This window comes from Cajanus cajan, chromosome 1 (genome assembly GCF_000230855.2).
Source record: "Cajanus cajan strain Asha chromosome 1, NIPB_CcT2T_4, whole genome shotgun sequence".
Taxonomy (NCBI): Eukaryota; Viridiplantae; Streptophyta; class Magnoliopsida; order Fabales; family Fabaceae; genus Cajanus; species Cajanus cajan.
In genome coordinates, this window is record NC_138517.1 from 4,991,514 (window position 1) to 5,063,602 (window position 72,089).

Genomic DNA, 72,089 nt, shown 5'->3' on the forward strand with positions numbered 1-72,089 from the left:
ATTGGTTAAACTACAACCGTACAGACAACAATCTTTAGCATTAAGGAAGCATCAGAAATCGGTTCTCACGTTTTTTGGACCTTTTGAGGCGATTCAAAAGATTGGTTCTGTAGCTTATAAATTGAAGTTACTAGAGACAACTAAAATACATCCCATTTTTCACATTTCTTTGCTCGAGAGGTTTCATGGTAAATTACTACAATAGTATGTATCATTACCTCTCACTACTTTAGAATTTGGTCTTATAATTCATCCATGTAGGCAGTATTACAATGTAGAGTGATAATAAGAAACAATAAGAAGGTGTCTCAAGTCTTAATTCAGTGGGGCATTTCAGAACCTAATGATGCTACATGGGAGGATGTTGTGGAAGTGAAAGATTCCTATCCTCAGTTCAACCTTGAGGACAAGGTTGTTTTTGATGAGGAGGGTAATGTAACATGCATAAAAGAGCAAAATGGAGTATTGACATCAGAATTAGTTGATGGTCCTTTAGGACATGTGACACAACATCCAAAAATTAAGGAGACAGTTAGGAGAAGCACACGTGAGTGCAAGGAGAACGTGTTGATGGTATGAATCTTATTCTTGATTATTCTTATGTCTTTCTTCTCTGACTTTCTTCTTCCTCTTTCTGTTCATTCTTTTTTATTATCTTCTCTCTATTTAAGAGGGTAACATTTTTAATATTAGTTTATTCGTTCTAGTTGACCAAAAGAAAAGTAAAAACAAAAAAAAATTCTTCTTTCATGTATTAGTGCATGCTAATCTAATTAAGTACTATGACGACATTTAAATAGGGAACCTTTGTCTAGAAAAAGCCTTGGGGTGATATGTGTAACGGTAGCACCAGTAATTGCAAGAATTAAAGAGTAACGGGTATACTGAAATAAGCTCTGTAATTGTATTATTTACTCAGTATGGGTTTCTTACAAGAAAGAGAATACTGCTAACAGCATAGCAGTGATTACAGAGCACAATAACAAACCGAATTGCAAGAACTGAACCATCAGAGAAAGAGAAAGGTTCTGCCAACCAAAATTCCTCTCCCTCACCCCCTAAAATCCTTCTCTTTATATTCCACTATTTCCTCACGTAATCCTTCAGCCACCCACTTTCCCTTCTGGATCGTGCACTTTTATTCTTTGTCATGATTTTCACCCCTTCATCCACGTGTCCCATTTGTATTTGCTTGTCTATAACGGTCTCCACCTCATCATTATTTTGCACTCTCCTTACATTACATTACTTCCCCCAACGAAATCGACCTTGCCCTCAAGGTTGAAATGAGGGTAAGCCCGTGTAATTACATCAGTATCTTCCTACGTTGCTTCTTCTTTGGAACCATTTTCCCACTGAACTAAGGATTGATGAACTTGTTGGTCACCCCTAAGGATAATTCGTGTATTTAAAACTGTGACTGGTTGAATAAGCGGAGGAATCTCGCTGTCACATATTGGTAAAGGAACATATGGACGATCAAGACTGCCCCTACACAGTTTCAACTGAGAAACATGAAATACAGGATGAATCTTGGCTAACGCTGGTAATTGAAGCTTGTAAGCCACCTTTCCAATCTTGTCTACAACTGCAAAAGGACCAAAGTACCTTAATCCCAACTTTTGATTCTTTCTCAAAGCCAATGAATGTTGTCGATATGGTTGAAGCTTCACCAAAACCAAATCACCAATCTGAAAATCAACATCTAACCTCTTTTTATCAGCGTATTGCTTCTGAATTTGTTGAGCTCTCTGCAAATTGAACTTGAGCTTCTGAAGTATGTCATCTCTAGAAAGAAATTGCTCCTTTACTGTGACAGGATCAGTCTCCTGTGGAACATACTTGAGTATCTTAGGTGGATCTTGCCCATACACAACTAGAAAAGGAGTCATACCCATGCTAGTGTGATAAGAGGTGTTGTATCAATACTCAGCCCATGTAAGCATCCGAGACCACTCCCTAGGTGCATCAAAAGTAAAACATCGTAGATACAACTCCAAACATTTGTTAAGGATTTCTGACTGACCATCAGATTGAGGATGGTATGCAGAAGACATCTTGAGTGTGGTGCCACTAAGTTGCCATAGAAATTTTTGATTTTGGCAATCCATGTAATTTCACTATGTTCTTAAAGAAGATTTCAGCAACTGATTTGCTAGTTCTTGTTTCATTGGAGTGAAATAAGCTGCCATAGATAATCGATCAACTACCACATAGATTACGGTGAACCCATGAGAAACAGGAAGGCCCATGATAAAATCCATTGCCAAATCCTCCCAAATTTGACCAGGAATAGGAAGGGGTTGCAGTAAACCAACAGGAAGAGTAGTGGCCACCTTAGCTTGTTGACAAATGAAGCACTGTTGTACATACCTCTTAATATCTTGGTGCATTCCTTTCCAATAAAACTGAGCAGCAATTCTAGCTAAAGTTCTACAGAACCCCACATGTCCACCAATCACCGAGCTACGGAATTCATTCAATATAATCTGAATTAACTCATGTCCACTAGGAACCACAATCCTTCATTTCCATAGTAACAAACCTTGATCCACTGAATAATGAGGATCAGAGCAAAAATTGTTGTTACAGGCATCAATCAAGTTCTTAATTCCATTATCTAACTTTTGTGCTTGCTGCAGATTGGCCACTAGTTGAGGTACTGCGTGAGACCAAGCCATGTAAAAAGACCTTGAAAGGGAATCAACTACGATATTCTCCTTCCCTGGTTTGTATTATATAGTAAAATCATAACCAAGTAGCTTATGAAGCCACTTTTGCTGCTCAGGAGTGTGTAAACTCTGATTCATGATATTCCGCAGGCTTTTCTGATCTGTTTTGATCACAAATTGATGACCAAGTAGATAATGCCTGAACTTTGCCACTGCTTCAGTCACTGCATAGAGTTCCCTTACATAAGCCGATTGCTTTTGCATTGAGGGTGACATTTTTTTTTGAAAAGTATGCAATGGGATGCCTGTTCTGAGTTAAGACAGCTCCAATACCTATACCAGAAGCATCAGTTTCTAACTGAAATGGTAATGAGAAATCTGGTAAGGCCAATACAGGACATTTTGTTAAAGCTTTTTTCAGATTTGTAAAGGCTTTGGTAGCTGCATCTGACCAATTGAAGTTATCTTTTTTGAGTAATTCAGTGAGTGGGCCATCCAAGGTTGCATAACCTTTAATAAATCTTCTATAATAGCTTGTAAGTCCCAGAAAGCCCCTTAATTGTTTAAGACTGGTAGGTAAAGACCAAGCCAAAATAGCCTGAACCTTGCTATCCTCCATAGCAATTCCTGACCTTGAAACCGTGTGCCCCAAATATTCAAGCTGCTGTTTGCCAAATGAACATTTAGAAAGTTTGGCATATAATTTGTTTTCTTGCAATAGTTGTAATACTTTTTCCAAATGTTGAAGATGAGTGCACCACGAAGGACTATATACCAAAATGTCATCAAAAAATACAAGAACATATTTCCTTAGCATCTGCTGGAAGATGGTATTCATCAATCCCTAGAATGTTGCTGGTGCGTTAGTTAGCCCAAAAGGCATGACTAGCCACTCATACAAGCCTTGATGTGTTCGAAAGGCTGTTTTATATCTGTCATCCTCCTTCACAAGAATTTGGTGATACCCAGCTCGAAGATCCAACTTGGAAAAAAATTTAGCTCCATGCAATTCATCAATCAACTCGTCAAACCGTGGGAATTGGAAAGCTATCTTTCACATTAATGGCATTCAAAGCCCTGTAATCAGTACAAAATCTCCAAGTGCCATCTTTCTTTTTCACCAAGATAATTGGAGAAGAAAAAGGGCTATTGCTGGGCACAATTATTCCCTCCTGCAACATCTCGTGCACCATTTTCTCAATCTGCTGCTTTTGGCTGAAAGGATATCTATACGGCTTCACTTTAATAGGATTCGAACCATGTACTAGAGAAATAACATGGTTATGTGATCTAGGAGGAGGTAGACCACACGGCAACTCGAAAACCTGTTGATATGTATGCAACAATAACGCTATCTCTGGTTCCATGTCCACAGGTAAATCACGAAATAGATCTTGTGAATTGCTGGGATTTTGAAAATGGAGAGAATACATTTCTGCAATCGAATTAGTATGAAACATTCTTCTCAGATGATGAAATTGAGCCTGGTTAGGTAACTTGGTTTGTTCCCCCGTCAGTGTTACAAACTTATCATCCAACATAAATTTCAATGATAAGTTGCTATAATCAGATATGTGAGCACCTAGTGTGGCTAGCCAAGAAGCTCCAAGAACCAAGTCAGCACCTGATATAGGAAGTAAGTAAGCTGGTAGCTGAATTGCATGGTTTTGAATTGTAACCTCCAATCTCTTGATGAGTCCCTCCACTACCAACACACTTCCATTACCCACCATTACATTAAAATTCTGAATTGGTTCTATTGGTAGTTTAAGACAAGCAGCAATCCTTGGCTGCAAGAAATTATCCGAACTGCCACTATCCAAAAGGATTTGCACAGTTAAACCATTAATAACTCCTTTAAATCGCATGGTACCAATTCCAGCCGAGCCATTAAGAGCATTGAAAGAAAAGTGAGGTTCACTCAGAAGCTGAGGCTCTATATTGTCCGTAACAACACTAGCATCCATAACCAGTTCATCAGAAACTTCATCTTCATCTAAATGGAGCCAGAGATATTGCTTATTAGGACACCTGTGAGAGGGCGAGTATTTGTCATCACAAGTGAAGCATAATCCCTTCTCTCTCCGCAACTGAGTCTCTGTAGGAGACATCTTCTTCACCGTCGCACTTTTGTCTAGAGGAGTCTGGTTTGATTTGGCCAATAATGGAGGTAATGCAGTGGACTTTAGTGATTGTGAAGTGGTAGGCAAAGATTAATTTTTTGTATGGATATTGGACCAAGAAGATTTCTGTTTGATAGCATACTTTTCTTCAAACAATTTGGCCAATGACACACATCTCATCAATGTAGTAGGGCCCTGAACCAGCACATCACGACGAATGTTGTAACACCATGGAAAATACTAAGTTATTTAGTATATATGTATGTATGTATATGTTATTTATGTGGATTTGGAATGTACTTACTTCTATGCATGTTGTATGTTAATGTGATTTTGATTAGTTATTTAAGCATGATAGTGATTTTATAGTATGAGATGAGAGGTTGATGTTTTGATAGTTTGTATAGGCATGTGTGTGCATGAATTTGGTGAATGATGCATTGTACACCATTATACTGAACCAGTATTAAGAGGGAAGAAGACTGATCACCTTCCTCCTCATCTTGGTTAAGTGAAGTATTATGGCATGCAACTCATTATTCCAAGCATCTATATCTGAAAGTGATATTTGTTTGTGTGTTGACACATGTTGCATTTCATATGGTGGTGAGTTGTGAGTATTGCATGGAAAGGAATAAGATGGGTAGGAGATCGAAGGATAGGAACATAAGATAAATCTGGTCTTTCTGAGTGAATTTGAGGTTGTTTCAGAGCTTAGGGAGTTGAAATACTTCAAGGAATAGGATATTTGAGGTGAATAGGTGCTAAGGGTGAAATTTGGAAATTTTGAAAAATGGCTATATATAGGGACTTAGGACCGGAGGATTTCATTTGTCAGACAGAGACAGTTTTTAGAGAGAGAAAGTAGAGAGAGAAAGGCTCTGGTCCGGAGGGAAGCTGAGGACATATTTGGGAAGCTTATCAAGCCAGGATCAATCTTCACAACTGGAGTTTCAGGAGATTTGGCCTCTAAAGCCTTGAAAATTGAGATTGAAGTTTGAATTGGGAATTTGGGGGTTTGTCCAAATCTTGCATTTCTGAAGTTTCTGAGGTAAGGGTAGTACTTATAAGACTTAATCTAGTATGTATGGGTTTGAAATATCATATTAATTTCATGATTTAAGCTTGATTAAGGATGGATTGAGGAAAAAGGGGTTTGATAGGGTTTTCATGATTTCTTCATGATTTGCATGAATTAATGGTTAAAACTTGATTTTATTGCTTAAAATGTTGTTTCTGGATATTGTTTATGCTTTATAATGGTTCAATTTCGTGTAATTTGGATTGGATTCATGAATTGGAAGGAATTTTGATGATTTTCAAGTTTTCTGTCGTGAAAGTTACTATTCACATGAATAGTACTATTCATATGAATTCCGTCTGATTGCATAATTTACTATTCATTCAATTTACTATTCATTCAATTTGAATTTACTATTCATTCAATTTGAGTTTACTATTCAGTCACGAATTGATTTCAGAAATTACTGTTCATGTGCATAGTACTATTACTATTCACATGAATAGTACTTTTCATGAGTATTTTGATTTTGTCATGAAAGTTGTAGCCTTAGATGTTAGCTTTCTAATGGCATTGGAATCACCCAAAAAGGAGGTCTAGAACTCTAGATATGATTGTTCTAGTGAATGATTTGGCATGGTTATGGAAAAGTTGTATGTAATTATGAAATATGCTATGTGCATGTGGTTTGGAAAAGCTAATAGAACTCAGAGGAGTAAGGTTATGGTATGGAAGATCTCTTGGTGAGATCAGGATATAATCTTTGGAAAACTATAAAATTTGTGAATCCCATGGTGAGGATTCCAATAAGGAACTTTTCCAAGGATTATATAATAAACCACTTCAGATGTTAGGTGGATTCTGAAGTACTCCTCTAAGTATTCTATTTGCTACCGGTATGGGGGCAAGGCCGAGTCATACCGATGGATGAAGTGGCCATGATCACCAGGGTTACGTGACGACGTAAATCCAACTGTATATTTTCCATGAGAGGTTAGGCGTGGGACATGGGTTGCTGACATGTTTCACCGTATCAACACTTGGTTTGGATGGTGTTGAGGCCAACATTTGGTTTGGATGTGTTGGTTACATCATGGATTATACAGTGGTGTGACTTTGTTTTTGGATGTGGAATATGTATACATATGGTATGGATTGTATACATTGGTTATGGATTTCTTTATTAAATATGTATACATTGGTATGGATGTGTATACCTTAGATTCTGGATTGGTTTATATTTGGCATGGAAATAACTATTTTAATGTTCATTTCCTTGGTATGGATATGTATTGTTGATGAATATCTAGTTTAATGATATTTCATTTTATTGTACTATGGTTGGTTTTTATACGTGCTAACCCTTATGTTTCCATGTGGTTTGGACTGTGATGATCTCACTTTGTGGGGGAGCAGATCAGGTGTGAGGCTTTGGGATAGCAAGAAGTCTTTGGTAGCTGCTTTGAGAAGTAGCTAGGTTTAGAGCTTGACCAGCACCTAGGGTGTCTTATATGATGTTATTATGGGATTACTGTATAATTTTACTAAGACTGACTCTGATATAATTATGTTTGATATTATGAAGACAAATTTTTACACTCTAGCGTAGCTGGCTTTTGCTCTATTTTCTATATTATATATCATTTTATTTTAGTTGGTTTTGATGTGACGGCCTAGGGTGGGTCGTTACAAATGTCATAAGGTGAAGGGCCGAATTCCAACTCCAAAGCATAAGTGAATGCAATCCAACTATGAAATGCGTTAGTTCGAGCCTGCATTTGGAACCATGGAACCACTTCCTTTTCCAGATGAACAGAAGCAATGAGCAATCGTTGGTCATCCGGGGTTTTATAATAATCAAAAAACTGTTCTGCCTTGAAAATCCATTGCAACACCTCAGATCCATCAAACTTAGGAAAATCTAATTTAACATTACGAACTTGAAATGACGTAGATGGAGAAACAGGACGCGAACCTGTTTCTAAAGCCTTGATCGATTTCAACACCGAATCCATCGAAGTCTCCAACGTCTCGAATCGAGTAGAATCATCACGTTGTCGTTCATTAAGAGCCGCAATCAAACGCTTCAAATCACGATCCGTAGCAGCCACTGCAGTAGCTAATTGCTTGACGTCGACTACAGATTCCTTCAGACGAGCAATATCCGCTTGTATCTCCTTCATTCGAGTATTCTCCGCCATGATAGAAAATGAAAGCACCAATGTAACAGTAGCACCAGTAACCGCAAGAATTAAAGAGTAACGAGTATACTGAAATAAGCTCTGTAATTGTATTATTTACTCAGTATGGGTTTCTTACAAGAAAGAGAATATTGCTAACAGCATAGCAGTGATTACAGAGCACAATAACAAACCGAATTGCAAGAACTGAACCATCAAAGAAAGAGAAAGGTTCTGCCAACCAAAATTCCTCCCCATCACCCCCTAAAATCCTTCTCTTTATATTCCACTATTTCCTCACATAATCCTTCAGCCACCCACTTTCCCTTCTTGATCGTGCACTTTTATTCTTTGTCATGATTTCCACCCCTTCATCGACGTGTCCCATTTATATTTGCTTGTCTATAACGGTCTCCACCTCATCATTATTTTGCACTCTCCTTACAATATGTTCTTAAAATAGCAATACTTGACATTAAAACGCTGCATTATATATGTTGCATTTCAGTTATAATAATTTGACTTACCTTATTATATCAATAAACTTGTGCTTGCAATTCCCTCCCGAAAATTTTGTTGAAACTTTGAAGATCATGGAGCACCGTTATGGGGCTAAGGACTTTGTGACGAGCAAGAAGTGTAGCTACTTATTACCTCCAGGCACATTTTATCTCACCATGGTTGAATCAATGTACAGGAGATATTACTCCAAGAATTACAATGTATTATTTTCTTATGGTTCACCTGTATTTGATCCCATAAGGCTATTAATCAAATTGTTTATAAGATGTTTTCATCGTTGTATAAAAAATAAGAAAGTTTATGCGGAAATAGTCAAATATGTTTGAATGCAGATGTGTTACAAGTTTCTTATGTTTGTTAAACAAATGCCAATATTAGAATAAACTTTTGCTGTTTTCTTGATTATATGACATTCGATTTTAACGTTTCCTAACTATATTAGATACTATTGCATTATTTTCTATTATGTGGACATTAACCAAAATTTAAATTTAGTATTTAAGATTTACGACCGAGTTCCTCATTATCGCGGGACATTTATTGACAGAATGACAGAGCCATGTGTAACTGTGTTATTTTATATGCTTGGAGTAAAGTAGCAGTAATTTGTCATAACTTAGAAGTAAAAAAAAGATGAAACATATAATTTATGATTTTTTTATTTGCTTTTATTTCTTTCTCTTTATGAAAGATTCAAAGTCCACTACTAAATAAATAAACTAATAGCATTCTAACATATTAACTAGTGTGAGAAGTAATTGAATTTATTCAAACAAATGAGGTGAATAAATCTTAGATGATATATAAATAGTCAAAATAAAAAAAGTATTTAATATTTTTGTTCTATCAATCATAAACATTAGAGATAAATCTTGTTTACAATATTATAATTATAATTTACTTAAAAAAAATTATATACATCCAAAATTATATATAAATTTTCTAATAAATAGATATTTTATAATGAGTGCATGATATTTGATCATTAGGTTAAATTATTAATGTTGATTTAATGGTGGAAGATTTAAAATAATATGTACTTGTTCTTAACTTCGAACTCTAGTACTGTAATGATAATTAATATGGATAAAAAAGATCATTAGATGTTTGCATAGCAAATTATATGGTTGAATCTTTTAACCTTCACAACTATATATTTACAACATTTTCCATCACATAGAGTCAAATATATTGACTAAATCCTACAAACATATCAGTTCCAATACTATTTATTTGTTTGATAGTTTGAATCATTGGACATTGCTTTTTAATTTTGGTTTAGTTAAATTCTTGTCAATTGCCCTATCATTAGAACCTTCCTACGGAAACTAGGAAAATTATTTGCGAAGATCGAACAAACTGGACTCATCATCTCTCATCACCAACTTCACAACAACTTACCTAAAATAACCTGATAGGTATAAGGCAACAGAAAAAATTCGTACAATATATTATATGTACGCGCGTGTACCTAACTATAATGTACTTTTGTCACGAACAAAATTAAGAAGAAACCCGTGAATGTTTTCTTAGTTAATGTATCTTACACAGTTACACTAGCTTAATTTGTATTGATATTACTGATTTTGATACATGTAACTTGAAATTTATTTAATAAAATAGTGTGAAAATATAAAAGTCATGAGTGTTAACAAATAGTTTTGTGACAATACTTTAGGACAACTGGACAAGTCGTAGACATTAAAATAAGTCATAGTTCTTATTCGTGACTTTACATAATAACTTAAGTTGTGTGCCAAGTCCACGACTTGATAAGTGGAGCCTTTTGTTTTTTTACCACCAAGGTGATTTTTTTAATATATAAATTTTATTGTAGGTACTTTTTTAAAAAGGAAAAAAAACATCTGGAATAGGTAAGTCATATTTCACTAACATGGCTTCTACTTAAAAAAAAAAAAAAAAGCTAAAGTTGTGTTTTAAAATATTTTTTAATGATGTAAAATATTATTTATATACATATATATATATATATATATATAATAGAGAAGTCATTTTTTAAGACTGTCATTTAGAAAAAAAAATAAAAATTGTGTTATTAATTAGGACTTCCATTTTAAAACTAAAAAAAAAAGTCAGTATGTATAAAATGAGACTTCCACTTTACAAGTCTTTTTTCACAAACTATTCCATTTTTTCATATAAAAAAGTTACTTATTTAATTTTTTTAAACAAAATTAACCCCGATCGTTAAAAAGAAGTCATAAGTGCCTAAGTGGTGCTTCTTGATGTACGTAACTTTAATAAAATAAAATATTAAAAAATAATTATGATAGTCATGAAATACCGAAATTGGAGTTGAAATTGTGATTTTTAATACATTGCATTATAAATTTAAATTCACTCCAAATTAACAATATTAGAATATATAATTTGTGTGAATATAGTGTAGGTGGATGAATATATATACTTGATCTTAAAGCAGAACAAAAGTGAAGTCAAAATGTGGCACTTCCAGACTAATCTTCAAACATTGAGTGGCTTTCAAGCACAATAATTATATGTTAAACTTGTATTTTAATTTGTTAGTGTCAACAACTTTTATTCTATTCTGCTATATATACACCATACACGTGCTTAGAGTTTTCATCAAATCCTCTTCACTTTTTGTATTCCACAACCACAACAATATATCTGTTTCACTCTTCCAACCAAATGGCTCTTGTGCCACATTCAAAATGCACTTTTCTTTTCCCAATCATTTTCCTCTTCTTGACATTATCATCATCAATGTCACAAGCAGAGCTTGATTCTCATTACTATGATAAAACATGTCCACAAGCAGAGAAGATCATTTCAGACACGGTAGTCAGTGCTTCCAAATTTGATCCAAAAGTTCCAGCTAGGATCTTGAGGATGTTCTTCCATGACTGTTTCATAAGGGTATGAAATGATTAACTTCATTCCATTTTTTTGTTGCGTTGATTTTTCTTTTTTGAGAAGTTTTGTTTTCATGTTGAAGTTATTATATTTGAATTAAAAATATATATCCTTACATAATATCCCAATATTTGTGATCAATTACTTTGTTAAAATTATTTAACAAAAAAAAAATTAGAAAAGTGGTAGTACATTATTGTCTAAAATACTCTTTCTTACACATAATAGCAGACTCTATTATCTGTTAAAATTCATTAAAACTATAGAAATATAAATTAAATGAGACTAATTATACAAGAATCAATACTCACTTTTTTTTGTAGTTTTTAATATATTTCAATAAATAATAGAGTGTTAAAAATTAATGTGTTACTAATTAATATTTTTCAAAAGAAATAATAAAATTTTGAATTTATAAAATATCAATAGCTTTGAAAAAAAACGAAGAGAAAGTCTAAAATGGTCAATTTATTTAAAATTAAAAAGTGCTTCTAAAAATATAGTTTTCAAAAAAGCTTTTTTTTTTGTTCAAGAAATAGATAGGACTATGCTTTTTAGATAAGCAAAAAAAAATTATAAGAAAAAAAAAAGTTTAGATAAATATATAAAATAATAGAAAACTATTTATTTTATTTAAAAAACACTTTTTAAAAGAAAGTTAAACCAATGGATCCAATGTCGATAAATATAGAATAAAAGTGTGTATTATCTCTCACTGAAGCACAGGGAATGGAACTCAGACTTGATTATAATGTTTATTAGTTCATGTGAAAATATTGAAATGGATGTAATCGATTAATGTTTTGGTGAATTGTGAATTATGATAGGGTTGTGATGCATCAATATTGTTGGATTCAACTCCTACAAATCAAGCTGAGAAAGATGGTCCTCCTAATCTCTCTGTTCATTCATTCTATGTTATTGATGAAGCCAAGACCAAGCTTGAGAAAGCTTGCCCCCACACTGTTTCTTGTGCTGATATAATCGCCATTGCGGCTAGAGATGTTGTAGCATTGGTAAAATTTAAACTCAACCTTCAACCTTCATTGATGTTGTTCTTTAATGAAATAATTTATTATATATTACTATGATTTATTTTTTAATTAAGTTTAATATTATTAAAATGAAACTCCAATTTTGACCATCATACCAAAAAAAAACTAAAAAACTTGTAATATTGTATGCAAGTTCTATTCTATTAGATTTGATTTTCTATATCTGAACAATGATTCTTCCATGCATGATGTACTAATGTCAAACAAATTGAAAGGGGGGTGTAATAACTTGTTCTATGTTGCAAACAATGATCATTGATGAATACAACATTTGTCATCAATCTTAACAGTCTGGAGGACCACATTGGAATGTGCTAAAAGGAAGGAAAGATGGAAGGGTGTCAAAGGCATCAGAAACAGCAAACCTACCAGCACCAACCTTGAACGTGAGCCAACTCATTCAGAGTTTTGCAAAGAGAGGTTTAGGTGTTAAAGACATGGTCACTCTCTCTGGTGGCCACACTCTTGGCTTCTCACACTGCTCCTCTTTCCAATCCAGAATCCGTGCCTTCAGTTTGCTGCATGACATTGACCCTACTTTGAACACCCAGTTTGCCCTAGACCTCAGAAACAAGTGTCCAAAACCTAACACAAACTTCAGTGCTGGACACTTTTTGGACTCAACAGCATCGGTGTTTGACAATGACTATTACAGGTATAGAAAAGATGTGAAATGTTTGGAACTGATAGTTATTAATTCAACAAGATACATATTACATTTATAGATAAATTAAAGATCATGTTTGAATGAACTTCTTGGGAATTATTTTTAGAAGAAAAAGATAATAAAAAATGAAGATTGAAATATATTTTTTTAAAGTTAAAAATAAGATTTTTAATTAGTTAATAAAAGTTGTTTTTAGAATTAAGAAAGGAGATGAAGTTGTTCTTAGGATTAAGGATGCATGAGGTGTCAAATTTAGACTAAGCTATAATCGTGGAAAAAGATAACTATGTAACCTATACATAGATATGGAAGTAACAACTATATACAACTTAAACAATTCAAATGTTTGACTAACGGTTGCTTAATTTATGATGATCCAATAACAGGCAGCTGTTGGTGGGAAAGGGTTTGTTCTCATCGGATCAATCACTTGTTGGGGACCAAAGGACTAGGTGGATTGTGGAAGCGTTTGCTAAGGACCAGGGTTTGTTCTTCAAGGAGTTTGTGGCTTCCATGTTGAAACTTGGGAATGTTGGGGTGTCCCAAAATGGGGAAGTGAGGCTCAATTGCAAGGTTGTGAATTGAGAAGAGTGGGGGGGGGGAGAGATCGGTGTAGTAATTAAATTAGCACCGATTTTTAATTTGCTTCTTTCCAACCTTTGGTGTTTGGAGAAAATGGTCTAATGATGTGTTGTTTAAACTTTGTTTAAATAAGAGAAATTAAGTGTTACTTCTACATCTGTTTCTTGTCATGCACCTTGTGAGCAAGAGTGATCTTGAAAATGAGATAAAAGAATAATTTAATCTATTAATACATTAATGAGAGTGACCTTGAAAATGAGACAGTAATTCAATCTATTAATACATTAATGAAATATAATGAGATATTTATAACTCTGAATGAGCACATAATTAATAATAATAATAATAATAATACATGTTCATTTTATGCTTGTTTCCTATATTTAGGATATGTTTGGATAGATTTTTCAAGAAATATTTCTAGAAGAGAGAAAAATATGAAAAAAAAAGATTTAAAAAAATAGTTACTCCATAAACTAATTTGAATAAGCTCTCTCTCTTATTAGCTTTCAAAAAAAAATTAACTCATGTATGAACTAATTTTAATTTATTGAAGATTTTATTTCAATTTTCTTCTCTCTTTTTTTTTTATTAGAAGTGTTTATAAAGAAGTTTATTTGAAGATATTCTTGCTGCTTACCGTTAGTTATGTTGTTAAGTTAACTTTTGTTGTGTTTATTGTTTTGAGGTGCATGCATCGAGTCTTGGGGTTGGACCAGATGTTTGGTTAGCTTCTTGTGTAACTCAAATGTGGCCCAACAGAATTTCATTTTTATTCGGGCTATTACATATCCAAGTAGAATGATCCACCAAAAGGGTCTTAGTGATAGTATCTGAATGAATGGGCTTGTAGAACTATGGGTAATGGATTCTTAAAATAGTTTTGACGTTGGGTTTCACTATTATTTGAGTCTTTGTTGTGTGGCTAATAAAAATTCTAATTATGTATAGGTGGTTCAAATGGATTTAGCCATGATATTCGTAAATAATCATGCAACAATTTACCACGTCCAACAACTTAGTACGTTGTGTGGCAAGATTATGCACTTGAATGTCAAGTTTTATTTTCATAGAGAAATTCAAAGTTAACGAGCTCACATTGCAATATACATTCATAGTTTTAGGAAGTGGATTGTTCAATCTAAAAACCAAATTAAGAAGAAAAAATTAAATTTCAAAAAATCCAAATATACATTCATACAGACATTATCTAACAGTTATATAAAAAAAATATAAAATGCTAGTTAGTTAATCTTTAAGAAAAAGAAAAACAAGTTGGTTAATTTACTTATCCATCCAGTCCAACCCATTGTTTTTAGCTGGTTTGATTAAAACATGTCATCAATTAATTGAAAAGTTAATTTTGAGTAATATTAGGAGTAAGATCATTTACACCTAATTGGATTAAAGTGAGTAATATAATTATAATGTTTCTATATCAATTCTCATTAATATTAACATGACATTTGATTAGTAAAAATCATATTTACGAGTATATATTAATATTTAATTGTCAGTTTTGAGAATATTGTATAATTATAAATAAAATAAAATATAAAAAAAAAAAAAAAAAACTTTCAATAATAGAGAACCTTTTAAATTAAGTAATGTACTGGTTGTCCAAGAAATTCTCACAAACAGCAAACTTATTCCATTATAATTTAATTTTGTAGGATTGAAATGCTAATATTGATTGAACTTAATTATTTTCGAATTTCTACCGGGAGTTCTTTGCCATTTTTAGTGTATAATTTTTTTTATAAAAAAAATATATATCAGTATTTATAATATACCAACAAATCGTTGATTCGAGTGAAATTAGATTCAAACTTTTTAAATAGGATCTCATATTCCAAAAAAAAAAACCTATTAAAAATGAGTAACCGATTTTTCTAAAAAATTAATCATTTACAATAAGTGAATACTTTAACTAATATTAAAGTTATAAAAAAAAAAATAATATCAATTAAGTTACCGGTGTCAATCTCAATTCAAAATTTAATTTTTAAATTCCTCCGTAAATTCTCTACGGTCTCTCTCTAAATTGAAAACTTGAAGCTAAATAAAATGATTGGTTTAGTTTTGTATCTATTCGCATTCAGATTTCAGTGCCATTCATTATGTGGCCCTTGAATATGTCTTTAGAGATAGTAACAATTTTGGTGAGCATGAATTATTGTGGTTCAACAAGAGAATAATTTTTTGGCCAAACATTGATAGTGGAAATTACACCACGTGGGACACGAATCGTTTGTTTCCACAATATAGTTACCTATTTCACTCAGATATAAAGCACCCTATTTCTGGATTAATTCGAGAGCTTATTATTTCTCAAGAAAAAAAGTTCATTCCTTAGCTTCCTTTTCTTTTCTCAGGACAAACAAAAATCATTTGATTGGTACGAAATGGTAAGTTTCATTGCAAGGCATATGTGTGTGTGCCTCTCCATTAACCAACTACATACCATATCTTGATTCCCTATAATCATCACTAACCAAAATGGTGTAGGTAAACCCATTCTTTGAAATTGTCCATTTTTTTTGTCTTTTAATTGAATAACTTGTGTAAAGACTTGAGACATGAATTATTGAGTTATTAGAAGCTAGCATTAATTAAGAAGAAAATTGGGCAAAAGTTGATGGATAGTGACCCAAATGGACCCTGCCATAGAAGAAATCATCAACCTATTCAGATTTGTCTTCAAACAACTTTGAGATAGAATTGTTCAACTAATTAGCAACAATTTGCATTGCCGAAAACAACAAAAATTTCAAAACCCTCTCAATTCGTCCCTGAAATTTGTACTATCTATGTAATTCAATATATTTTATGAGTTTCATATTTATATATACATCATCAGGTAAAAATAAAATAAAATTGTCATTCAATGAAAAAGTTGTGATAAGTATAATTATTTATGAAAATATAACTATTTAAATAGTTATAATAAAACTCGATAAACTTACTATATATACTAATTTGTGATTAGATATTTATGGTGTTAATGAATATATTATTTACTCATTTTACTGTAAGTAAATATTTAATGTACCGACGATGTGTTATATTGTTATTTATTTATAAATTATTATGCATAATAAATTTTCTAACTTTTACAATAAATACCTAAATAGTTATAATACTTATTGTTTTTATCGGATGATGGAGTATAGAAATTACACAATATTCCCCATCTCAAAATAACTACTTGTTGGTCCTACTTTATATATAAATTAAGGATAAAATAAATGTATATTTTTTACACAATTTTACTAAAATAATAAAATCTATCAATAAATGTATTACTTTTAATTTTGATGGTTGAATAATTTATGAAGAGATAAATTGAAAAGAAAAATATTACATTGAAAAGGGAGAATATTATTCTTTTTGAGACATTTTTTAAATGCTAAAAATGCAATAATTATGGAGTAAAGGGAGTACAATTTAAAGTTTTTATCAACATATAAGAACAATAATAAATATCATTTTTATAAATATTTACTAAAATAGATTTATTCTCTCAATAAATACATTACTTAGCCACAATACTCAAAATTCATTAAAATGGATGTAATTTACATGGACAAATTAGGGAAAAAATAATATTACATAAAAATTGAAAACAACAGTTATTTAGAAGGAAAAAAAAAATCAAATATTAAAACTTTAGTTACTTTGGAATGAGGAGACTATATAAAACTTACCTCATTTATTATTCATTCTTATAAAGTATATATCAACCTTGCTAACGATTAATTAATTTATGTTGAAGAACCTGACTAATCACTACAGTGAGATATCTTATTCTAACCACCATTTTTTATATTTATAAAACTCAAATACAAAAAGGTTATTTAAAATGACCGAGAACAACACTATTCAAATCAATAACTTAGTTAAACTGATTCATTATTCATGTTCCATAATAAAGTTATGCTCAGAGATAAGTTGAGATGATGCAATGAAAAAGGGTCAAGTTAGTGAGTTTCTTTTTCCCTTTATTACAAGGCCCCACTATTCATGTCTCTTGCAACGATTATTGTTTTAGGTAACGTTGCATGAATAGGGAATGGGAGCCTCTGCAAGTGTTTGTTTCATTTTTTTCTTTCCCATACTCAATAATGGTTGCTTTTAAGGCTGAAAATTTCAAAGCATGACCCTTTTATATATACCGGACAATACCATCAGACTCATACATGCTCTATCAAAATCTTAGTGCCATATAAATGTAATGGCTTACCCCATTAGGACCCTACCCAACTTTTAATTAAAGCTACTTCATAGCCATAACATAACAGACGCTCCTCTTTCCTTGCCTTGTCATCTTCTTGTGTGTACTCATCTAATTATCACTTTCAGCAAGAGGTGTCAATTTTTCCTTCTGCTCATGCCCTAATAATATCTGGATACCCTTTGTCTATTTTGGCCTCCCACGTTCCATTTTTTCATTGTCATTTCAATTAGCTAGGATCAAACTTATTTGTTTCTCGGATTAAAAAACCATAACTGATCAGAATGAGTTTCAGAAAATATAATTTTTTATGTTTGTTACAAGTTTTAAAAAATATATTATTGAGTATTGTTTACTTTTGAAAAAGTAATTATATTATATCATGGTTTGAGTCATTTTGATTCTCATGTCAGAGATAAAAAAAAGTTATGTTTTCATGTCAATATAAAAAGTTATTATCTAACTAAATTATAATTTCTATTCTAACTTTTTTTTTATTATTTTTTTTTCATTTTATCCCTAAAAGTGTATAAATTTAACCACACATATTTTGAAACACTTCTAAGAATCTTGATTATATTTTGAAAATGTGATTTTTGAGAATATAATATCATTTTGTAAAACAAGTCTTTTTAAATTCAGTATCATATATAGATATAGTTGGTATTTTTCTCTAATCAATTTAAAATTTCACTTTAATAATATATATAATAAAATATTTCATTAAATATCAATATGTATTATTAAGATAAAATTTTAATTTTGATTAAAAAATAACACCAATAAAACCTATCTTAATATATCAAAGTTTCATACGTTCAAATATGCAAGCATAAGGCCTTAAGATAGAAAAGAAATTAAAAAAAAGGAAATTATAAAGAATTCAGGATACAGCAAGAAAAATACAAGCATATGTACATGCTATATGCTACCTGATCTGAAATCATCATATGGTAGCCACTCACAAATACTGATGATTCCAATACAGTTTATATTAGCATTTATTTCATTTTATTTTTAGATTTTTCTAACTCCCCACGAAGTAGGACCACTTCAAATTTTGAAGCATTATTCTCTCTCTTTCTCTCTCCCCTTCAGTTCAAGATAGATATAACATAGAATATGGAGCAGTGTGTAAGAGGGTCAGGAATAATGTAAGGGGGAATCTGCCAAGTTTTGCGCAAAAACTGAATCTTGTTCTAAAAATAACCTCATGTGCTCATTCAAATAAATAAATAAAAACAAAAATTACATGATAACATTTATTAGATGTTCATCTTAATAATGTAAAATGTGTATAACGGATAAGATGTTCCTTTCAAAATGCAAACAATATTTTTTTATTGAGACATCAATTAAAATCGTACATCTCTTTCTACATTGTTAAGGTTATATATAAGGTATAGTATCATAAGACAGAGAACACTATAAATTTCTATATCATTTGAAAACCTAAAACCGCAGCATGCATTACTCAATTGTTGTTCCCATATCTTGTATATGAGCATGCATTGAGATACTTGCCCCCAATGAAACATGAGTATGTTGTTTTCAAAAAAAAATGAACAAACGTTAAAATAGAGCATAATTGCATGGATTTGAGTGCTGTGCTTATGAAAGTTCATAACATTTCAAAACATAAATTAAATTGCATATTTTAAACCCTCCCCCCAATAATTTGATTTGGAAACTGGAAACTATGGATAGAGAAGTTGAATAATGAGCTTCTTAATTTGCAGCTCCATAATTATGCACCAAGATAGATATATTTTGGGACCACTTTTACACAAGCCTTCATTTTCGAAAACGACACCTCATTCAATTAGCGATGCCATGTGAGATGTGTGGGAAACTAGTGTCATGTCAAAGATAGAGAATAGAAACATTTGAAATCAATGCCTTGTTAAGTTGTGGTCCCTTTAAAATAACATAATTATTATCATTGCTATGCCATCCCAACATCTAATAATTTTACTTACCCTGATATGAAGTGGGTAATTTTCCCACTAGTATCATCTGTTGGGAAAAGCTGCACACATTTGTGATAATTGCTTGCACTAAGTAAGAAACTTAAGAGGTACATTTTCATTTTTGTTTTCAACTAGTTAATTTAGACACAATAATTATCATCAGGTCAATTTATGTTTGTCGGACGTGAAAGTAACTGAAATCATGTTTTTTTATTTATTTATTTTAATAGAATACATATATTAATATATTGTTCAACCCTTCATTCTTTAACTATATTTAACACAATTACATATCTAAGATTCAAAGTCAAAATCAGTTGAGTTAGAACAATGTGCAATTGGATACCATGTGGAGATAAAGTAACTGAAATGATTTGAATAGTTGTTGCACTGAAATTCATTAAAAATTGATGAATATATGTAATTATTGATTACTAACAGCTGATATTTTGATAGTAGCTTTGTTGGAAAATTTTCACATTTTATATAATAATAACCAAAAATGTTAATTGTTGATACAAAAACAAATTAAAAATGTTGATTATTAAATTTTTCCAGGTTGATAAATATTAAAATTCATATTATGTGCACCGATTATAATAATTAGACAAGGATATTTTTTTAGTGCTACTGTAACTTCACTAAATAATCCAAATGGACATACTCTGTATTAGTGTAAGTTAAAATAATATTTTATCCAATTAGTGATAACAGATATTATAAGGCAGTGCCAAAAAATTTATTGTTCATATGTTTGTCTATGATGGAGAAAGGGTTAAATTAATCACCTGAAGGAATATATATCAGGTGGTCATTTTCTTTCATGATTGTGGTGACCAAATTATTAATAAGTCAAATTTTGTTTTTGCATGCTATTGCTTTGGTGCTTCATGATTCTTTTCAGTTTTTGATTTTTTCACAAGGAGCTTGGATGAAATTTTATATTTTTTTTCATTTGTTATTTACTCAATTTTATTAGCATGTACTTCGTCTTCAATGCTTTATTTGACAACATAATTAAGTGGACGCTAGAAAAAAAAAATTCCTAAATTGTGAAGTGCACCGCGCGTAAAGGATAAAATAGGATTAATTATTATTCATTAAACGATTAAAGTCTTAAATTTATGAAATACTAAAGACAAAATAAAAATCAAAAGTTTTCTTAACATTTATTTTTAAGCCAAATCCTAGAAGGAAGAGTGCGTTCACGCAAAACACTCATATATAAATGAAAATAATTCTCAAACATTAAAATATTTTATATAAAAAAATAGCTATAACATAAATAAGAGTTTAATTTTATACATTATCTCAATATTCATAAATCAATATTAATATAATCTTTAAGATAATTATTATAAAAATTCACAAATTTATCTTACATAATCGCACTTGTAATTAAATGGTAGTATAAAAATCTTTTATATAGTATTAACATTTACTTAACTTTATGGTCACAATCTTCAATTTGTAAACCTAAGATGAAATTATTGTTAAAGAAAACTGAAAACTTGGAAGCTTTTATTAGAAAGAGTACACACTGAAAATTTAATAAAAATTAAAGTCAAATTCCTAAGCACTAATCTCCTTATTAGTAACCAATCCTACTATTAGTTCCACGTAGAAATGAATCCTCAAGTTAACTAACTAATCAACTGGCAAAGCCGCATACTTATTTAGTTTGATTTTGAAAGGAAACAAATAATTAAGAGAACACTCAACTCAAACTTGGCATCTAGCTACTAGCAAATTCAAATTATTTTGCAAGTTAAAATGATCATATTAGAGTTAATACGAGTTTAGACTTGAACAAATTAATAAACCAAGTTAATTACAATGGTTTCGCCTTTTCAATTTTGTTTATACATACGTATTTTTCAAATATTAACTATTCTTTTGTATTTTTTTAAGTGTAAGTACTCTGGTTTATTATATCACTAAATTCAAATTAAAACTTGGACCCAGGTTGAGACAAATAGGGAAAATGGAGGTAGATGCACGTGTGTATGTAGTCTCTTTCTGTCTTGCATGTTTCTTTTCAACATTCAAATCGAAGGTTATGAAGAACAGTATATAGAAACCTATATGAAAGTCTTAGATACTCATAATTGATACTTGATAGGGATTTGAACAAATCAATACGGTCACGATCGAGTGAGATCGCATACATATCACAATACAACATATCTGTTTATTCTGATAAATTTCTTTGGAAGTATTTATAAACATGAGATAAAATAAGAAGAAAAATTAAAATTATTTTTTAATAAATTAAAATTATTTTAGGTACAACTTAGAAATAAAATTTTGGAGAAACTATTACAAAAGAATTTTAAAATAATTTATGTATAAATTAATTTTATTTTATGAAAAAAATTTCATTTTTTTCTTTTTTCCCATAAGTAGGGATGACAATGAGATAAAATGGAGGCAAATAATAATCTTTCATCACACACTCTACAAGTTTCCATTTAATGTATATTCATGAATTTATAGTAAATAAAAAAATGAGAAAAATAAAAATAAATAATTTTAAAACATTTATTTAGATTAAAATAAATAAATAAATATGACATATATATTTATAGTAAAATAATTTAAACCAAATTAATTATATATAATTAATAAATATTTTTAAATTACGAATACTTACAGGTATGATGAGTATTTTACTACCCGTCTTTGTCTCATTATTAAATAGATATACTTTAGTGTACTAATATATAAAGCGGATATCCTTTTAGTAATCATTTTAGTCTCTATATTTAGTAGATCATTATACCATTTTATTATTAATAAAAAATTAAAAATATTTTTTTTTATCAAATCCATGATTTGAATTAGAGACTTTGAAACATAAAGACCAACCGCAACATTAGTTGAACCAACAAACATTGATTTCTTAATTAACTACCTTTATTACTCAATAGAGGTACGAAGTGTCTCAATCTCATTAGTCTATACTAATATATAAAAGGGACACTCCTTTTAATAACCACTTTGATCTCTATATTTGATAGACTATTACAGTCTTTTATTATTAAAAAATAATAATAATTTTTATTAAACACAATACTTAAACTCAAGACTTTGAGACTTAAGGACAAATTACAACATCAGTTGAAACAAAATACCTTTAGTACTGAATCTCATTTTCTAGTTTATTTTTAATAGAGGCATAACATGCCTCAATCCCACTAGTCTATATATATATATATATTAAAGAGGATATAGGAATGTATAACTATTTTTGTCTCCACTTTTAACATACCATTATAATGAGAGAAAAAAAACTCATTTTGTGAATAACCACCAACAATCACTTTTAAATTATATTTCTTTATTTTTTTATTTTTTATTATTTTTTTTAAATTAAGAGGCACGAAGTGCCTTTTTTCCCTACTATATTATATATAAAGGGGATGCACATTTTAATAAACACTTTGGTCTCCACATTTGATTGAGGACAAACCCGCAACACTAGTTGAATAAACATACATTCTTAATCTCATTTTTTATTTTATTTTTAATAAAGACACGGAATGTCTTGATCCCACTAGTAATATATGAAGGGGGAATCTCCTTTTGGTGTCCATTTTTTCAAATACAATTATACTCCTATGTATTCTACTTTTTTTTCACTAATATATATCTAAGGATAAAATAGAAAAAGAATGTATATGAAAAATAATAACTACTTTTTTAAAAAATAACTACCTACTTATTTTAAAATATTTATTTATTTATTTATTCACGAAAGCACAGAGTATCTTTTCCATTGCTAGTAATTCACAACAAATTTTATTTATAGGTACAAATTTTCTTATCATCTTTATCACTAAAGTGCATGAAAATTTAGAAGAATATGTTTCATTGATGTTTTGGCTTTTTTTATGAGCATCATGAATAAATGTAGTAAGTTATGGGATTTTCACTAAAGTCACAACCAATTGCAACACCAATTCAACCACCTGTTGATACAATAATTGCTACATAACCACCTATTGTTAGCAACAACACTGAGTCATCTGTTGAGAAACTTTACTCAACCACTTGTTGAGAAGGGTATAATCTCACAACCACCTACTATGAGATTATACACAACACCTGTTGTAATTTTTTCTTTCCCTTCCTACACCATTGTACTCTCTATGTTGGCTAGGAAATGTTTACAAGAAAAAGGGTTCTTGTATTCTTGTAGAGAGCAAAGATCACAAGTCAATATACTATTATGGAGCTTCTACTAAGGAAGATTCTCGCTTCTTTTTCTATTACAAATTAGAATTACAAATATGAAGTAGATTTCTCTAACAAATCAAAAGCTAAAGCAACCAAGAGTATATATAGCTTGTTGAGTTTGAGTGACTTCTCTTTTTCCTTTATTCTTGCTTACTTCAAAATGAGACTATCTTCCCTCTATAAGCACCTAGAAAGAAGAAAGAAAGAAAGATTCTTTGGAACTTGCTTTGTTATATATGTTTGATGCTAGCATCACTGTACTTTCTTGTATCTATTAGTGTTTATAAATGAGGTACCTTTTAAACAAGTCTTCACTTCAAGTCATTTGAACTAGGTCATCAAGATAAGTCTTTCGAAAAGAAATGTTACAGTTGAAGGTTTTTTATTAGCAACTTGGGGTAGTCATTTAGTTACTTGGGATAGACATTATCACTAATGCTAATCAACATTCCTTGACATATTCCTAATTTCTCTTTCAAGTGTCATAAAGATGTCTTGTGAATCTTTCCTTTTGTTTAAGAACACATCATGCCATACAACCTTTTTATTAGTTTAATTTTCTTTTGCTGAAACATATGAACAAAATTATTAGCACACACATCGGTACTATTCTTTTCTAAATTTGATACTAAGAATTTGTCATTATTAAAATCAAAATAAGGCATGATTCAACACTATCCATATATGAACTTGTTATTATAATGCACTAGGGTCTAAGAACACTCTATTGTTGGGAAGTGCGTGATGTAGAAAAGGTTGTGATGGAATACAATCAAAGTTCTACATCTTTAGAAGAAAAAGATGGACATGGGTGTATAAACAAACACAAAGTTTTCGTTGGTAAGAGGTATTCTAACAAGTGGTATCAGAGTCGAGATTCGATGGTTTCGACCAAGTGACTAGTTAGGTGAGTATGACGGAGTTGGCAGGTAGATTCAGGTACAGGATTCCTTTTGTCAAAAGTCTTTCTAATAGTGAGTCCATATATGGGAGATAGTTTTCCTAAATGGAGGGTTAGGAGGCGTGTCCCACTATCATGAGTTCATGATAAAGCAATGGTGCAAGTACTTAGAGCATGATCGAACTTTATGTCATCAGATATACTCATGGGCTAATAGCTTCCACTATAAAAAGGGGGTAAACCATGATCTTTTGTTTGAGGGAGTGATTGTTGGGATATAATTGAAGTCCCTCATCATTCAAATAAGAGAATGGACATGAGTTCATATGCATAGAATTTTCTCCATTGGAAAGAGTCATTTTGGATGATGACCAAAAAGCAAAATTATGAGAGCTTAGGTCCAAAGTGAACAATATCTTACCAAATGTGGAGACACAAATGTGTATGGTGACCCCTCAGTACACAAGTTGCATTGTGTCACACTCTGTACTACCTACTTAGTATCTTAAATTCCACTCTAAGACATCACTATTATAGATAAAGTAAGTGAAACTAAAACGAGACACCATTTCACTCCTTTGTGTTTTCTTTAATGCTTTGCTTGAATTGATATTTTATATTTGTATATGCGGTACAAGAGATTAAGAGAAGGAGAGCTAGGTTAAGGGAAGAACAAGGCAACAAAATAAGGAGATTGTGCACAAATAGGTGAAGACCACGACTCAACTTTGTTTCAAAAAAACTTACACCACATGAGAAGCTTTTAAACAACATTAATCATTTTGAGGAGGTTGTGTGTAAAGATTTGAAATAAGAAGACTCTTGGTGCCCAAAAGAAAGAGAAGAAAAAATGTGTATACATAGAAAGATGGACTTTCTATGTTGATTATATTTATAATCAACATAGAAAGTTAACTTTTTATATTAGTTCTTTTGGCAACATAGAAAGTTAAAATTTTCTATAATCCTACAATTATCTAAATATCTTTTTTTACAATTTTTATTCCAATAACCCAAAATTGGTTAGTCAAGTATATTCCATTAACACAAAAAATAATATGAATACAACTTGAGTAGGCAAGTTACCAACAATGAAAACATATAATAAATTATTCATTTTAACTACTACCCCAATTCCTAAATATAACTCTTTTAAATAGTTCACACCATTGAAAAAAATTGATAACTTATTTAGTAGCATTAAATTTGTTAGCATATTAAATCATTTTTTTTAAAATCACCTTCAAAATTATTGAAATTCATCACCTCATTATTTCCATCTAATTAATTAATATGTGCAATAATTTTCTCTTAACCTCATAAAAGAGAGAATAAAATTATATATCTTATTAATTTACATGCGAGACTATTTAGATGTGAGACTAATGAAAGAACAAGGTTTTAACGTATGATAGCATTATAAGATTATAGTTTTTCTTTTTATTAATAAAATGATAGAAAGGAGATGGTACCCTCATGATTATTGAGCATAATGCTAATGACAAGTTGAAGATCCTCAAATCAAGTATCATTGTTCACATAGTGGTTAATTGAAATTCAGTAATATCCAATTTGACATAAAAGTTTACTTGTCAAACTATGGATCAACAGAGATCTACTAGAAAAATCATCTTTAATGTCAAGAAATCTATGTATGTTCGTCAAAATAAGATAAGACTATATGGTTTAATTAAGAGTATGAGACCAAAGTTACACACATATGAAAATAATGATTTTCTTTCTCTTTTTCCTTAATATATAAATAATAAAACGATTGACCTTTATTTTATATTACTTGTTTCCTATTATTTTCTCTTAAACAAACAAAACATTAAAGAGAAAAATAATTTTAAAAAATTATATTTATAATCAATTCAATTTGGTGTTTACATGATAAAAACTAATTTTAAATACTTTTTTGTCCTCGTGATTATATTAGATTATATGTTTTCAGTTCCTTAAACTAGAGAAAAAATAATAATTTTTAATTCTTTAAATTTAAATATAATTTTTTTAGTTTTGTGATTTTTTTAAAAATTATTTTAGTCTCTCAAAACTATCAATAGTATCATTGATAGAAACAAATTGAGTCAATTGGACAACATTAATTTAATTTAATGCAATATTTTTACTAATAATGATATTATTAAATGAGTTTTGTGTGATAGGTTTTCAATAATAAATGAATTTATTTTAACATATTTGCTAATGTCATTTGAATAAAAAGAACAAAATATATTTTTTTTATAAAATTTGAGGAACTAAAATAATCAAATTTAAATTTAAAATATTAAAAAAAATCTTGTATTAAAAAGATTAAAAGTACATTTAAATTTTATTTTAATTTATATTTTCCTTACCCTCTAAATCTTCCATTATTTATCCTTGGATTATAAAAATGCTTTATGTGACTTCATTAAACATTGTCACAAGACAACAGTATATATGTTGCAAAAGGTGTTAACCTATTCAGAGAGATGAAAAGTATTCAAGCTCAAAAGTTGTATCACGGGCTTAGATGTTTAAAAAGAATAAACAGAAGCTATATCTTTTCCTTTAATTTACAAGGAGAATATATCATATGTTATTAAAAGACAGGACATGATCCAATTTCAATTCAAGTTTCAGAAAAGTAGTAATTATGTTACAGTCAGATTACAAAGTTGTGGGAATCACATAGTGGTACAAGACACCTGGTACCGTAGGATAATATATGGTTCTCTAAGAAAGAGAGAGGTGCGTGGTCATATCGTCATACATCTCTCTTCATTCTTAATTCCTTAACCATATCACTTCCCAATAACAGAGCAGGGTCTTGATCTGCTGAGCTTGGAAGTGAGTGCTGTAAAGATTAAAAGGTACACCTAGAAAATCTGTCTATTTCTCAACAAGAAAAAGAAGAAAAAAAACAGAGACAACACATGAAAAATTTCATTCAAACAAAATATATATATATATATACCCTAGAGTGAATATATACTTAAAAAGAGAAGAGAATAATATAGTAGAAAAAGAAAAAAGAGAAGAAAATAACATGTAAAAAATGGGGACCAAAGAAAAATGGGGTGTTTACGAAATGAGAAGAAAATAAATTAGTTTAAATATATATATTTTTGATATTTTTAAATTATTTAATATTTTATTTTATTAATTTTAATAGATAAGTAATTATAAAATTATTTCACTTGTTGATTTGAATTTATATAACAAAATATTATATAATTTTTAAAATTTTTAAAAATTTATAAACTTAATTTATATATTAAAATTTTTTAATTTAACAATTAAGTCGTTAAAAATTAATATATATTATGAGTTATTAAGTAAAATAATTTTATGATAAATTATTTTTAGAATAATTTAATCGTTCTCACTTTATATATATATATATTAAAAAGGAGAATTAAAAATGGTAAGAAAAAAAATAAATATAATCACTGGTGTGATGAAAAAATAATGGAAAGGTGAAAAGGGACATAAGATAAATGTAAAATATTTAAGGTATAAAAAGAATTAAGTTGAATTTCTTATTGCGCACACACAACTCAACATTTGATGTGTTTAATCTTTTTATTTTTTTTAAAAATGTATATATGTAGGTTTAATTTCTTAGGTCGAGGTACTTTTAAAATATTTATTTTCAAAAAAAGGGTGACGTCACGTTGCCTATGTTTGTTATAATATTATTTATCTTTCAAACATAAGAACACACACATATTGTAGTATATGCATATGCATTTGATTTTGTTCCCAGATTAAAAAACCATATACTACTATTTTATAAGGATAGTGTTCTCAGCCTCACTCAGTGTACTTAATTCCTTACACTGACCATTTTATGCTTGAAGGATCCGCTTTTCTCGCTTCTCCTCTTGCAGATCCCACAAAGTTTTTTCCCTACCTTTTCTCACACAACCTCTCTCTCTCTCTCTCTCTCTGATTGTGTCATTTTCACTCTGATTTCATCACATTTTTGACAACCCTTTTCCATATAATCCATCTTTCTTGTTTGTGAAGTTGAGAAAAGGAAAAATCTTACCAATTATGGGTAGGGAATGGCATTTTGCTGGAAGATTTTCTAAGAGAAGTGGTGTAGGATCAGCTGAAGAATCTGAAACACAAGCCCCTTCTGGTTGCATGTGTGCTGTTTTTCAGTTCTTTGATTTTCATCCATTTCACTTTCATAACATAAACCACCAACACCAACAAAGTTCTTTCAAACCACCCTCATGCACCCCTGAAGACCATACCACAGTCTCTAAAGGTATTGTCATTATCAGTATATATCCCGAAGAATTTTTTCAGAACTTCTCTCCAGAAAATAAAGATTTTTTTCCGTAGAGAAACTTTAGAAAGTTCTTATAAAAATTTCTATATAGAGACTCTTAGTAATAGCAGTTATTAATTAGTCATCTTTCAAATCACTAACATAAAAAAAGTTTTTTTTTCTTCTCTTTCTCATGTGGTTTTGTGTAATTCAGGTGCTGAAGCACCTAGGAACAGCTTGGAATCAGAGGATGGTGATGGAACAATTTCATCTCTCTCATCAAAAGAAGATTTTAAAATTCCTGTGAGTTTACATTATCCAGCTTTTGACCAGTTTTTTAATGAGTTTCACTTTACACACTCCTAGTTGGTTTGTTTTGTAAAGTGAGTAATGATGGCATAGCACTATGGAGATTGATTATATTGACCACTTATTTTGAAAACCCAGAAGAATATTATTCAAATCAAGACAAGTGGAGGCACAAGAACAAGTGGTGGAAATTTGAATGACTTGTCCTCAGAAATCAGCAGCTCTCCAGGGACAAAGACACCAACTTTGGTAGCTAGATTGATGGGTTTGGATCTTCTCCCAGGTGCACAATCACCCTCTTTTTCTTCATCTTCTTCTTCTTCATGTGTTGCCACTCCAGACACACAAGGCAATGTGCCACATCTGCAACACCTGAGACACAAGCAACATGTCCAAACAAAGCACAGAAACAGCATAGACAGTAGTGACATTGCAGCCACAAGATCTTTGCCTGATACACCAAGAATCTCCTTAGCAAGAAGATCAGATGTTGACCATCACCACAGGCTATCACTCCAAATCATCAACAAGGAAAACATGAACCTTGGTGAGGATTTTGAGCTCCCTAGGCTCTCACTTTCCAAAAGGAAGTGCGATGAGAATCACAATGGGAGGAGTCCAAGCCACTATGCTAGGCAAATTGTCAAACAGGTTAAGGAGAGTGTGAGTAGAAAAGTTGGTCAAGACATCACCAACACTAGTCTCAAAACAAGAGAAGAATTTGTAGGCCAAATAAGAAGCAAGAAATCCCACAAAACATCATCACTTAAATCAATTGATGAAACAGAAACCAGCCACTCAAACTCATCTTCCTATTCCCCAAGGCTTAGATTCATTGAAAAGCACAAACCAAGCACAACAACAACAACTCCATCACCACTCACTCCAAAAGATCAAAACATACTCAAACTACCACCACCTACTCCTCCTCAGGTTAACACTCAACCTCAGCTTCCAAGAGTCTTAACAAAACCAAAGCCAGAGCAGAAAGAGTTTCAGAGCAATAAATCTGTCCCAAAATGCAAAAGGGTAACCAATGAAAAGTTCAACTCAAGGCTCAAAAGGCCTCCACAGACATCAGACATAATCAGAAACAAGCAAGAAGAACCATTCATCATTCGTCCCACATCGCCTAGTAGTAGAGCCAGTGACATCAAAAGCACCAAAACCAAGAAAACTCACCCATTGTCAAGCAATCTCAACAATGTACCAAATGTTCTACCTGTCAAGACAGACCCTTCTCCTCCAGCAACCAAAATTCCTCCCAAACAGGTACCCCATTATTCAATTTTTAAATATTTCAATTTTTTTTTTTTCTTTTTCATTTAGTAGTAATTTCTTTTACCACTCTCCACAGGGAAGTACATTTATTTAGCTTTTTATCATCAAAAAAAAAATTTATCAAGAAAATTCATTTTTAAGGTTTTTAAATAAGGGTCTTTAAGTTTTTGAAGAAAAAAAAACATTTGAATCTCAAAAAATCCAAATTTCTAATTATTTATTAAAGTTATTTTGAATATTTTCTGAAAAAAAATTATGATTATTTTAAAATATTTCGAGTACTTGAAAAATTTGTAATTACTATTTAAAGTAAAAAAAAACAGTGTAATTGAAACAAAAAAAATTCAATTTTACATAAAATATTTGAACTAATTTAAAAAAAAAATAAACAAACAAAACCTAGTAAGATTGATTTAGCAGGGAGAGAGCAGGGAGAGAATTTAAATAATTTGTATAAGATCCGAGGCTTCTTGTTGTAAAAAAAATATAAATTTAATTTTTATGCATGTAAGTTAAAAGATTTTAATGTCTCAACTAATTAATAATCTTTTCATATATAATCATAATCATATTTATAATTAGATGATGTATTAATAAAATGGGAGTATAAAAACCCTTTTACCTAGTCGTGTAAAAAAATTACTGTAAATTAATTAGAAAATACATTATGAGAATGATTTATTAAAATAGTTATTAAATAAATCAATAAAATTTTCTCACATAATTACTTAAAATTACATAACAACTTAAAATAACAACATAAAAAGATTTATATCATGTGTGAATTTAAATAAATCTTTTATAACTAAGCCTCTTAATTTAATAGTTATAAAATTTGTCAATATAAAAGTTGACATTAGAATCAACCTTGTCAATATTAATATAATGTTTATCAAGTAAAAATCATTCAACAAATAAAGATTTGTCTTTGATTGTGAATTTTGTATGGTGAGTGTACCAAAAAGAAAATATTTTTATTATCTTTCTAAACATATCTATTTTTTTTTTAAATATAAGCTTGCACTGCATCATATCATTTTCTTTTCTTTGAATTAGCAAAATGATTAAAAATTCACTTCATCCGAAACAGTCACAACAGGTGTTTGATACCGAACGTGAAGAGTCGAAAAGCAGCTGGTCATCACAGTTATCTAGTTGTTCGCGCCACCATAAGTACAAACAAGAACAAACAATAACAACAACACTCGCCACCCGAGACAACAACCTTAACGGTGTCTCTGCCTCCTCCACCGCCGTTGAACAAGAACTCCACTACATCACTTCAATCCTCGCCGTAAACCCCCACCCACCACTCGACCCATCGATCTTCCACCACCTCGAACACAAAGATCGCAACTTTGCCCCGAACCACCATCTGGGTCACCGTTGGAACCGGCGGTTACTGTTCGATGTGGTGGACGAGGTTTTGGGGGAGATCGTGGGGCCCAGAGAGGGAGAGAGAAGAAAGAGGCTTTGGTTTTGGAGGAAGGGTAAGGGTGGTGTTGAAGGGTTGGTGGAGAGGGTGTGGAAGAGAGTTGGGGAGTTCCCACGTGCCAAGTGTGAGGTGTTGGAGGACATTGATGGGTTGATTGAAGGGGAGAGAGAGATGGATATTGGTGAGGGAATGGAGGAAGAAGGGGAAGGGGTGGTGGCAGAGATTGAAGGGAACATATGGGACACGTTGCTGCATGAAACAGTTATGGTTGTGAATTGCTGGCCCAGTGTGGGAAATATGGAAATTCAGAACAAATTATTGTTTAGTGGAGAACTAAAGTGTGTTTATGACTTGGCTTCATTTCAATATCATATATAGATGATAAGATAAGGTTTTTGATAAGTGAGATTTATATGAAATTGTGTGTTTTCTTCTATGTTATTTTCTCTATTAGAATTAAAGTTTTACGTTCATCATTCACGTTAATATTAAATACAATCATGGTAAAAAAATTATTAATACAAGTGACTCAATATTTTTTTTTAATCAAAGTCTATTGTTTCACCTATAAAATGGACTAATTTAACGGGAAGAAGTTGTACCACTTGATTGTAAAAAAATAAAATATTAGATAGAAATTTTTATGCAAATTATTGAAATTGCACTTTAATTTTAATTAAATTTTGTACCAAAATACTTGTAAACCTTTTTAATTAATTAATGAAAATAAATTAAAATTTCAATTATGTATCTTATAAAATAATACATAAACATTCAATAATTTTAAAAGTAGAATAATATATGAATTGTTAGAATCAATCTAATAATGAGAGTTGAAATAGTATATAGATATCCTAAATTTAAAATTCTAATATCATTATTATAATTTTAATGAATAAAAAAATATAATAATAAATCAATTCTCATTATGTTAAAATAATATTTTATTAATAAAAATATGTTACATAAATATGAATTAGTTGATGTTAAGTTAACTATATTCATTATAAAAAAATGTAGAATAATATTATGTGTTGATAAGTGGGGTTTGAAGTTTGAACTAGGAATGGGGTCGTTTAGCAAGGGGTGTGTCACGTGAGATTGTCGTGGGGGTCCACGTGCATGGGGTTTGAAGTTTGAACGAAGGCCTTGGTCTCAGATTGTAGGGTGGGTCACATGAGGAATTTGACCCCTCGACTCGACAAGACTGCTCTATTCATTGGTCATTAAAAGACAAGATTTGACAGAGGAATCTACACCCAACTTTTACCCCTACCCCTTCTCTCTCTCTCTCTCTATTCAATTCAAGTGACCACGTATATTACTATATTAATTTTTTTTGAATTGCTAATTGTTTTATTGTTTGTTAAGGTTTATCACTATGAGTTAGAGTTAGGAACACCGGATAGTTGCACAAACACGAAACTAAATTTAGGATGTTGAGTTGAGAGAATATTTATTAGAGAAATGTTCTTAGGCTTGTATAAGATATTTCTACTTAAGTATTGTTTTATCTTTAAATATGTTAAGTTTCATGAAATTTACAGGTTTGATGTATTGAATTTCTTTTTCTAGTTATTATATATATATATATATATATATATATATATATATATATATATCATTGAGTGGCGTTTCCTTGGAGTCAAAAGCTACTAGAAGTAACTTTATTCAACCTTGAGCCTTGTTAATAAAAAAAAATTCGCTGGGAATAGGGAGGCCCAGTAGCTAATTAAATTCTTAATAGAAATTAATTGTGGAGAATAGATAAATACTAAAAAAAAAAAGAGGTTAAATAATGTGTATAAAAAAATTTGTACATTTTTCGTAGTAAAATAATAACACTAGTCAGATAAAGTGCGAAGAGTAGTCAAATGAAACATTAAATATTTTTATATTGATTTATCTCAATTACCAAGATTACATCCAATTAATTCTCATTTCAATTAAATTGAGTTTTATTATCTTTAAATAAAGATACAAGTATTCACTAGTGGAAAATGAGTGTTTTACGTCACCTTTTTATCATCGGACATACCAAAAACCGACATAAATGCGATGATATTTTTGTAATTTTTGTGAACTCTTTTACGTCGGACTTGGTAGGGTCCGACATAAAAAAAGAAGCGAAAGTGAATCCAAGAAGAGTGGGAGGCGCACACACGCACACACTCACTCGGAATCTCCAATCTCTAACCCCCAACCACCCGCTCGGATCTCACCTTTCTAGATTTTTCTCTGTATAAACCCTCTCCTTCTCCTTTGTTGCTGAATCGCTTTTTTTGACTTCTGCAGAGTGGGGTGAACTCTTCGTACACCGTGGTCGACCATACTTACGACGTTGTCGTCGTGGGTGCTGGTGGCGCCGGATTGAGGGTTGTTATTGGGCTTTCTGAACATGGCTTCAATACTGCTTGTATCACTAAGCTCTTCCCTACTCGTTCGCACACTGTTGCAGCTCAGGTATGAATCAGGGTTTTGCTAACACCTTTTTGCCTCGCATTGCTATTGTGGCTATTTGTTCCATTCGGTCTTTTGGTTGTTCTATTTGTTTGAGTTCTTGGCCTTTTCTTTTAAGAGAAATTTAATTTCGGCATCCTTTTATTGTTGTGATATAGGTGGTCAAGCTTATCGTTGTGCATGTGCATGTGCTATTGATCGAACTGGGCATGCTTTATTGCACACTCTATGGCCAAGCTATGAGACACAATACCCAGTTTTTTGTGGAATATTTTGCATCTGGAACAGCCCATTCTGCAATCAGAACGGTCTGTTCTGCTTGCAGTCTTTGTGTGTAAATTGTCCATCTGGAACGAGCCATTCTGGTTTAGAACGGGCTTCCAGATGGACAATTAGCACACAACGAATGCAAGCAGAATGGGCCGATCTGGTTGCAGAACGAGCCATTCCAGATGTGTGCCATCACAAATTTACATCGATTCTTGGGAATGTCCGACGTAAATTTACGTCTCTCGCTTTGACGTTGGAGTTTTTTATGACGTAAAAACCCTAAAATAACAAACATAGAATACCTATTCTGTACTAGTGATTCTTTCAATAAGTCACTTTTAACTCAACCTTAAGTATTTTTTGGATTGCCTCCGCAAACAACTACTCAAATATTCTTTTAACAACAAACCTTTCTAGGTTTAACAATCAAGTATTTTTTTACAGTGAAATCTCTACAGGCTCAAAACAAGTATTCTTTTATAGTTAAGTCTCTTTAGGCTCAAAATAAATATTCTTTTAATCAAACTTCTTTAGACTCAAAGCAATTATTCTTTTATAGATAAACCTTTTCAAACTCAATCTTATAACAATGGTTATGAAGGTTACAAATATTGTATTCGTCTCACTTAGACGTTATACAACCAATGCAGAGCAATAAACTTTATACAAGAAAGAATGAAGTATATATACATGTATAATTTACAAATTGTGTCTCTTTTGAATATGTCTCTCAATTTCTTCTTCCTAAGCTTCAAATCTTCTTATATAATAGTTTTAGAAAAGATAATTGTTGTAACACTTTAAGTTCAACTTACAAGTTTGTTTCGTCTGTCTTGATTGTCTTTTCTTGTGATGACAAGTAACTATTTGACTCATTTAATGTGAGTATTAAATGCATTTCACCAAATGATATCTTATTTGATCAAAGATGCTACTTATCAACTTTCTATACCAAACAAAACTTGCAAAAGCAATGTTAATATATGTAGAGCAGTTGTAATAGTGACTTATCCGCTTTTCTTTGTCATTTTAGGGATCTTGGTTCTAACAGAAAGTATGGTTCTTCTTTTTAACATATTTGTGAGTTCTAAGATGAATTTTTGGTTTGATTTGTTAAGGAATGAATCATTTAATACAAATTTTGTCATTAGTTTCAATAAATAATAAGCATTTAATGTATATGGGGCAAAATGTATATTTCGTCTAATTTACATTGTCTCATAAATTATCTGCATCTTATACATCTGATAAACATTTTTAAAAATATTTTTAAAGATATTTTTTAAGACATTTTCTCTTATAATTAAAATATTTTGTTTGTTAACATTAAAATTTAGCTTGAGAGATACAAGATCGTCTTCTGACTTAACTTTAATCAATAACAAAATTAATAAATATTTTACACCATTAGCATAACTAAAAAAAATAGTTATCGATTTTTTTTTATGTATGAACTATATGAAATCTCAATAGCGTTTGATGAAATAATGATTTTCTTTCTTTATTCCATATTTTTTAAAATGTTTTTGTGAAAAAAAAAAGTTGTTCTATTTTGTACCTTTATATGTTTATTTAAAAAACTTGTGATTTAAAAATAAAATAGGAATTTAAAAAAAAATAAAAAAATAGGGATAATAAAAGTTAAATAATTTAAATTTTTTTATCTATCAAAATTAAAAATTTACAATGTAGACATAAGAACGCAAACATTCATGTGTATTCTACTCCAATTCTAAGTGTATATCACTAAGGTAATGCTTCAATTCTAATTGGAGAACAATACTAATCGCATATAAGAAACTGTAACAAAATTTTGTTCTAAATTTTTTATTCTTCAACAAAAGTTTAAGAGGTTAAAGTCCTTAAACGTTTTTAAAATGTGATTTTTTGTTCCTAAACTAAAGTTTGAAACCCTATTATTTTTATCTATTTAATGATGTTTTAGTAACTAAAAGCTGGAGTTTAAAAAGTTTGGGGATCTTGACCAGTAAAACTTTTGTTCAATGACTAAAAATCAAATTTTAAAAATTTAAAGACTAAACATAATTAGCTCAAATATTATTTTTCTTCCACTAAGAAAAAGTTTTGGGTTCACCACTTCTGACTCTAGTGGTTCTAAGTGATTTGCATATCTAGTGATCAAGAAAAAGTTAATTATATTATTTTAATTTTATTCTCTCTTTTATTTGAGTCTAGGAAGGAGTATTAATTTGTAATAATCTCAAAATTATCCCGATTTTCACATTTAAAAAGTCTTAAAATAACTAAATATTTTTAATATAATATTAAATATTTTATTTCTTAATTTATCCTTTCATAAGTTCTAAAATCACTGTAATTAAAAATAAAGTATTTATTAAAAGAAGGAAATTATTTTATATATATACATACTTTATTTAGTTATTTTAGGACTGATGGAGTAAAACTAAAGAGCATGTGTATGGTTTTTATTTGGTCTACGTAAAAATCGAAGGGAAATGAAAGCCATATACATATTTCAAAGTGATGAAGACATCTAAAATGACTAAAAAGTCAAAATCAAAAAAGTTTTTGGATGGCACAAAATTTTTTCAACAGTGTAGTGTTCGATGTTATCTAATTTATCGAACCTCGTTGATATCAAGTCTTCTGTATACACACGAGAACACACAGGACATATTATGCTTACATCACTTTTTCAAAAAAAAAAAAAAAAAAAAAAAAAAAATATATATATATATATATATATATATATATATATATATATATATAAGGAGAGTTCAAACGACACCGATGTAACTTTTACTAAGTGTTACACCGCTTAATAACTTTATATTAAATGTGAATTTTGAAAATCCAACCGTTATATTGAAAGTTCATATCTCTTAGATCATATATGTCAAATTTTATATTAATCTAAGATGATTTGATACTTCATTTTCATATAAAAAAATTGACGTAATATATACATTTCAAAATATACTAAAATATGAACCCTTTGATTACCTTCAAGTTGTTGTTCAATTTTAACAAAATTTAACATATATGATCTAAGATATATGAACTTTCAATCTAACGGTTGGACTTTCAAAATTCACATTTAATATAAAGTTATTGAGCGGTGTAACACTTAGTAAAAGTTACACCGGTGTCGTTTGAACCCTCCTCTATATATATATATATATATATATATATATATATATATATATATATATATATATTATCATATGTATAGTATAGATATATAAGATACTTTACATGGCTTTTTGAACTAGGATAGGAAGTAGAGAATATGCTTAGAGGATCATTTTTGGCTCTTACCTCATGGAAGTTAGAGATTGTAATTAAGGTAGAGCAACAATATAATACGAATAAAGTTTTCTCTTTTTATTTTATAATGAAGGTGATTTTGCATGGAGACATGAACTTTAATGCTACTTTTTCTTTTCTTTTTCTCTTTGTGCAACACAAGTGTTGAAAATGAAACCCGAGACAACGACTTTTTTCTTTTTTACTTCTTTTTATCTCGTAGTTTTGTTCTGAAACTCAACTAACGAAAAACATCGCATCAATGTTCTCGTCCAAGTTTCAAACGTTCAACAACTTCGATCCAAAAGCTCCAGTTATATATGTGCATGCAAAGATTCCTAATGTAGACTGTGCATAACCAAATTTGATTTTGCTATCTGTTACTTATTATTATTAGTATTATTGTGGATAAGAAATTAAAAGTAAAAACTTTTTCTTGAGAAGTGTGATATTTATTTGAAGGTAAAATGTGTGATATTTGATTGTTGATTCCTTTTAGAGCATATATGGTTGGTAAAACCAAATCGAGTTTAAGATATATTAGAGTATTAGGCGTTAGTGAATAAAATTTTATTACATAGAAAATAATCTTATAAATTTAAATATAAAATTTATTGAAATAAGTTATAAATAATACATATTATTAGAATTGTATATAATTTTATAAGAATAAATAAGTTTCATTAAAACTCGTTCAAAAATCCCTTATGACGGGAATTATTATTAAAATAATAATAATAATAATAATAATAGTAATAATAATAATAATAATAATAATAATAATAATAATAATAATAATGTTGTTGTTGTTAATCGGTTGTTATAAAAATTAATAATATATTTTTTAGAAATTACAGTAACATTGCGCATTAGAAATGATAGGATGTGTTATATAATTTTTCATAAAAAAAAAATATTTTTTTGATTTTACAACCAGTTTTCTTTCTTCTTTTTTTTTCAAATGTTATTTCAAAGGCAGTTTTGTTCAAAATATGGTTGAACAATAAGGTGCTGTTTAGTTTTAGAGAATATTTACTATTTTCATTTTTTATTTTTTGAAAATAATTTTCATTTTCAAAATTTGAAATTTAGAAAAATGTTTAGTTTGATTTTTAATATTAGCAAGTGATACTCATTTTAATTTTTAAATTTTAATAATAAAACAATAGCAGTTGAAATTTAATAATTTTGAGAAATAAAATTATTATTGTTTCTTAGTAAGAAAAAAGACACCTTATATCTCTATATTTTATTATGAGAAATTTTTGAAGAAAATGATGTAAACAAAATTAAGATTTAAAAGTAGGTAATTGGATAGTTTATTTTTATTACAAAAGATGAGTAGTTTTAAAAATTATAAAATGTGTGTTATGAATTTAAAGATAAACTGTATAATGTACAAGTTAAATATTTATTATATATAATTAAATCTTATAATAAATTATATATGGAAGCTTGTCCCAATTTTTAATGATGTTAAGCTATTAAGGGTATGAATTGTTGCTTGTGCTACTTACATATCTACAAAATCTTGATTCAAGCCCCTTGTTTTTAATATTTTCCCCACATATATGTATATATAGGGTAAAGGTAGTGGAAAAGAAAGTGTATCAAAATGAATGTTTGGTCATTTTTTCATATTATTTTTAGGAAGATAATGACATGAAAGCAATACAATGATTAAGCTTGCAGATAAGTTCGTTTTTGACTTTCCTTCTTCAATTTTAGGGTTTAAGAATTTAGAATATATATAAAGTGAAGTTTGGTGAGATGATATAAACAAATCATTCATAATAATGAGTTATTGATTGGGGAAAAAAAAAGATATCACATTGAAAAGGGTAAACCCCTTTAACATGAAAAGCGGAAATAGAGAAAGAACTATGGCTCAATTTTTTTTGGTTTAGTGTGATAAATGCAATTTAATCATCAATAGTACTCACTTTTAATACTAGTGTTGCTCCTAAATGAGGATCTTTTAATACTTTTCGAAGCAGAAGCTCAAGGCAAAATCTTGCTGTAATTTTATTTCAGATAAGTTAAAATATTTTCTCTGGAAAGATAAGCGTAGTACAATATATTTTCTTTGAAAAGATAGCGTAGTATTATAATTAAGTTGTTATTGCTAAACACTCGACCAAATAAAATATTCAATTCCTAGCCACGAAGCTTATCCCTGAAATATCCATTCGAGGATATGGCTAGACTATAATACTCCTACCCGAATTAGGCTAAATGAAATGGGAAGAGCTTGTCATGAGAGGAGTTGAGAAAATTAAAAAAACTATACATATTAGCCTTACATGGGATTTGTGAATCAGTGAGTTTTTTCGTTACGAATGTTGGGAAAATTTGGGCACTCACAAATATGACTACTTGAAACACTAAATAGATGATTAGCAAAATTCCTCTTAAACATGTGATGACAATAATTTTAAGGATTTATTTGCGATATATACTTAAATCTCAAAATTGGCAAAAAAATTAAGTAAGCAGAATCTAGAGAGGGAGAACTCAAGTGTGAGAAAGGTGTGTAAAACAATGAGGAGCTCGAGAAAAAAAATCATAAACTAAGTAGAAAATAAGGATAAAATATGGATATACTTATTAAAATGACCATTTTAGTGTACAATAATTTTATCTTGAAAGACTTTGTCAACAACAGATAATGAAAACGGATAAGATTTGAAGATTGAATCAACATTGAAAATTTGGATAAGGCTCATTTAAATAAAATTAATAAAAATAATTTAATGTAATTTTGGATCCCATAATCATATGCATAAGGGGGAAATCTATGGATTTGCACTACAACGAGTCTGCGAGACTCATTCTCATGTGTTAGTCCACCAACTATTGCTTATTTCTTTAAAAGAGTAAGGTACACTTTGATGTATAAGCACTCAAGGTTTACTAGGTCTAAGTAATGTGAGATTTTTTTTGAAATATTCTCGTATATATATAACAATCCTCCATATATTTCAAAAGAATAAAAACATTTTATTTTATTTCATAAAAAGTAAAAAAGAGATAAAGAAAGAAGATATTGAGTTCTCATATAAGTTGTAATGCATTTGACCTAATGTAACAAACTATATGAATCAAATCTAAACTGATAATAATTAATATACAGTGAGATTAGTGTAGTAAGTTATATGAACCAAAATCACTTGACACATATTAGCGGTTTACCAATCACATTACACTTCCACAATTCTTGTCATTATTACTATTTTGCACTATTAAGCTATGTGCCTACTTGATATTTAAGAGTGTTATGCAGATCTAATCAATATCTCATGCAAGTGGTTCCACTTGACACTCATATAGGTAATTTCATCAAGTGTATGTCGCAAATCATACATCACCCCATAAGAGATATGAAAATCATGAAGTTTTATAATGTGTCAAACTTTCTCATAAAACTTATCCTTTCATTAATGCAATTCTTACATTTTTTTCACATCATAGGAAGGGACTAAAATTTTTAAAAATCAAATTTAGTTCTAACAAAACTAACAAGTGACTTGTTTTTACCCATATGAACCTCATTCATGGAATCCCCAATCATAAAGGTTGGATTACCATCACTTGTTTGTTTTCAATTGGCTTGAGTTTCATTCCTCTTGATGCTTCCAAAAATTATTTTTCTTGCTAGGGGTTTTGTTAAAGGATTTGCTAAGTTTCCTTCTAACTTTACATAACTGATGGAAATTGTTCCATTCTTTATACTTTATCATATTATGTCGTCTCAGTTGTATATGTCTATTTTTTTTCCATTGTAAGATTTATTATTAACTATAGCTATTGTTAATTGGTTGTCACAATGTATTGACACTATGGGATTGGTTTCAATTTTAGAGGAATGTTTGCCAAAGGTTTCTCAACCACTCAACCTTAATTAGTACTAGTTATCTGTAGAGGTACAAACTTTGACCCCATAGTCGATCTAACAATAATAGATTGTTTGGTTGATCTCCATGGAACTGCACCGCGCCACCAAGTGTAAACACATAACCATTAGTGGATTTTCTTTCATCTGAATTAGATATCTAGTTAGCATCATTGTACCCTTCTAGTACAATGGAAATCCGCTATACTCAATACCATAATCCATGGTACCTCTCAAATATCTCATGAGTATCGCAAGTGCTTCCCAATGGTCCTAATTAAGACTATGGGTATATCTACTCAATCTACACAACCTTCAAGTTGAGTCATATAAATTTTCTCCTCTAGATTTCCATTCAGGAAATCAGTTTTTACATCCATCTAACATATCATAAGTCTATGGATAGATGTTAAAGCTACTAGCACTCTGATAGAGGAAATCCTGGCAACAAGAGGAAAGGTATCAAAGAAATCTATGTCATGATTTTGAGTAAACTCCTTAGCTACTAATTTAGCCTTGTATTTCTATGTGGATCCATTAATGATATACTTTCTCTTAAAGATCCATTTACAACCCATTAGTTTTTCTCCTTTAGGTAAGTCCACTAAAGTCCCTATATTATTTTCTTAAATGGAATCAATTTCAATTCTAATTACTTCTTCCCAAAATTTTGCATCTAAAGAACTAATGGCTTCCAAGAAACTTATAGAATCATCCCCAAAAGATGTTTATTTCCTTTGTCTTTTACTTTTCAAGCCCTTAAACATAGAATCACTAGAGGTTACTAAAGGTGAAGGTTGACAAGAACTAGTACTAGACCTCAAAGGGAAGTTTTTCTCAAAGAATTCAACATTCTTAGTCTCCATTATGGTGTATTACAATCAATCACACAACTTTTAAGGAGAAGAAACCTATAAGCAACATTATGTTCAACATAACTATTAAACATACAATCAGAAGTCTTAAGCCTTATTTTCCTTTTCTTGGGACCAAGTAACAATACTTTAGTTAGGCACCCCATACTCTTAAATACTTTAACTTAGGTTGATATCCTTTCCATAACAAGTAAGGTGTTTTACTAGTCCTCTTGAGGGAGTATCCTATGTTGTAAGAAACATGCAGTTAATAAGGCTTCTCCCCAAAGGTTGTCAACCACTCCTATTATTGTCATTGCTTTGATGACTATCATCACGTATGCCAAAACCTTGTTGAACATCTCCAAGGTCAAGATCTTTGCTAGTTAGAACTTTCGTTGATGGTAGAAGCGCATGCATTCCATATTGGACATGCATGAAATTGCTTATGCTTTTACTTCTCCAAAGCTAAATTTCACAACCTCTTTTGCAACTACTTCTAAAATGGAAGATTGGTCTTAGGCCAATAAGGTTTGCCATCATACTATTCTTAGTGTTATATCTAATGATTTGTTTGATGTGTACTACTTATACAATGAATCCAAAGATGTATTGGACTCTATGATAATAAAGTACATTATTGAGGACATTGTTTGACAATGCTTCATCATCGACAACTACTATTGCTGGGAAATGACTAAAGAGAAGGATATCAAAGTGCAAATAAATGAATACCACAAGCTACTTGAGAACCTTAAGAGAAAACACTTTGCGAGTTATGGAAAGGATGTCAACCTAACCTAAAATATTTAAGAGTATGAGGGCGCCTAACTAAAGTATTGTTACCTAATCCTAAGAAAAGGAAAAATATAACTCTTAAGGAAATGATGAATGCCTTGTTGATTAGTTCTTTCACTCTTGATAACCTTTAGGGATAACCTTATTAACTACATGTTTTTTTTACAAAATAGTATACCCAACAAGAAGACTAGTAAAACACCTTTCTTTATCTCTCTCTCTCTCTCACTCACTCGAGTTCTCTTCTTTCTATCTCTGGGCTTTGCATACTTAAATTTCTTGTCAATTCTATTCCTCAGCTTACTAAGATGACTCTATTATATCTTGGGGGCTTGCGTGCGGTGACAGATTCATAAATTTTAGATAGTGGGGTCAATATTTATTCATATATTTATAGTATTAAAAATTTTACATATAACTTTTAAAAACATAAATATATATCATAATTATTTTTTACAAGCTTTTATATCTACGATTACTATTAAAGATGAAAATAAATTAGGTTAGACTAAATTTTATTATAATTTAGTAGGTTTGAACCTAACTTTCTTTAAAAATATATATACCAAGTATGACTTATTTATCATAGACATTTTTTTTAAATGTTTGGTTAGAACTACAATCCTAAATACCTACTTTATAATAATTTAACACTATTAAAAATATAAAAATAAATATGTTAAATTTTATAAAAATCAAGTTTAATTTTTTTATGATATAAACATGTTTTTAATATCTAATATATTTTTAGATAATAATTTATTTTAAAATATATTTTATAATAACAATGCTAAATGGAACATAAATCTTTTGATTTTCTGATATTTATTTTTTTTAATCAACGTATACAATAAATAGAAAACACAAAAGGTAAACATGTATATTGCAAATTTTATTTTATCATAAATTAATTTTTTTTAATATTCCCTCCGTTCTTTTTTCATAGTCAATTTGTCAGTATTTTGTTGTTTTTTTTCATTGTAAGTTTACTAAAGTCAATGAGATTAATTTTTTTTTCATTTTTATCCTTGATAATTAATGTATGTTTACTGAAATGTGTCTATTTATTTTTAATATCTACCTATTTTTTCTCCAGTCACCTATGTGATTAAATGGAGTAGGTTTATGTTCACATGTGTATTCTAATAATTAATGCATTAATTTATGGACATATGTGATTAAATGGAGTAGGTTACAGTTTACATGTGTATTCTAATAATCAAAGCATTAATTTGTAGACTTCTCAAAAGATGTATAACAATAATAAATGTACACAAATCAACAGTTTCAAGACGAATGCAAAAAAAAAAGGGTATAACAAGAAAGTAAGTAATAGATATTTTTGAAAATTAAAATATCAATCATTTTCTGAAGTCCGGTGCAAAACCTTAAACGACTATGAAAAAAAACGGAAGGAATAGTAAGTAAAGAATATCAAATTTTCAACTATACAATATACATTTGAATCACTAATATTGTTATAAAGTGGAAGAATTGAGATAGCATGCGCACGATCCTAAATTCTAAATATTTTACTTAGTTAATTATGCAAAATTTCATTAAAATCTTAAATATATTTATTAAATATTTTAATTTTTAATTTTTTGTAATTTATTCAATCTTAAAAATACTCGCAGAATTAACGAGATACTTGTAAAGTTGTCAGAAAGTTTTTTTATTAAATATTTTCGCATTGAAAACTCACATCATGTTTATCATACCCATATTGTTTTCATTGATGTTGAAATATGCTTTATTGGTTCATTGATATTATGGTTTCTTAAATATAAAAATTATTGGTAAATATATCTTTAACTTATTATCAATAATTATTATGGTTCATTTTAATGTTGAGATGGATCGAAAACCAACCTTTCAAATGGTGTAAATTCATAGTCTTGTTGTTACTGTCTCTGATTGTATAGCACTATTATGGTGGGTCAGTGAGGTACAATAGAGGGACAAGTTGGCAGAGGATCATAATTGCAAGAAAACAGAGCAAGTAGAAATGAGTAAATTCTTCTGAGAAACGTAATTCAATCAGAAATTTGATGATCTAAACGGCGTGCCCCCACCATTTTGGGCACAATCGTGTTTTCATCTTCTTCGTCGATTCCTCAAACGATTCCAATCATATTTACTTTGAAATTTTGTCCACAATTTCAGTTTCGTGACAAAATGGGACCAATCTAACTTCTCCCGGCATATTCCCTATGCTACAAAAGTTGTTTTAATAAGTAGAGTAGAATTCTAAATTTTAGAGCAATTTTTTAAATTGTTCATCTGAACTCACTTTATTGTGTTTGACCTTTACGTTTTTTTTTTTTTTTTTTTTATAAAAGATACAAAACAGGTCACTACTTCATTCGACACTTAAATTGCTCTTATTTCTCATAATTTGAAGATTTCTCATTTGATATATTATTATTGTTTTCTTAAAATTAGATAAATAGCTTCTTAGCGTCAGATTTTTTTTTGTTATTAGTGAGAAAAGAATCATTCCCAAAAGTTCAGGAAAAAAAAAATATTCTAAAAAATCATGAAACTAGAAATAAAAAAAAAAACCCTCAATTTAGCATATTGTTTTTCTTTCATAAGTATTTATTTTTATATTTATTTTATTCATTCTTGGTTATGTGATAAATAAAAATTCATATTACCTCGCTCACAGGATTATAACATTTTTGGTTAAGTTTCCCAGCATTGTGTGAATTTACCTAAATTTAAAATAAAATTGAAAGATTAAAGTAAAATCATATATACCTTTAAAAATTATGCTTTAACCTTGTTGTCTTCGTAATTCTTACGAATCATAAAAAATTTCGTTCAAGGTTTATTCTAAAATTTATCATTCTCCTATTAAATAATGTTTAACCTTTAAATCTAAAATAAATTTGCTTTTGCCACTAAGGATCAGTTGGTCCTGGAGTTTCATTCATCACTAATGTTTTATTTTGATGCACAGAAAAGAAGGGGAAAAAATAAAAAAAATAATAGATTAATTTTAATCATTTTCCCTGTTTGTTTGGACAAAAAGAAAAGTAAGAATAGGTTCAATTTTTACAAATTATTGGTCGAAATCATAGTTTTAAAAACCGGACCGGTCATCGAACCGGTTAAGGTATTGGGTCAGTAGGTCAAAGGTTGAACCGGTAGGTCACTAGTTGAACCGCATGACTCGATTTTTATTTATTTTTATTAAAAAATATTCATATTAAATATATTTATACTTATAAATTTTAATAAATTCATATCTTATTTTAAATTTAAATTTTTCTATCTTATTTAAAATTATTTTTATTTTTATTTTGTAAAAAATACATAAAAAAATTACATGTTAAACGGTATATTAATACAAATTAAAAATATAAATAATATGTACATATATAATATGCTTGCAATTAATATCACAAAATAATATATGTAATATTTACATAGATATTGAATTATTAAATATATAATTTAAAATTAATAATATACTATAAAAGTTATTTAAGTTGTATATATTGCAAACAAATATATTAGAACAAGTAGTCATTGTTATATTTAATAAGACTCCTTGTTTTTTTATTAAGAGATTCAATTTTCATTATTATTTTTGTGATTTATGGTCCCTTAAAAAAATTATAAAAAAAAAGTGGTTAAACCGGTTTGACCCATCGGTTCACCGGTTGAACCGGAAAATTGATCGGTTCAATCCGGTTTGAAACGGGTCGACTGCATAACCGATCCAACTTCAGATTCGGACCGGCTAGACCACCGGTTCCCGGTCCAACAGGTCCGACCGGCCGAGTCGGTCCGGGTTTTAAAACACTGGTCGAAATTGTATTATATTAAGTCTCCTTGAATAAGGTTTCAAGTTCAAATTTTATAAATAAAAAAAAAATGTCACTAGAAAGAAAGACCACTAAAGATAACTTATTAGATTTTCCGACATAGATAAATCATTGTCAAAGTCAATGAATGTTCTTTTATACTTTTATTGATGTTATGGTTTAACTATCTTAATAAATGTTTTTACTCTCTCTCTCTCACACACACACACATATATATATATATATATATATATATATATATATATAAGTTAATCACCTATATATTACCGGTGTAAAGTTGTTTTACACAAGCAACCAATTAGATCTTTTAATTGTGTCATGTCACTGTTAAAAGTAAATGTGTTTATAGTGACATGACACAATTAAAATACCTAATTGGTTGCTAGTGTAAAAAAACTTTACACTTGCAGTGTATAGGTGATTAACTATATATATATATATATTATCTTTATTTATTTCTTTTTCCATTTTCTCTTCTCAACCAGATCTTCTCTTTGTAATTACACCAAACCAAAGAAAGCCTAAAGGTGAGGAAATGCAAGTTCAAATAATTAAGCAATTGTTTCTTACATAATCTATGATTTTCTTTTTTTAATTTTGGGAGGGGGGAGTCAAAGTGCAACAATACCCGGATAATAGAGCAGAAAAAGATGACTTGGCAGAAAATCGAATCACAACCTCTGCCACCAAAATCACACGTAGAACCCAAAGGACATGAACCAATAACAACTGAACCACAAACTTATTGGATGGACAAAATGGTTTAAGTGGGATTTAGTTTCTTTCCCACCATGTTTGGTAAATATTGAAGTTGAAAACTCATTCATTTTTTCAAAGTTTTCTTCGGAAGCTTTTGAACCAAAAAAACAACCGCACCTTCTTGAGATGTCTCAAGCAATGGCAGTTGTTTCGTTTCATCAGAAGATTGCCATAACAAAATTTGTCAGAAAAGAGTGAAAAAGAGGTCAGGGTCAATCATTAGTTCAAAACAAAGAAATCAAAATTGAAGTGCGGGGTTGCATACTCAGAAGGACAAATCTAACTTGAAGACTTGATGAATTGATCTGTTCTTCGGTGAAATTATCCTACACAAATTTGTACAAGCAGTCTAGCAGAAATAAATAAATCATCAGGTCAGTCATTCTGTGTGAACTGTCAACAAACTGTTACTAAAACAATACAACTTTCAAGTTAACGGGTATAAAGAATGGAAAATTGAAAATATTACCTTGTACTGACTGTAATGACTTCTCAGCCAAAATGCATTTAGTGCAGTAACGTATTACCATTGTACTCTCAGCCTCATGTTCTGCCATCTACATCAAAGCCAGAACCAGTCCAGCCAGGAGTTGAAGATCTAGTCTTGGGCACTGCACCAATTCCTTTGCCTCTTGACTGAAAGTTAATTTTCTTTTTGTTTCTTCCTTCTCCTTCACTAGGAGGCTGCAGTTTATGCTCATTCGTCACTGGAACTTCCTGACCCTGACCATTATTTTTGTTTGGAACATTCTCAACCAGTCCTCCATTTGATTCCCTTGTGTTGGAAACAGAACCATCTGGGCTTGCACTGTCCAGAGAAGTTGATCTCCCATCCTAGCATAATTCACGTGAAACTTTTAACATTCGACAGAATATGAATGTTTCATGAGACAAGTAGCTTGTGTCAGACAGAAATAAAGAGGTATTATTATATACATATAAAGTCAACAATAAGCTGGAGAGAGACATTTTCAGTAGAGAAGTCGTCGTGCAACCAGTGCACATTCTCATGTATCCAAAAACCATTCCTGTGATCCCAAAATGTTCAGTTTGAAACTTCAAACGTGTAGAAATATCATCAACCGTTTGACAGCAGGCGACCGTATATGTTTGAAACTTAGGACATGTTATAAGTTCTAATAGAGGTTTAGTCAAATTGTACTAACTTGCTTCCTACAGACATTGGTACCAAGATTAAAAAGACTTTCAGTCAGCATAGTCAGGATCTCTCTTCTTGAGGCAGCTATCTTTAGTAAACAGCATGGTCAGGATCACTTATACCTACCAAACAGTATTTTCATAATTCCAACTAACTTCTGGATTTGAACTGATCAGGTTGTTAGATAGTTAAACTATTTCACATTCCATCTGCTTAAAGAAACAAACTGAGAACTGTGTAAGAGACCTAAAGTACATGAATATGGGTGTGTTCAAATAGTCATTGACACACTTTCCGATCCATCCAACAGGAGAAGCATGAGTGTGGGTGAATTGAAATAAACATATGTTTGCCATGGCAAACCTAAAAACAAACATGCACCATGATGTTTCAACCTTCCAGGTAGCCATAATTATTCACTACCATACTTCCCAAGCTACTCAGAAACATAATAGAGGCAGATCAGCTAGTATTAAAGAAGTTACCTCAGGTCAACCACCAATGTAGAATTCATTAGGCTATCAGTAATATGATGCAATAGAAGCTATTGACTATTAGTGTGTTAGGATAACACCCAATAATCAATTATTATCCCCAAAATCATGGTAATACCATGAAAAAGTAGAAGAAAGTCAACTATTTGTTGTTTTTCCTTCACCACGAAATTGTTTTTGATCATTCCTCACCATGAAGCAGATCCAGACACACTATATATTAATAGAGTAATGGAGTTCTTCTCTGTTATGTTGTAAGCTGATTGGCACTTTGCCAACTCTGCATTAGTTTGTTAGTGCTATGTATCTTCCTCTGTAATATATATAAACTGGTCTGTCTTTATGAGATCAGAAAATATATGAAAATACAAGTTCTCCAAAATTCTCTCTCTTAATTTCTTAGATTTCTACATAGATAGATCTGAGAATGAGGAGGGTGATAAGAATAACTTACATTTTGAAGAATAGTTGAACTTCGATTAGGATTCATAGCTTCCAATCGTCTTTTCAGTTCCTCCAGCCTAGACAACTGAGATTTATTGCTCTCTTCAACCTATAAAAGATTGTTACTATCAAAACAGAGGATGAAAAAGTAGAATATTATGTCTGTTTAACAATCTATTTACCAGTTTGCTCAAGTCTTCACATAACTTCTGCTTGATTGCTTCTTCATCCCTCACTGCTTTTGATGCTGATTCCCACACCTACAACACATGCAGTCAAGATATACTAAAATTGAAAAAGTAAATAATGATGTTTATCAAAGTTTTTGATGATCAATTCTCAACTCTTCCATTGAGTTTTCTAGGAAATAATCCACTTTTCTAGAGCACAAGTCATCCACGCTGATTTAAATACGTGCTATTTATAATTTAAAAATAAGATTCCAAAGGAGATCAGTGGAAAAAGTATACAATATTAGACAAAAAGTAGAGAACCAATCGATGTATATGCATATGTTATGTTGTGTTGAGAGTTGAGACAAAGAATGGTTAAGAAATCTTATTTTTAATGTGTTTGGTTCAACTTATTTAGAGTATATAATCACACTTACTTTAGTTTCCTAAGAGAGTCTTTGAAAAACAAACTATTATTTCCCATAAAAAGGTTGCTCCAAACATGTTAATATGTTATTAATAGAGTCATGCTATTTTGACAAAGAAAAGGGAAAACTAGTTAGGTATAAGTAATAATGTCTTTTATTAAGCATTTAAACTCCCATTTTAATCCCTAAATTTGTTAATATATGTTGCTTTAGTTCTTGACTATACTTTGCAAAATTCCCATTAACATTGAAAAATGACATTCACTTTAGTCGTTTTCTATGCAAATTGACAGTGAATTATGAAGTGAAAAAAGACTAAAATGAATGACTTTTGTAAAGTCAAGAACTAAAGTGACTTTTGTAAAGACAAGGAATAAAGTGACACACTCTTATAATTACTCTTTATTTACCATAACAACGAATTGATGAACAAGAATATGCACACACTTGAGGTTAAATGTTGGAAACTAAGTTATTTTCAATTCAGCATTTGTACAAGTCAGACTAACTAAAAAGTAAATTAACAAAAACATTTTTCAGGCTATTTACAACCAGCACAAAACTGTCTTAACATTTTTTTTTCTCCAGCCTCATTGTAAACTCAATAACGGAAGTCACATAGCTAACTTGTAGCGAGTAGCGACATAGGCATATTGAATACATGGCACCCAGTCCCATACCTCAAAAATATCGATATCTTGAAAGAAGCAGGAAAAAAAGTTAATAGCAGTACATTAAAGTAACATACCACACGTGCTTGTTCTTCCTTTAGCTTTGCCACACGAACTTTCTCGGTTGATGCCTCTATCTTCTTCCTCAAATGCTCCAGCGCTTAAATTATGCGTGGCATATAAGAATGAAGCAAAGTCATTTCACATTTCACTCACTGATTACAAGAGTAACAACTCTTATTTTGTGCAAGAGGAAACAAGGACATATAAAAACCTGCTTTCTTTGGTCCAGATGTAAGCTTCATCTCCAATCCAAGATTTGCAAGCTCCCGCTCGACATCGCGAATTTTCGAATAGTTTTCTTGAATGTACCTGAAAATATTATAAAATTTGGAAGAGAAAAAAGAGAGTATTCAGTAGCTATAAAAAGTTACCTATTTCTACTATTTTGGCCTTTTTTTTGTAGCCATGTTATTGGCACGAAGATGGCATTGTCGATAACTAATTCCCTAGAGAACTTGATTCACCATTTTTAGTGGGTCTCCCCTCCCAACCACCTTTTTTTTTTTTTTTTTTCTTTTTTTTTTTCCATATACCAAGACCTTGTTTAAGAATACTGAATCGAATACTGCTAAGACCAACAACTTGTTGCTTCTATGTTGGCTTTAAACACAAAATAACAATTCATTTATCCTTTATTAAATACTCCATCTGCTTGAACTATGTCAGTTGCTTTTTTTTTTTTTTTATTAAATCCGTTTCAATTTATTAGTTACTTGTAGAAAATCAAGAAAATATTAATTATCTTCCTCCATTTATCATTGTCTTTAGACACCTCTGCTCAAGAGAAACCGTGCGAATAGTTTAACACCACCAATGCCGAATTGAACATTAAGAATCAAGGCTCAGAATACTTAAATTAATAAATGAAATGACCAAAATTAAAACAACGAATTAAATAGTAGCATTAGAAACTGCATATATATACAGAGAGAGAGAGTTACTTCTTCAATTGAAGTTGCTCTGCTTCGATTATCTGCAAAAGAAAGCAAGGAGATGATGATAGATTGAAAAAACGAAGAATGAAGAGAGAGAGAGAGAGAGAGAGAGAAAGAGAACCTGTTCGGTGTAACTGATAACGGGAGATTCTCTGGGGATGCCATCGGGGCCGATCTGAGGAACAAACGACGGATTCGAACCCATTTTTTTTTTTTTTTTCTGAATCGGATCGACGAAGCGCTCTATTCATGCACCAACACAACGTCAATCCTTTCTGCCTTAATTTTCTTCCTGGGTTATACTTACCATATTTCCTTTTCTTTATGTTTTTTCTTTCTTTTACAATTTTGGGAATGGATTTTCACCGACTCAACTTTTGAAAATATTTATACAACATGTAATATATTATTGTACTTTATTAAAAATAATATATTTGCTGGTAAATAGTATGAAAAAATGTTTAGTAGCTTTATACAATTTTTTTTATATAGATGATGTGTATTTTTTTATATAAAAAGGATTAAAAGTCCAAACAAAATAGTTATTTCATAATAAGATTTATTATATTTTTTATTAATAGAAGTAAATAATTATTAGTTTAATTGTCTAATCTATGATAGTCAATATCATAAGAGTAAGTCAAAGAAATCATGTAGTTAGAAGTGTTCATCGATAGGGTTGGATAAATTTTGAAAGGAAAAACTTTATTTCTTAATCATCCAATTAATTTGGTTTAAAAGTTAAATCAAATATAATCTAATTTAAATATACTATAGTTTGGATTAAATTAATTTTTGATTTTTTAAACATATCTATAATATTTTCATGGTTAAAATGAATTGTTAGTATAGTATTGATTAATAATAATATTATCCAATACTATTAATAAAGACATATAACTTTTTGGTCATTTTGTTAATCATTTTGTTCTTTAACATAAAAAAATATTTCTCTCTTCCATACTTTTTTATTTAATTTTATTTTTCTTTTTCTTTTTATTTTTGTAATTTTATTATTTAAACATCTCATGCTCTTTAAATAAATATTTAAAAATGTCCATATCTTCTAATTGTTAACTACTTACATATATTTAATTTCAATTACTTTTATTTTTTATGTATTACTTTTTTTTACATAAAATACACAAATGTAAGAAAGTGCTCTTTTTACTCAAGTAATAATAAAAAGTTTTCAATATATGAACTCAAGTAAACTATCAATATTTAGTAATATAAAAATTACAAAATCACTAACTTACAAAAAAAAAAGTAATAAAGTTTCAATTTTCAAGTACCTTAATGTATAGTCAATATATTCAGTTTACCACACTATATAATACAATTTCAAATTAGAAAATTTTTCATTGGCTAATCAAAATGATTTTTGTCCTCTATGGAGAAAAAATGGAGATTAGCTTTAATGTTTGTGTAACACTGTAAGTTTTTTATTAATTGTTTGTCTTTTAAAAATAATTGTGTATTAAGTTACTCTAAGGTGAGGTATTGAGAGACTTAGGGAGTTAAGAAACTCTTGAGGAGTCTTTAGGTAATTTAAAGGTTTTTCTAGGTAGATGTCTAATTTGACCCGAGGAAAGGAGTATATAAGGATTTTTTAAAAAAACTGAGCCTCATAAACTCATTCTCAAATAACCTTAAAGAGATTACAGAGAGAGGAGCTTTAGAGATTCTAACCTTCCTTATTCTTCTTCTAGACTTCCCAAGAATCTAAGGTTTTGTGTGAAAGTGTTGATTCGAAGTTGGACAACCTAGAATCAAGGAGTGTAGGTGCGAAGCTTGTGGAAGCTCAGAGTTCGTTTCTTCCTTCTTCCTGTTCTTCTCGGTTTGGAGGTTTTCAAAGGTAGGGAAAGTTAGGAATGATTTATTGGTTGCCTCTTTGAGTTGCATGATGGATATTTTCATCTAAATATTGTCATTTTGACTAAATTTGGATTGAATTCTTGATGTTGATTAAGCTTTGGGATTTTGAGCATGTGGTAGTAAATTTTGATGATTTTGAACTATTTGGTGGTTGCGTGTGGTGTGTAAATGTGGATTTTGGTGTTGCGTGCTTGGATTTTCTTTTTTTTTCATATGGGTTTGAGGCAAATTTGTGAGTTTCCAAATGTAGAACTCATCATTGCATCGAGTGTGGCTTCAAACTGAGGTTCTCTGCCTTGTTCACGTTGGGTGCAGGATTGATGATGTCAGGCGTGAGGTGAGAGAATTGTCTCTACTTGGATTGGTGTTGAGTTTTAAGAGAGAGAATCCTTTCGGGTTGACATGAGGTTAGACGTGGGATTTTTCCATGTCAAGTGTGAGGGCCCAAGGGTTCCTTACCTCAACTACGTTGAACGCAGGTTGTATGGAATTAACTGTGGGCGAGGCACAAAACTCCCTGCCTTGATGGCGTCAGGCACAGGTTGTGGTGTTGAGCACATATTGTTTTGAAAATACTTTTTGTTTACGTGATTACTTGGTGAACATGAATATGTTAGGTAAATCTATTGCATGTTGTATGTGGATTGGTGATGTTGTTCTATGTATATTGATCTAAAATGATATATGTAGATGATTGTATGGTTGACTAGTTGATATGTATTGTTATGCTATAAAATTAATGATGTTGTTAGATCTTTATATCCATTGACTTGGGATAATGCATGTAGATGATGGCTATTGAGATGTTAATGTTGAGAATGCTACAAGCATTAAAGCATGTTGATTGACTTAGGATTAGGGGAGAATGTGTCTTTGAAAGTTGAATATTTGATAGTATGGATAGGTGTTAACTCTTGAAGTAGATTGTCAAGTCTCCTCTAGGCCTTTAGTCAATGTTGGAGTAAGATATGAAGTTGAGAGTTATGACCCTTAACTAATTACTAGAGAGGTGTGTGGTATCGTGTTGATAGTTAGCATGTTAATCCTAAAAGTGACCTGAATAATGTATATCAATGTCGTGGGAGGCACACTCTCAAGCTATACTATACTTGGTGGTATTGAACTTTCCTAGTTTAAGTGGCAACATTCGAGAAATCAAATAATAGGGATTGGTATCCCAACTTAGTTACTGGTCTAGCGGGCTCATAAGGTGTGAAAATGATCGGGTTGGTTCGGTAGTATCAAGCCACTTAAATTGGTCATGTGTTGTAAGAGATTTTGTAGGTAAATGCATGACAACAATTAATACAGGTATAGGCATATGATGTAATGTTATTCATATGCTTGATTGAAAATGTTATTGAATGGCAATGATGTGCTAATATATGAAAAGAGTTGAATGCCATGGATGTTATGATTTTGTTGTATGGTGTACATGTTGAAGTGGTAGATGATTTTACTTCTATAATCATTATATATTGTTTTCTTTGAAATCTAGCCTACCCTTGCATGTTTTACTAATGATTGGACTACGATGATTATGATTTTCATGGGAGTAAGACAGAGTTAGCTAGAGGCAAGTTCAGGCATTGTGAGGCCATGATGGTGGATGGCTTATCGTAGTTTCTTTTGGCGAATTACTCTTATGTAATCAATTGTATAGGTGTTGCTTAACCAACAACCTAGAATTACACTTAGTCTTTTGGATAACTATAATATATATATATATACACATACATATACCTTTATTGTGAATCTAGGAACTATTTGTGTGTTAATCTTAGGTAATGGTAGTTGTTCCACTACTAGTAGGTGATTTCATTAAGTGTAGGCACCAATATGAGTCGTTATAATTTATGGCAAAATAGTGGGCATTAAATAGTAATTTAAGTTAGTAATGATAAATGTGGACACTGGACATTCATTTTAACCAGTTAAAAGAATAAAAACAAGTATAGTAAACATCATTTTAAGTATATGTGATAATTCAATTTCAATAATAGGTTAATAGTAATATATATTTGATTATAAAAAAAGTATTTGATTTTGATTAGATCAATTTTTCATTGGAACTGAAAACCGTTCCAATCTAATTAAAAAAATGATTTTTTTTTTCAATTTTTGAATTTTTCATCTTGGTTGTAGCACTTTACATATGACTAGATGGGTTATGAACACCCCTACATGTAGTTAGACATCATATTAGTCTCTCTAAATATATGTATAAATATAACTTCTCAATCCATGTGATTCCAATCTATGATAATCTAGACTAATGACCTGTAAAGACGAGATATTCCTACACCCTTATTGACAAAATGAATGATAACTTTGGAGTCATAATTAATTACAAGTTTTTCCACTTCTTTATTCTATGTCAAAAAGATGGTAGAAGAAACTTCACGAAACTCAACCATTACAACATTAGTAGATCCCAAGTTTCTCAAAAGTTCACCGCACCAGATACCATCATCATCTTGTAATACACTAGCACAAAAGGCTTGCATCCCATAATATCTAGTAGACCATACTAATTAGCTTTGAACCAACCACTTTAAGGGGGAGACCATCTAATATCATAAATTTCATATTTATTAGCCATTAGATACGAGTTTCCCATTATAGTAGTGTGTGAGACCTGCAAAGACTTTTGAAAAGCTACTCTTCCCACTTCAACATGATTAAATTCAGTAGAATTAAAAACAACATTATTTTTCACTTTCCATATACCCATAAGAACAAATAGAAACAAGACATCCCAAGAAACACCCTTAATCAATGTGATTGTATTCATGATGTTAATCTCAAACCAATCAACTAAATCTTGCTAGTAAAAAAGAGGTGATAGTTGAGGACTAATGTTCACCCAAACTCAAGAAACTTTTAGTCAGTTCTAAGAATGTGAATATTTGATTCATCCTCCAAATTCCAAAGAGGACAAGAACCACAATCTACCACAAACCTGTCAAACCTAAATGCATTTGTAACCAACTCACTATGAATACATTTCCATAAGAAAATTTTTTCTCTAGGGTGTGATGATGATTGCCAAATTGTTTCCCAAACAAAATGCCTAAACATAGAGTTTGTGCTTTGAAAAATGTCATACACAAACTTTGTAGAGAAAATCTTAGTATTTGTCAGGAAATATATGACTTTATCTTTAGGCAACTCAACCTAGGGTGGTAAGATACTCATGATTTCCATAAATAACCAATGTAATAAGGTACTGGAAAGTTTGGACTTGCCATGCCTCTTCATTAGTTGCACAATCAACCACTAATAAATCATTGCTCAAATTAGGGGTAGGACTAACAATATATCAAAAATAACAAACTTGAATGGCAACCATCTTCCCCACCAAAAATTGACAATAGCACTATTCCTTAATAATTATTAACCATCAATCATCAAATCTCATACCTTACTAATACTCCTCCAAAGAATAAAAGCATTTTGAGAAATATTTATAGAAAGGATGATATGTTCATTACAATGGTATTTACTTCTTAGAGAACATGTACCCACAAAGCATTAGGATCCTAAATAATTCCCCAACCATGTTTTATAACAAAGCTTTATTAAATTGGTGAAGATCCTTAACCCTAAATCACTATCTTTTCTCGACAAAATTTTGTTTAGATAATAAAAATAACATTTTTCTGTTATTTTTAGTACGACCCCAACAAAATTTATATTTGAGGACTCCAATTTAGTGCATACCTCTTTTGGCAACAATTGAGTCTACATAGTATAAATTGGCAAAAAAAACAGTAACAAATTTCACCAAGGTACATCTTTCTAACAAAGGATAAAGTTTCTGCTCTCTAATTACTTATTAGTCTTTTCTGTCTTTTCTAATAAGATATCATACAAACATTTATTCTTTCTTCTATGAATTAGAGGAACCCCAAATACTTTCCAATATCACTTGTTAGTCCAAAACAAGACATTATACTAAAGGCATCTAATGGCGAGAAATAGGAGATCCATTTTTACTTAATTTAATAGCTCTTTAAGTTTAGTTGTTACCTCATGCTCAATCATGAGTTAGTTACTCCACACATAACATAAACAAATATGGGGATAACAAGTCTCTCAGTCTTATACCCTTGGAAGTATAAAAAGAATCATCTAGCCAATTGTTCCACACATAACACAAACAAATATGTAGATAACAATTCTCTTTGCCTTATACCTGTCGAAGTAGTAAAGACATCAAATGATGTTCCATTTAGCATTAACTACATACTAACAGAAAAGAAACAAGTCAACATGAGGTTACCAAAAACCTCTCGAAATTCAATATCCTTCAAACTATTATTAAAAAGATCCAAACACAACCTATCATTAGCCTTTTCCAAATCCACCTTAATAGTCATTAACCCTTTCATTCCTTTCTTGATTTGTATAATACAAAGGATCTCTTGAGCATGGTAGTAAGTACCCCATGATTCGTGATTTGTATCATACAATACAATTTTAAGGCCCAACAACTCAAATTATACATTGTCTCATTTTTTTATATAAAAAAATCACATGCTAATCATATCTATCGTGGCTTGAATAAAAAAAATTATGATTTAGAACAATATCACATGATTTGAAAACAATTGGTCACACCTCCAAACCTAAACAAAATTCAAAGAAAAAATTGAAAAAAGTAGTGACAATTTGTTCCATCAAAATAGATCTTACATGATCCCTTTGATGGGTTTCACTTTTCAATGTGGTACATTTTGATCTTTAGTTTTCATTGTTCTATCACTCTTTGGTATTTTTCTCTCTCTTCTTCAAACAAACGAGTGACCCATAGAATAGTGTGGTCTCTACTTGTTCATTACTTTAACTACCTACACTTGTTGGTACTTGTGGTCCCATAAAGTTAAGTATTGGTTGTTGTTGGAGTGTTGTTGCCTACCTCTACACATGTTGTTGGATTGTTGGTATGGTCATTTTTTTTTGTTCCCTTGACTATACAACCTACATGTGTTACTGTTTAAGTTGTTGTTTGTTGGTGGGTTATTAAAAAATGGGTCATTCAAAAAGGGAGCCTAATATCACTTGGAGTTACTATGATAATATTCCTTGAAACAGACTTCAAGTAAAATGTAAGTTATGTTCTCATATTTGTTGGGGGTGGAATTGCAAGGATGAAACATCACCTTACTGTAGCAAAGGAAAATGTGACCACTTGTACAAGTGCTCCAGATGATGTGAAGGAAAATATTTGTCAAGCTCTTGGAAACTAAGAAAAAAAGGGAAAATGGAGACTAGTCTTTATTGTTCGAAAGAATTAACAAATGAGGTAGTAAAAAGAAATGAGCAGACATCTAAGGTTTTCAAACAAAGGACAATAAATGAAGTTTGTAAAGATAAGAATTTTGTGATTTAGTAAATTTGTAAATGTATCTATGGTAATGCATTACCACTTAATTTGGTAAGGACTCATTTCTTTACTCAAATGTTGAAGGTTGTTGGAGAATACAAAATAGGTTTGGAGCCACCAACTTATTGTGAGATGAGGATTTCTTTTTGAACAAAGTGGTTGACAACATCCAAAAAGTCTATAGAAATATAGAAGTGATTAGGAGCAATGGGGATGCACCTTGATGTGTAATGGTTGGACAAATGTGAAATGAAGATCACCCACTAATTTTCTTGCTAATTGTCCAAGTGAAACTACTTTTTAAAAATCTATTGATACTAGTGATGTGATAATGGATGGGAAAAAATGTTTGAATTGTTGGACAACATTGTCAAATAAATTGGGGAGGAGCAAACAATCCAAGTTGCCACAAACGAAGCTTGTAATCTTGTGGTAGTTGGACAAATGTTAATGGAGAAGAGAACCAAATTATTTTGTTCCTTATGTGGAAGCTATTGCCTTGATTTAGTCTTTAATGACATTGGAGAGCTTCCAGTATTCTATAATATCATTGCCAATGCAAAGAAAACTACTACATATATAAGCATACATGGGTCCCTAATTTGTATAAACAATATTCCAAGGGAAGGGAATTGGCAAGACCGACTTTAACAAGGTTTGTAACTTCTTATCTTACACTAAATTGCATTAAACAACAAAAAATGCTCTTAGATCTATGTTTGCATCGGAGGAATAGGCTACTTGTCCACATGCTAGTGAAAGTGAGGTTAAGCAAGTTATGAACCTAGATTTGATTGATGATAGATTTTGAAGATCAATAACATATTGCCTAAAGTGTGTGATTCTAGTGTTAAGGCTTGTAGATGGTGATTTGAAACCAACCATACCATACATTTATGAAGTAATGGATAGGGCTAAAGAGGAAATTACTAAAAATCCTTAAATGTAAGAGTCAATGTATAAAATAATGTTGAAGATTATTAACACTAGATGGGATTTGCAACTTCATAGACCTCTCTTCATGCAGCCTCCTATCATCTCAATCCTAGGTATAAAATTTAAAACTAATTGCCATTTTAAGTACTACTATCTTCTTTGTGCGTAGTAGCTTATTTATTTCTAATTTAGTTAGGTATCATCATGACAAGAATTTCAATCTTGATAGTGAGGTGTTGATCGACTTATATAAAATCTTTCAAAGAATGATTCCATACACAAGAACGAGAGTTATAATGGATCAACAACTCAAAAAGTTCAAGGGAACTTAGGAGACTTTTGGAGTGGACATGACAATAGCTACTAGATATGAAAAAAAATCGAGTACCCCTTTAATTTTTACTTTATAATTATCATAAAGACAATAATTAATAATAACTAACTTTGAAAACTTACTACATTTTTTTATAGCTCTTAGGTGGTAGAGTTATAATGAAAGAGGTAAAAAGTTACAAAATGTGTCGATGAAAATTTTGAGTCTCACATGTAGTGCCACAAGATGTGAGAGGAATTTGAATACATTTGACCAAGTGCATACTAAAATCGATTAAAGCAACAAAGATTAAATGCACTTGAATATTTCTAATATAATCTCCAACTTGAGATAAGACAAAATAGTAAAGAAGAGAATGGTGCTACTTATGACCTCATATGTCTATTAGGTATTGAATCTGATGATGAATGGATCATTGAAAATGAGAATCCTTGCTTGCCTATTTATGCCTCATGGATGGATGTACATGAGTGTTTTGGTGTTGATGAGGGAGCTTCAAACAAGAAAAGAAGAAAGGTGCTTATTTATATTTAGAAGTTATTTTAGAACTTGAAAGTTGAAATTAGAAATAGACCTTATTATTTTCTTTTGATTATATAGGTGCAAGAATGCCAAGACCTATAAGAATGGAAAATTAATAATAGGAGATGAAGATGAAATTGAAAATAATGAATAAGAAGAACTTTTGATTTTGGAAGATGAAGATGACTTGAGTGATGTAGATCTTAGGATTAGGATGATGAATGATCTTAGATATGGGAATTTTGAATTTATTTTTTGAGGCTATATGACTGAAATTATGTTGCAACAAAATAAATATTTGCTTAGTTTATACAACAACACCGCCAATATTTTTTTGCGTGGCTATATTGTTGAATCAAAGTAACAAATAGTCATTTTGATATGCATTTATCCAGCAACAACAATGGTTCTTTTAGAGGCTTTGTTGTTAAACTGTGTAGTCACTTCTTTTGGCCTTGTGATGTTTGTATTGAAGCTTATATGCTACAACATATTTATGTATGATTTCATTTTTCATTTTCTTTATGTTAAAATGTGCCTGAAGTGCTTTTATGTCTTTTGTGTGTGTGTGTGTGTCTCTCTCTCTCTCTCTCTCTCTCTCTCTCTATATATATATATATATATATATATATATATATATATTTTATTGATCATGAATCTTATGATTCTAAAAATAGGCTTTCCAATACATTGTTTGTATATAAATTCAACTACCATAATTGAGCAATAACCATATTATTTGATCCATGTCTCGTTGGGACAAAGCTGAATTGATTAGAGCATACTAAAAAAAGGCATAAACTTCTTTAATTCAGTAGCAATAATCTTTGTAATGATTTTACATATGAAATTAAAAAGACTAATCAGCCAAAAATGACTTATGTTAATTAGAGCATCATAATGATAAATAACGACAAAAAAGTATGATTTGATTTTCCCCAATACACTAAGTATCATAAAAACACTTTTACTATATCATAAATTGACCTCCTTATAGTCTCCTAAGTTGTTTGGAAAAAAGGTAGGTCAAAGTCCATCTGATCCAAGAGCTAAGACCTATATTATAAACTACATATTAAATTTCAGCATCTGAGAATAGTAGTTGAACCCTAAAGACATCCTTAAAATTAAGATGGGAAGCCTTTCTTATAAACCCCAATTATCTGCAACACATTGTGTTGTATATAAGGTTTTGAAATGATCTTTACCAATATTTTTAATAGGCTCTTAATCAATAATAACCTTGCTATAAAAGCCTTCATTCTATTTCTTCTTCTTCTTCTTCTAACCAAAGTACTAGTATGGAAAATTTTGGTGTTTCTATCACCAAATTTGAACTAATCACATTTACCTTTTAACTTGTTGATATCATAATAACTCTTCTTGGTGAAGAATAAACCTATGACCACGCCTCAACTCCTTTTGTACCTTTTGACAACAATGATTCTCTTCCATAATTAGTTGGTCATTGATTCCTTCAAGTCTCGCTCAAATGTGTCTCTTCCTATTAAGATATTTTTATAGCAATTCTTATTCTAATTATCAGTAGAGGTATGGAACTAGCACAAAGCTTTACTCCACTCTTGATTTGATCCTTAGGCATCAGGACAATATCATGGAAGGTCTCGCAAAGCATTACTCATTATTATTATTATTATTTTTTAAGTAGAGAGACACAAAGTGTTTTTACCCTAATATTTATAAAAGAATTTAGTGACAATAGATTAACATCTACATATCACAAATTATTACATATAACTTTTAAGTAGTTTGTATAAAAGTGCATAAACTATTTTTTTTTAACAAAATGAAAAACTCTTACTCATTAATTTATTGATAAGAGTTGAAATATTTTTATTCTCTTTTAATAAATATAAAACTTTTATTTTCATAACACTTTTCTTCTTTTTTATTCTTTTAAAAGAATCATACCACTTCCCTAACAATATTAAAACTTTATTTTTACAATCTTACTTTTAACAATATTAAACCTTACTTTTGAGAAAATAAGGTGCACAATCATGTTGTTAAATTAGTGAAATGATTTCTTCAATAACTTTTTATAGAATATAAATTCTACCAATCCAAATGTTATATTTGATGATATTACACTCATAATCATGTATATCAAATTTACATTCTATAAAAAATTATTGAAGGTGTTATTTCACTAATTTGACACCATGATGTCAACAAATCCCCTCTCTCTCATGCATGCATGCAATTTTGAGTATTTTTGGATTTTCCTTCAAAATTTATGCTTGATCATTTTCCTTCAAATGATAGGAAACTCTATGCATGAAATTCTTAAAACATAATATGAATAAGTTTTCTTACCTTAACTTGAAGAATGAGTTATTTTTCTCAAAAACTCAATTATAATTAAGCTTAGAGGAAATCCAATTTAGAACAAGAACACCCCCAAAAATACTTATGACAAGGCTCAAGTGCCAAATCTTATTTTAAAATTTTCTTTTTTTTTCTTCTTCATCCAACTAAATGCAGTGTATTTGAGAATCAATTGAATTGAAATTAAAAAAAAAAAAAAAAAAAATACACTCACGAGCTTTTATTTTTTCTACATCGAAAAGTGTATTTTTTTCGTTGAACATATTTTTGAATCAGTATCCAAACATATACTTAACTTTTATATTTGACCCTCTAAAGTCTTCAAAGGACATCATGTTCCTCCTTAGTTAGTCATCCTAGGCATGTATCACCACTAGAAGAACCCTAGTTTCGACTACTAAATAATATTCTCGCCATCTCACTTTATTTGTCTATAATATTAAAAATGTATTATTTACTCTTTTCAACAGTAATTTCACGAAAAAAATGCACTAGTACATCCGGGTGCAATTATACAATGTAATTAATCATTTATGGAATAAAGACATTTTTTGAAAAAGATAAGTTTATTTTATCACAAGAATTGGTAATTAATTTTTTTCTTAAAACTTTGAATAAACAACATAAAATGAGGCGAAAATGGTACTTCATACTAAAGTTTATACTCCAATACCAATAAAATTACTAAGCACAATTGAAGAATTAAAGAGATAAAAGAAAGAATATTTATTTATCAAATTTTCTTATTATTCATCGATAAGAAAGACATGCTCACAATCAGACCAAAAAATGAAAAATAAAATTAATATTTTATAAAAATTGTAAAATGTCTTATAAAAATATATATTTTTTTCTTTCTAAGTTGTGTCTCATGATAAGTATTAGATAGTAAAATTTCTTCGTTCTGTTGAGTATAGCCGATTACCCTTTGATTTTATTAAAAATCTTAAACCTAGAGCTAATTCCTGAGCTCAGCTGTTCCACATCCCAAAACTTGAGAGCACAAGACAAATTGAATTTATATAAGAAAACTACACAGCCAAACATTTTAATTAAAAAAAAAAAAAAAGATCAGCTTCACCTATGCTATAGCTTAACAAATTATAACAAATGCCTAACAACAAATTATAACAAAAACCTGAACATCTGTTATATTACAGCTGCTTCTATTAAGAATTCCAAGATAGCTTCCTTTGTAGGTAGTGCAGGAATTGCACCTCTCTCAGTTACAGTGATGGCACCGCACATATTAGCAAAATATAAAGCCTTTCGGAGAAGTTTCTCATTCTGTCAACCAAAACAAATGTATAAATTCCTATGCAAGAATGATGATGACATTATATAAGTTAATTGACCGATCATATTGTTCCAATTCAAGACCCCTATACATCAAACCAGGAAAAAGTAGATAGAGACTAAAAACAAAACCACTATAATTTTGCAAGAATGTAAAAGTGAGTGTAAAAAATAAGGATAAAATTTAGATACATTACTATAAATGTACTATTAGTACTATTTACCAATCAGAATTTGGAGTTTTATCTTTAATAATACACATTAACATTTAATGAAATCCTTTATTACATATATAACGGAGTCAAACTCCAACCCTGATCAGAGAATACCACCAGCAGAATCTATAGTATCACATGTAAGTTTTCTCCTAAAAACAAATACTGATATGTTACAAGGACAAAAAACCAAAATTGCTATATTTGTATGGATGTAAGACATGTTGACAATGGTAATGACCAAAACATGTGACGATGAACATTGCAAGGATCAAAAATAAAAAGAGACCAAAATAAAAAATCGCTATATTTGCAGAAACTTTACACAAACTTGAGCTATTTTTTTTAATGTGGCACGGTGCACCTAAACAATATGCCGCTGAATTGTGAATAAACATCTGGTTTAAGTACATCTTCCACCTTTTTAAAACTTCTACCTAGCACACTTTACCTAAAGAATATGACACTTAATTATAAACAGATGTGTGGTTTAAGGACATCTTCCACCAGAATACGAGTTTCAGTGTAAAACTATTGAATTTAAGTATAGAAATCCTGAATAGCAGTTAACAGGAAATAATAATCCGATTCCTTTTGAAACTATTGATTCTCGATAAATGTGATAAAAGTATCACCAATTTTCTTTAGTCCTTAGTAATTTCCTTCATCAATTGATTCCAAAAGTAAAAGGGTAAACAACTCTGTCCTTAGTTATACAGCTTCCAGAGCCAACATCAACCGAAATTTTTACATTGAGATACTGATGGAGCCGGGTCAATTTAATCTACAATCAGAACAAGTCAAAATTCAAAATTACCTGAAAAATAGTTTGGTCAGAAGCTATGCGGTATAAAATCCCACTAACAAATGCATCTCCAGCACCAGTTGTGTCTACAGGTTTAACTTTGACACCTGCAACCCTGCCCTTAAATTCCTGCATAGAAATTTGGCAATCTCAATTAGCCAAACAACGATTCATGAAGGGGCAAAAAGACATGGACGAGTCCCAAAAAGAAAACTTCATATAAGTTTTCACCAGAACCAGATACATTGGTACCATAATGGAATTAATTCAACCGATAATTTATTAGTGCAAGGGACATATGATATTTGTCCATGACTGTAGATACAAGTACACACGCCCACACAAAATAAAGATGAAAAGATAAATTGTGCTTCCAACGAGACATGTGACATCATAGTAGTTTTGGTAACCATACCTTGGTGTAATATCTGCAACCTTTTGACCCTTCAGTAACGATTAAAAGCTTGAGATTTGAATGAAAAAGTTTATTCAAAACAACATTATCATCATGAGGATCATCTCCACCAGTCAAAAATGTAATCTCATCCTCACTTATCTGTACATACACAGGAAGATACCATGTCAGCTCTAACAATTCTTATTTTCAAAACTAAACAGTGACATCAAAAAATAAAGTGAAAAATAGAGAGTAGATTTAAATGAATTAGCAAGTAGCATATATAAAGGAGACCATACAATATAAGAATATCTTGGTCGCATATGTTATACCTTTATGACATCAGCTTGATCCCATATATCCATGATGCCTTTTCGAGCAGCATCTTCTGAAGGCCATAGAGCCAATCTCAAATTTGGATCATAAGAGAGAATGCAACCAGATTTTTTGGCAATGCTCATAGCAGCAAGGTGAGCTGACTTGCATGGCTCATCAATCAAGCTGATGGAGCCATAATGAAATATTCTAGCCTGAAATCAATGTCATGAATGTCCGAACTTAGGTCTTTGAGGCAAACATTTCATAAAATACAAACAGATATCCAAAACACCTGTTTTAAGATATTTTTATCAAGTTCTGACTCTTGAAGGAGCATATCAGCACTTGGATTGCGGAAAAACAAGAACTCGCGTTCACCATCAGCTCTAAGGGTAACAAAAGCTAATGCAGTTCTTGCATTAGTGTCAAACCGCATGCCAGATGTTTCAACATTGTTCTGCTTCAAAATGTCAGCTAACATGTACCCAAATTCATCTGCTCCAACCTAATAAACAGACAGCAAAGACTTGAGATGTGATTTTTTCTATTCAAGTAGTTGAAGAAAGCAGTTTTCTCCTCTATTTTTTTTCTTCAAAGAACACATGTACAATTCAGAACTATTTCGTTTCACACATAGCATTTGACAAATATGTATAAATACTCAGATTTGGAAAAAAATCATCCAGGATGATTTGCAGATAGATAGTAACAAGAAAGTGAAGAAATCAGACATAAACCAACAAACATTGATTGAGAACTACACCTTGCCAATAAAAGCAGATGAACCTCCCAGTCTAGAGATACCGACAGCCACGTTGGCAGGAGCTCCGCCAGGAGCTTTCTTGAAAGCGGGTGCGTCAGCCAGTGACACTCCTCCCACAGTTGGAACAAAGTCTATTAACATTTCCCCAAAACAAACAACTAGTGAACTTGTTTCCTTGCCGTCTTCATTATTGATATCATTGGATTGTCCTGCACACAAGCATTAGCTCAGACCAACATGAACCATGGATTGTCATAAACTTTTCATCAGTAACAATGTGATTTCAGGGAAGAAAGTAAAAAATCGAACACTTCCAGATATGTCAGTAGGTAAGGAGGCCAAAACTATCGAAACCAATATTTTCATCTTCACAATAGGATGATTAATTATATCCCTTACATAAGTGTCATACTATAAAACATCCCATATGCTAATTAGTGAAAACTAGAAGAATCAACTAAGATGTGTTCTGCTATGTTATGTGCCCTTGCTCGTCCATTTCCAAAATTCACACAAACTAAAGATGATATTTTGAATTTGAATGACTTTCAAGTATCCATTTCTTCTCCCAATACATCCCTGGACTAAATCACACAGATCCCATGCATACATGACAAAAAATCAGCCACAATTTCTTGCAATATCAAAGATCACGACAAAATCGTGAGCCATAATTTCTTGCAATATCAAAGACATTTAAAACCTTGTATAATCCCAAATAAATAAAAATAAAAATCCAAATACATCAGCAGCAGAATAGAACACAATACAAATGCTAACATCAGCAGTGATTGCAGAAAGACCACAATACATCATCATGATTTTGTCCCTCTGCATGCAAATCACACCCCAGAGGACTCATCCTCTCATTCACTAAAAACATGCACACACACACACACATTGACAAAAGTTAACAGGTCCAATCAGCACAACAAACAGTATTCACACCGACACACTCAAAAAAGATCTCCATTTGATTCAGCAAAACAAATCCCAAAAAGAGCAAAACCCATCATTCATAACACCTCAAAGAATCAATCTTTATCATGAAATTCTAGCTCCAACCCAGATAAATAATGACAACAAATAAAAGGGAAAAAAAGAAAAATGTGGGCAGAGAAGAAAGGTGGCAAAACCTGAAGAGGTAGCGTGAGCCATTTAAGAATGATTTAGGAAGCAAGAAGAAAAGAGAGGCTATTAAGTATGTTGTTGTGTTATGATTATGAAGAGAGAAGAAAACGGAAGCAGTAGAAAGGTAGATGAAAAGAAGGAGAGAAATTGGTTGGTGTTTATAACAAGTGAGGTGACAAAAAGGAATTCAACAAGAATCAACAGCACCCAGATTTTAACTTTATACAATTCTTCTCCAAACCAGTTGCCAAAACCTTCACCATCAAAAACTATTCAACTCTTATTTTTCTTCTTTTGATGCAGTTCATGTAGACACAATTCATAAATTGTGAATTACAAATTTAGAACATAGGTCAAAAGTTACGAAAATCTTAAATTGTTATGAAAAAAAAAATTAGTTCAAGTGTCTTAATAAGTTGAAATTATAGTTTTTGTTTTCAAATTTATTTGTACAAATTGTACGTTGACGTTAAATTTTGTACTTAGATAAATAAGTAATAATAATAATAATCATCATCATAATAATAACAATTCTACAATTTTAACTTTTTTTTTTATTAGACAAAAATTTTAACTCTATAAGATCTCATTTATATTAATTCTAATTTTTATTATTAAGTTGATTTTAATACTTTTATTTAAAAGCTTGCTTTGTGGTATTGTCTTAAATACTTAAGATTATTAAAATAATAATAACGGATATAGCAAAGGAGTTTCTTTTATATGAAAGTAAAAATAACAAATATTGAACATTAGATCTTATATCAAATACTTATGATTAAAATACACGCAAAATTCTTTAAAAGTTAGTTGTATAATATTAAAATCTTCATCATTTATAAATAATTGTATAGTCTAAATTTACTTAACTGATTCCTATATAAAAATGTCCGTATATTGTAATATTGTAAAAAGAAAAATTATATAAAGTGTTTTAGTATTATTTGTCCAAGTCTTACGATGTATTGGGTTTGAACTTTTAAGAACTTTTATTTGAGAGACATACATGAAAAGAAAAAAAAAAGTTGAGTAAGTAATGCAAAGACCAATAATGTAAAAGATTTTACTGTTGTTTATAATCATAAAGTATTATATATAATTTTGGCTTAAATATGTTTTTAGTCACTCAAATTTAAGATAAATTTATTTTTGGTCTCTTAAATTTAAAATTGTTATTTTTAGTCCTGTAATTTTTAAAAATTTTGTTTTAGTACTTTAGGTCACTAATAATATATTTGAAAGTGACTAATTAAGACAGTTATGCAATATCAACCAGATTTAATATGATATTTTTACTAATAGGGACACTAATAGGTAGATTTTATACAATAATATTTGATAAATTTTTTAACAAAATTTGAATATAAAGACTAAAATAAGATTTTTTTTAAATTACAGAAACTAAAAACAACAATTTTAAATTTAAGGGACAAAAACAAATTTATCCTAAATTTTAAGGACTAAAAACATATTTAAGTCTATAATTTTTTTTTTCATCTCATCTCATAATTTTCTCTGTTTCTGTGTTTCTTTCTCCTTATGGTAAAATTTATTATTCGTTGAGAAATTGAAGGACATCAAGTCATAACATTTATTTATTTATATGAGGTTACATTTAGTGGGGTTGTCTCTTTCAGAAAAGGCATAATGTTTATGTATGACAAATAGGATGTCCGTGATATATTATACTAGTATAGTATCAATTGACACCTCTCTCTTGTTTTCTTTTGTGAAAATTCTAGATAGCATTATATTAGTATCATTTTTTAACTTTATCAAAACACGTGAATATTCTAAGGTTTTTTTTTCTTCTCTTTTTTAATTAAATGTACTATTTTATTTTAATATCATTTAGCATTGTATTGAAATCATTATTGCAACATTATTTAAATATATATATAAGAATATTTAAATTAATATATACGATTAATAAAGATGTGAGACTTAAAGAAAACATCACACCATTAAAATCACATTTGTAATATTATGATTCTTCTCTTAAACTAGCTAAAATATAAATAGTTTCATTCTTATCATTTTTCTATCATGTATTCATGATTTTGAAAATTAGATTGAATTGATTGATTGAACCGATTTAATTAAGAATCAATTTTTAATTTGTTTAGTTACTCTCAAAACTGTTTGGCAACAAATTGATAAAAATTGATAAAATTGGTCAAACTAGTTTAATTAAAAACAAGTTTTACTTTTAAAACTTAATTTAAAGTATTTTAACAAAATACATATTTTAAAAAAATTATAAATTTGAATCACTTATTTTTAATACTTGTTTTATAAATATAATTTAATTATTTATGTTAATTTTTAATTTTTAATATTTATTTACAAAATATATTATATTAATTTGATACCAATGTAAACTTGTCATTCTTAATGAATATTGTTATATTTTATTGAAATTTAGACTTAAATATCATATTATATTTTGTTTTAACTTAAATATTATATCACATTAAATGTGAAAATTTATAGATAATATTTATTTTAATTTTTAGTGTTATAAAATTATGATATTAGATTTATTTAATATTATTTTTATATTGATAGTAATAATTATTATCATTTTATTAATATTGATTTGATTATGGTTCATTTTATTAATCAACAGTTTACTTATCACAACTAGGGTCATAATTGTTAGGTCGAATAGTTAAACATTGGAAAACACTTTATTAATGGGTAGTGAGTGAACTACATAAATGAGTTTGACACTACATCATAATCCAAAACCTTAAAGTATTAAGTAGATAAGTCATTCTCACTTATATACTACTTAATATGTCCAACTTTAACCAATGTGGGATTGATTTCACGCTTGAACTCCAACATTCTCCCTCAAGTGTGAATCTCTTCCA

At 30.1% G+C, this 72,089-nt stretch overlaps 4 protein-coding genes across 6 annotated transcripts; 2 read left to right on the plus strand and 2 right to left on the minus strand.

Moving 5' to 3' along the window:
• The first annotated feature begins 11,114 nt into the window (after nucleotides 1–11,114).
• On the plus strand, nucleotides 11,115–13,874 carry LOC109819138 (peroxidase 66). Its single transcript, XM_020384749.3, has 4 exons — nucleotides 11,115–11,419; nucleotides 12,244–12,432; nucleotides 12,762–13,126; nucleotides 13,525–13,874. Exons 1-4 carry the CDS (start codon nucleotides 11,192–11,194, stop codon nucleotides 13,721–13,723), a joined length of 981 nt encoding a protein of 326 aa, XP_020240338.1. The 5' UTR covers nucleotides 11,115–11,191; the 3' UTR covers nucleotides 13,724–13,874.
• Nucleotides 13,875–28,784: 14,910 nt separating this feature from the next.
• Nucleotides 28,785–32,792, plus strand: LOC109819133 (uncharacterized). Of its 2 annotated transcripts, none has more exons than XM_020384740.3 (4): nucleotides 28,785–29,328; nucleotides 29,546–29,634; nucleotides 29,779–30,912; nucleotides 32,012–32,792. In XM_020384740.3, exons 1-4 carry the CDS (start codon nucleotides 29,109–29,111, stop codon nucleotides 32,732–32,734), a joined length of 2,166 nt encoding a protein of 721 aa, XP_020240329.1. In that variant the 5' UTR covers nucleotides 28,785–29,108; the 3' UTR covers nucleotides 32,735–32,792. The 2 variants fall into 2 exon arrangements, with proteins under 2 accessions (XP_020240329.1, XP_020240330.1); XM_020384741.3 differs by having other exon boundaries at nucleotides 29,782–30,912.
• Nucleotides 32,793–48,732: 15,940 nt separating this feature from the next.
• On the minus strand, nucleotides 48,733–53,227 carry LOC109819140 (uncharacterized). Of its 2 annotated transcripts, XR_002241497.3 has the most exons (8): nucleotides 53,002–53,226; nucleotides 52,887–52,918; nucleotides 52,157–52,254; nucleotides 51,960–52,042; nucleotides 50,793–50,870; nucleotides 50,621–50,719; nucleotides 48,983–49,347; nucleotides 48,733–48,862 (listed from the first exon to the last, which is right to left on the minus strand). XR_002241497.3 is itself a non-coding variant. In XM_020384750.3 (7 exons), exons 1-7 carry the CDS (start codon nucleotides 53,083–53,085, stop codon nucleotides 49,057–49,059), a joined length of 765 nt encoding a protein of 254 aa, XP_020240339.1. In that variant the 5' UTR covers nucleotides 53,086–53,227; the 3' UTR covers nucleotides 48,733–49,056. The 2 variants fall into 2 exon arrangements, 1 of the variants encoding a protein (XP_020240339.1); XM_020384750.3 differs by having other exon boundaries at nucleotides 48,733–49,347; nucleotides 53,002–53,227.
• A 12,055-nt stretch (nucleotides 53,228–65,282) lies between these two features.
• LOC109819130 (putative fructokinase-7) lies at nucleotides 65,283–69,493 on the minus strand. The gene is made up of 7 exons (XM_020384736.3): nucleotides 69,219–69,493; nucleotides 68,083–68,291; nucleotides 67,612–67,824; nucleotides 67,334–67,531; nucleotides 67,020–67,160; nucleotides 66,617–66,733; nucleotides 65,283–65,575 (listed from the first exon to the last, which is right to left on the minus strand). Exons 1-7 carry the CDS (start codon nucleotides 69,238–69,240, stop codon nucleotides 65,438–65,440), a joined length of 1,038 nt encoding a protein of 345 aa, XP_020240325.1. The 5' UTR covers nucleotides 69,241–69,493; the 3' UTR covers nucleotides 65,283–65,437.
• Between the last annotated feature and the right edge of the window lie 2,596 nt (nucleotides 69,494–72,089).

Bases quoted from the DNA above. Each gene is read 5' to 3' on its own strand.
- LOC109819138 (XM_020384749.3), top strand. From the start codon at position 11,192: ATGGCTCTTGTGCCACATTCAAAATGCACTTTTCTTTTCCCAATCATT. The intron at 11,420-12,243 runs GTATGAAATGAT...GAATTATGATAG, and splicing joins TCCATGACTGTTTCATAAGG to GGTTGTGATGCATCAATATT. The intron at 13,127-13,524 runs GTATAGAAAAGA...ATCCAATAACAG, and splicing joins TTTGACAATGACTATTACAG to GCAGCTGTTGGTGGGAAAGG.
- LOC109819133 (XM_020384740.3), top strand. From the start codon at position 29,109: ATGGGTAGGGAATGGCATTTTGCTGGAAGATTTTCTAAGAGAAGTGGT. The intron at 29,635-29,778 runs GTGAGTTTACAT...TTGAAAACCCAG, and splicing joins AAGAAGATTTTAAAATTCCT to AAGAATATTATTCAAATCAA. The intron at 30,913-32,011 runs GTACCCCATTAT...CATCCGAAACAG, and splicing joins CCAAAATTCCTCCCAAACAG to TCACAACAGGTGTTTGATAC.
- LOC109819140 (XM_020384750.3), bottom strand. From the start codon at position 53,085: ATGGGTTCGAATCCGTCGTTTGTTCCTCAGATCGGCCCCGATGGCATC. The intron at 50,871-51,959 runs GTATGTTACTTT...CATGTGTTGTAG, and splicing joins AGGAAGAACAAGCACGTGTG to GTGTGGGAATCAGCATCAAA. The intron at 50,720-50,792 runs GTAAATAGATTG...AATCTTTTATAG, and splicing joins GTGAAGACTTGAGCAAACTG to GTTGAAGAGAGCAATAAATC.
- LOC109819130 (XM_020384736.3), bottom strand. From the start codon at position 69,240: ATGGCTCACGCTACCTCTTCAG. The intron at 67,161-67,333 runs GTATAACATATG...GTGTATGTACAG, and splicing joins ATCAAGCTGATGTCATAAAG to ATAAGTGAGGATGAGATTAC. The intron at 66,734-67,019 runs GTATGGTTACCA...ATTTCTATGCAG, and splicing joins GTTGCAGATATTACACCAAG to GAATTTAAGGGCAGGGTTGC.